The sequence below is a fragment of the Coenobita brevimanus genome, chromosome 57 (assembly GCF_032717465.1).
Source record: "Coenobita brevimanus isolate Jiangsu-jjx chromosome 57, ASM3271746v2, whole genome shotgun sequence".
Classification (NCBI taxonomy): domain Eukaryota; kingdom Metazoa; phylum Arthropoda; class Malacostraca; order Decapoda; family Coenobitidae; genus Coenobita; species Coenobita brevimanus.
The window spans coordinates 9,086,959-9,159,047 of record NC_137010.1 but is presented as its reverse complement, the minus strand read 5'-3'; the positions used below and the strand labels follow the sequence as shown (position 1 = coordinate 9,159,047).

Here is a 72,089-nt window from a genome sequence, read left to right as displayed (position 1 = left end):
TTTGTTCAACTTTCTCAGGGCCGATAGTGCACGCTCGCAGCTTTCACTTCCCATTTTCATAAAATCAGGAAAACAAGGAAAACTTCCAGTACAGACAAGTCAAGTGGACAAGGAAATTCATTAAAGTTAGGCCTATCATCATCATCATCATCGTCATCATCATCGTCATCATCATCATCATTCCCACATTTAACAAGAAAAAAGTAAGCAGACTAGACAGGCAAAAGAATCAACGAAATCAAGCAAAGAACGCAAACAAAATAGTTTAAGCAAAGGAAACAAATAGTCATATCAAAAGAAGCAAACAACTAGGCATTTAAAAGACGCGAGAGAGAGAGAGAGAGAGAGAGAGAGAGAGAAGGGTCAGTGAACTCTGCGGTGCTTTTCTTTGCTTCTCTTGTTTGCGACCTTGCTTACTATCTTTCTCTTATTTACATTTCTTTACGTTCTTTACTTCCTCATCTTTGGTCATACCTGCTTTATCAACCCTTCAGCCCGAGGACGAAATTTTAATACCAGAAGATGTTTATACATAGAATATCTTAGTCTTGGAAGGGGTTAATGTCCTCTCCAGTTAGAAAATTCTCTCGAGCTGAATGAGAGAGAGAGAGAGAGAGAGAGAGAGAGAGAGAGAGGGAGGGAGGGAGGTGGGCATTTTTTTTTTTTTTTTTTTTTTTTTTTTTTAAGGCCACTACAAGGACGAAGCGGGTTGGGGAGGGGAAGGGGCAGTTTTCCGGCGCCGCCCATTTTAGTTACCTATAGTGGCACGCAAGGAATACGTGGGTTGTGACCTTTCTTCTTTAGCCTCAAATATTGGTAAAACTTTTTTTTTTTTTTTTTTTTTTTTTTTTTTAAATCTTCGCATTGTTCTTGCTCATTTTGCCGTATATTTAGGCCAAACGTTCACCAGCTTGTCTAAAACCGCAGTGTTTTACTGGATGACGCTGTTTATTATCTCCGTGACCCGTGTTCATTTGATCACTAAACCCATTCAGGTCGAGTTACTTTTAAGCTGAAAAAAAGAAGAAAAAAAAAAAAAAGCGTCGAGTAGCCAAAATATAGAAAGTACATCCCCAAGAGCTGAAGGGATTAATCCCTAAATACTCTCGGATTGCATTTTGTTAATCCTTTTTTTTTTTTTTTTTTTTCATAAATCCTTTTATTTTCATATAAGTTTTGATCATTAGTTTCTTGAGAGTCTCCAAACCTTATCAAAGGCCAGTGAGAATTTGTTAAACAGTAATCAAATGGGTTGTCATTTCCCTTCGCACCCCTAGAAGTGTAAATAAACACTTATGATACTTACAAGCTACTTTGTTTTATCGCCGTTTGTTGTTTATCGTTTATTATTCAACTGATTTTTAGATTCCTGGCGATTTAGTGACTTAAAGCAGTTGAGGATCATTACCTATGTGAGCATAAGCTTGGTTTGGGTCCCCAAGAGGCGGCTGTACTCAAAGTCTTTCGATCATGTAAACCCACTAGGGGTAGGGAGACTAATACCGAAAATTAGCCAATCCACATGCTGGCGAAGAGGCGTATGTAAGAAGAGTTATGCATATCAGAGTGGAAGTAGTGTACTGGCCGTGCGTGTGTGTCAGAGCTTGTATAATGTCCTCAGCAGAACTAAGCCGACCACTTGCCATTAAATGTTGTGGCCAGGTAATCTAGCTTCTGGCTTGCAACACCTGACAGGAGGTAAATATAGGACTGGATGTTTAGCTACCGGTACCTGATCTTGATATGGATCTGTGTTTTGCGTACCTGTCTTGCTTACTTTGTTGTGGTTTTATACTTTTTTTTTTTTTTTTTTTACATATGGCTTTGGTAGTCGTGGTGTGTCGTTACATCTTATTTATTTACTTATCCGTGTCTTTGTATAATATGCTGTATATCTCTTCATTATTTGATTATCTCAGTTTTCTTATTTGAATTGTTTACCTTATCCTGCATTGTTTTAGTTACCTCTGTTTCCTGTATTTTGTTGACATTGTTTACATGTTTTACGTTTCCTTCTCTTTACTTGTACTTCGTATGTTTGTCATTAAGCCATTGTTTATCTTGCTTTGGTACATTTTGTTTACGTTGTTTCTCGTAAGTTGTCTTAATATCCCACGTTTACGGTCTTTGTTTTGGTAATACTGTTTATTTGTTTAAGCTTTTAAATGTGCTTATTTGCATCACATTTACTTCCCTTATACAGTACAGTACATCTAATTTGTTTACCTTATGTATTTGGAACATTTAATTACTTTTGTTAATTTAGGCGGTTTTAATTGCATCGTTGTTATTTTGCATTGCATGTGTATTATTTTTCATAATATAAATAGATAGATACCGTATATTTATAGCCTATATAGCAAGTTATTTTATTCAAGGAATAAGGCTAGGCTTAAGTAAAGTTGTTCCCTCCGAGAAAAAAATAGAGCTTGCTTTTTTTTTTTTTTTTTTTAATGTAAATAACAGTTGTTTAATTCGTTCTTTACTTATCGTCTTTACGTTATAATTATTACATCACCATGTTTATCTTTCTTTACACTTTTTTTCTTTTATTTACCTTTTTTTTATTTACTTGTTAAATTGGAATACTTATTTACATATATGTACGAGAGAAAGAGAGAGAGAGAGAGAGAGAGAGAGAGAGAGAGAGAGAGAGAGAGACTGTGGTTGACCATAGACTGCCCGCATTCCATTGTGTAGTGTGTCATGCTCTCTTTTACCTACTTTTCTCATTTTACACGCACTCATAATGCTGCAGAAGAGTAATGAAGTCATTAGTAATGGAATAGGTAGATAAATGCTCGTAGATGTACTCTTGCAAGTATATACCGAAGGATATAACTTAAGTGATTGATTGAGTGGTGTATAAACAAGAATATGTGGATATACATTACATAGACCGATTGATGAATATGTACCATAGATCTGTGCTAATAGGATGGTGGATGGATGGAATAACGGGCACAAAATTATTTAGCAATAATTATAAACAGATAGAAAGAGATAAGTAGGCAAATATATTGGTGAACAGGTACATCAGTGGAGAGATGCATAGGTGGAAAGATACAGGCAAACAGATATTTAATATCAAAAGATAAACTGGAGCTTATGCGGTAGATATACACAAAATGAGTTGTTTATGCAGTACAAGGCAGCTACAGTAGGTTTGAAAGACGGATTGATGGTAATGCTGCAGCAGATGAAAGGACAGGGGCTTGCTGTATCATGCTACGTATTTAATATTTAGATGGTTGGGTACTTATAGTTGTTATTCTTTCACCTAATTTTGGACCTAAATTGAATCCTTTTCCAACATATATTACATAGCTTGGCGGCAGAATATGACAATACTGCGGCTGTGTATCCATTCCCTTGTACCTCGTTACTAGCACCGTATTTTAGTGTTAGTCTCTTGTAACAGCTCAACATTCTGGACGGTGACATAGCAAATTAGGACCAGGTTAAGGCGAAGAGTGTAGGTGGATGATTTATAGATAAGTTAACATATGAATATGGATGGGTATTGCTAACCTGTATTTCATCATCCGGACCTCCTTTCCCACCCTAGTGCGGGGTGAGGAGTAGCAATGTCCAGACATTGTATTTCAACCACAGATAAAAACACTGACAGACAGAGGGCTGTACCGTAACAGAGGAATGGAGAACAGGCAATGAAATATGTAATTTTATTTGTGTACATAAACACAGACCGACAATACACTTGGACGGACTACTATTTTCATTAAACAATTTGACCGGTAATTGGTTAATGAAGACGTTCCAACATTCCAAGTAGTTTGGCGTATATGATTAAAAAGGACATTAGTGTGTAGGTATGTGAATATGTATGCGGGTTTGTTTTATATTCAGTACATTACGCCTGTGCAAGTGTAATGTATTGCAAGACGAATTAAACAGGAAATTTGTATGTGTAGGAATGTGAAAAATGCATGTGGGTTGTATGTGTAGGTATGTGAAAATGTATGTAGGTTTCCTTATGTTCATTACAATACGCCTGTGCAAGTGTTGTGTTGCAAGATGGATATAAGTACATTGACGTAGAGCGATTCATAAAATAAATTTAATAATATTTTCACTTAAAATCTGTCTTGAAGAGAAACTTAAGAGGGAAAACTTGGAAATACATACCGTGAAGCCTAGGAGTCGATATAACGGGGTGTTCATGACTGTGTCAGCCCCGGTAGAGCGTCCTCTCGCATTCTCCTCTGGTCTACTTTCCAATGTCAGCGATTGAGTCTCTGTATTTCACTCATTTACCAGGTTTAGGCAGGTTATGTAGCACTAGCAATCTTTGCTTATCACTCATTTACTGGATTTTGTACCGGCGCTTATAACTTAACATTCGCATATAAAAATTTTCAGTATAACAATCACGGCAGTCTGTGTCACTTACCATAATATACTCCCATTGGGCACTATATTCTTTTGTATAGCAGACAGGTCAGTTATTCCCCATATTTTTACTTGCGAGACATCTAAATTCACGTTACATTTTCGACTGACACACTGGCACAAATTTCACCCTCAGCCCACTTAACCGAAATCCACCACGTTTCCTGGGCCTAAATATTTTCAAACCGGCCGAATCCGTGTAGAATAAGTATAACTGGATAGGGCTATGTGATCTCGAGGCACAGAAGGAGGCTGGGGCTAGAGAGAGAGGGCTAGAGAATAGGGAGACGGGCCTTGCACTCAGGACTAAAGTTGGTCACAGACTGGTACGGTGAGCGAGACGGTCCCTAGCCCTGCGATGTTGCCGTCTTGGGGTCAAGCCGCGGGAAATAATTATCTCTACTATCTTCATATCTCTTGGATCATCTCTCGCTGTACCTGTTTCCATTATCTGAATTATCACTCTGCCTCAGTGTTTGTTTTATCCCTCAGTACGTTATATTTATCTCCTCACCTCCTATCTCCCCATCTGTTGTAGCTATCTCGATCCTGTTTTATATCTCATATCTCCGTATCTATCGCCTCATCTCGTTTCCCTATGTGTTGTGGCTGTATCGTATCCTGTATCATATCTCATATCTCCCAACCTCTTATCTCCGTCTCATGTATCTTTGTCTCTCATATCACCTTATCTCTTGCATGTTTATCTTTATTATCTTTTTCTCCAAATTCCTTGTATCTCCCTATATCTCTCTTCTGTATCTTTCTCCTCTCTCATTTTTGAAACCTTTATCTTGTGTATCACTGTCTTCAATCTTCCTCTTGTATCTCGTGTATTACTTCTCTCGTATCACTTGTATTAATAATCTGTCATGTATCTTCCTTGTATTATTTATCCCACATTTTTGTCTTGTATCGCTTATCTCGTGTATCACTTGTCTCTCCTATCTCTTATCTGTCTCCCAATTTCTTGTAGCTCGCGATTCTTGTGTTTCACTCTCTTGCCTTCCCTGTTCCTCATTATATCTCCCTATATCTTGTGTCTCCTATGTCATCTCCCTGTTTCTTGTATCTCCAATGTCTTGTTTCTCCATGTCTCTTGTATCTCCGTCTCTTTTATTTCCTATGTCATAATTTCCTACCTTGTGTATGGCCCTCCCTCCTATACTTACGTCTTATATGTCTTCGTATTTCCCATGTCCCAGAAACTTGCAGCAGCTTCGAGAATTAGAATAACAACAGGAACTACCAAGACCACAAATGCAGATCACTTGCGTTAAGCCACAAAAATAACGTCCAGCCAATGATCAAGTTAATATGAGAGGTAAACATTTCATCACTTTAGCTGACGATCTATCCACCCATGCAACTTGATGTTGCAGCTCCCTCACCACAAAAGTAAAGAAAAAACAAAAACGAACAGCCTCCCCAACACCACACAGAATGTATCAGGAACATTCCCCCACCTCCACCCAACTCTACACTTCACAAACACATATAAGTACACATAGCCAACACAGCCATGTAGAAGCCTCCTGCCAAACAGCATCCATCAATATCCACCACCAGACATCCACCCCTCTGAAACTACCCTACCAAGAGAAACATGAGTGCACTTAGCTAAACAACGATATAGCCATTATCTTTACCAGCTTTAGTACCAACACAAAAACACAGCTCACAGAGAGTCCACCATGCCCACACTGCAGTGCAGCCCCTGCGCTTCATGCTCCTCACTATCACAATGCAGACAATCCTTTGGCATAATCACGACAAAAGATCTCTGGGAACGTCCGGTTGAAGTGACTCATTTAATGGGGTCCACAGAGTTCATGTCCAGATGAGCCTGGGCTTTCAAAAACAACAGCAGCAAGTCTTGTATGTGTCTCTTGCATGTGTCTCGTATCTGCCTATCGTTTGCATCTGTCTTTCATCTGTATCGTATCCCCCTGTCTTTTGTATCTTCATGTCTTGTATCTATCCCGTATCTCCCTATCGCTTATCTCTGTCCATTGTATGTCTCGCATCTTCCTATTTCCCTTGTCTTCATCTCATGCATTTAACTCATGTAATTATTGCTTTTATCTCAGTCATGTAAATATCTCATATCTCCCTATCGCTTGTATCTCTGTCTCTTGTATCTGTCTTACATTTCCTCATGTCATGTATCCTTCTCTTGTAAGCCTGTCATATCTCAGTTTCTTGTATCGTATTTCTATCGTGTGTCTCCCAGTCTTTGGTATATCTCCATTATATCGAATCTCCAGTATCATGTATCACTGTCACGGTATATCGCACGTCTCCGTATCTCGTTTATCACCAGTACAAGTCTCGTCTTCCGGTTTCTTATCCCCGACCAATATATCTCGTAATTCTATCTCTTATATCTCATATCGTTATCTCTGTGCACTATATCGTATCATTAACTCTTTATCTGTATATCTCCATTGTGTCATATCTCTAACTTTACTCTCTGTAAATCCGTTATATCACATATCTGTCTTTCCATTTTATCACGAATCCTTGTATGTTTATCTCTTTATCTCCTTTATATTTTGTTTCTCCGTAATTGTCTCTGTATGTTTAATATAGTCTATCTCGTATATACCGATATTTATACCTGCATTGTATCATCTCTATAACTCTGTCAAGCATATCTCGTATCTGTAACTCTTCATCTCTGTCGCCAGTGTGTTACGTATCATTAGCTTTATATCTGCTGTATATCACTTATCTCCGTGCCTCTTTTTATAGCTGTATATCGTATTCCTTAGCTGTAATCTCCCCTGTCCCTTTATATTGTTAATTCTCCTGTATATTTCTCGTATATTGTATCTATATTATTAATCTCCAGTCTCCATATCTCTAGTTTATCCCTGTTTCACTATATCCCCAGCACATAACTGTTTCGTTTTTGCCTCTCTTTTTATCTCTGTTTCCATGTTCTATTTACTGCCGTTTTGGTGATCAAGCACGGGAAATAATCTCCGCCTAGCACCTCTGTCAGTCTCTGTGTCGATCCCGAAGCTGATCACTTCCCCTGTATTGCTGTTTTCATTTCCTCTCATTCCCGACCGTTCTTGCTATCCAGGTAATCACTGTCAGGAACCCCCCCCCCCTCTCTCTCTCTCTCTCTCTCTCCTGTACTGTACTGCTTTGGGGTTTTCTAGCTTTTGCTTCTAAGTTTACATCAGAGGGGAGATTGGGGTTTATGTTCACATGATGTCATTCAGGAGAATAGCTGATCAATGTCACTTATAAACTGCGTAGAATAGCCTCGGGCCCCTACCACAGTAGTGAATGAAGACACATGGATGATACATGGATAGTGATTCGCCATAGAGTTACAAGGGGGTATCATACTGTGTATGGTAGGGTACTTGCAGAGAGGTGCATAGATGAAGATAGGTGAAGATTCTTTTTTAAAGTAAAGATGTATATAATGGGTGTTCAAAATTTGAACAGTCGAGGTGAAATACATTGGAAAGAATGGTGTGAGTTCGATTTATGGAGTTGGAGTAGCCATACTGATTGGGTGTATTTGGGAAGGTTTATGACACACACACACACACACACACACACACACACACACACACACACACACACACACACACACACACACACACACACACACACACACACACACACACACACACACACACACACACACACACACACACACACACACACACACACACACACACACACACACACACACACACACACACACACACACACACACACACACACACACACACACACACACACACACACACACACACACACACACACACACACACACACACACACACACACACACACACACACACACACACACACACACACACACACACACACACACACACACACACACACACACACACACACACACACACACACACACACACACACACACACACACACACACACACACACACACACACACACACACACACACACACACACACACACACACACACACACACACACACACACACACACACACACACACACACACACACACACACACACACACACACACACACACACACACACACACACACACACACACACACACACACACACACACACACACACACACACACACACACACACACACACACACACACACACACACACACACACACACACACACACACACACACACACACACACACACACACACACACACACACACACACACACACACACACACACACACACAAAAGGACCAACAGATCTGTTGCTGTTTGCTTCCCTTTGTATTCCTCTTCCTTCCATTCTTCATTCTCTCCCTCCTGTCCTCCTTCCCGCCCTCCCTCCCTTCCCCTCTTCTTGTTTCAATGCTACCTTCCATTCATCTTTCCATCCATCCTTCCTTCCTTCCCTGCATCCTTCATTCATTCATTCATTACTTCCTGACGCCATCCTTAATTTCTTCTTCCCTTTTATTCGTCCTTCCTTTTCTCCACCCCTCATTCCTTTCATTCTTCCTTCGTTCCCTCCTTCCTTCCGTCTCTACTTCCCTCTTTTCTTTCATCCTATCCTTTCCTTTGCTACCCTCTTGATTTTGTTCCTACTGAGAATCTCTCTCTCTCTCTCTCTCACTCATTCAAGAAAGCCCCACAGCTGAGTTCACCCTCCATATTCAACCCCTTAACACCGAAATACTTTTCTTGTTTAGACGGTTGTACCATTCTCAGAAGCCTAGACTGCCAAAAATTTACTAAAGACAGCCATGATTAAATTTCGGTCCTAGACTTGCCTACAGAATTTCGTATTATATCGGAGCTCAAACTACACCGGATTTTTTTTTTTTTTTTTTTTTTTTTTTTTTTTTTTTTAAGCTTACAGAACCTAACTTCAACCAAAGGATCAGTAATATGCCTGCTGCGGACCTACGTATGGAGCCATTCCAAATCTCTACATCCTAATTCACCCTCTTTGAATCATCTGAATCCCTTAATCCCGCAACGGCCCTTCTTGTTACCAACTTGACTTGACGGGGGGAGGCCGTGCTTGCAGACGACTGAGGCGAGAAAAACATCATTTCTGTATATGTAAATATTAACATCAACTTAATATTTGTGTTGTAATATATGTAACTGACGCGTATTATTAATTGTAATACGGTTCTTTTAAAATGCTTTGTCGTATGACAGGGCGCGTCCACACGTGTGCTTGAACAAGTGTTGGCAACATGTAAGCAATACAGTAAGGCCCCAGTCACACTGCAGGTACGACTTATCGCAAACCACCCGCGACCTGCAAGTCGTGGGTGGTTTTGGTGAGCTTTACGACCGGTCTTCATATGTCTCGGTCTAGCCGCAGGCCACCATGGCGACCAAAAAATCGTCGCGAGGTTTTTCGTGCTGCACGAAAAACCTCCCCGAGACCACCGATGTCGTGGCATGGAAGCCGCCCATTGAGCGGCTGGACTGCGTCTGGCCGGCTTACGGACTGCGACTGGTCGGCGACACCTGATTTTTAAGCGGTGGTTGCCATCCGGACGGAGGCCTGTCGCCGCCCACTCTGTGCGGTGGCCATCCGCACTGCGTCAAGGTGACGACTGGACTGTGGCGGCCACCGTCCACAAGCCTCCTGTCCAGGGTGGTGGTTGAAATCTGGCCGCCGTCCAGACGGCGATTGGTCAAGCGACAGGTGGTGGGCTGGACCGAGACCAGCCACCGTTCAATCCGCGGCCGGTGTCGGTCTAGTGGTGGCCTAGAGGTCGCGGTCTAAACTGCGACCGGATGCAGACCGGCCGGCCACCCGTCGGTGTCTTGACCTGTGTGTACCTGGCCGTGGTCACCGTTCGGCCGCCCACTGAACGGACTCTGGACGACCACCGGTAGCCGTTCGGTAGCACGACTGCTTGGAGACCTCCGTGATCGGGGACTGGTTTCGCGATTTTCAGGTTTGCGACAGGTCGTACCATGCAGTGTGACTGAGGCATAACGAACACGCTGCAAACATGTTGGGAACAGCAGCCTCCAGATCATTTTGGCAACATCATGATGAAGTCTCAGCTGCTTCGTATGGACACAGTTATCCCATCGCCTCTGCTGCCAGTGTTCGAAGCTGCAGCGAAACATGGCATCTGTCCAAATACTGCTGCATACATATACCCAAACATGTTGCCAGTTGTGTTGCTAACATATGTTCGAGGGCACGTGTGGACGGGCCCTGAACTGCCGCCATCTTTAGTGAACCATTGCTCCAAAGTAGTCCAACCCCTTCAGTACGACATCCTGACCACTATCTTGGGTTATCTGTTTCGCGCGCGCGCGCGTCTTTGTGTGTGTGTGTGTGTGTGTGTGTGTGTGTGTGTGTGTGTGTGTGTGTGTGTGAGAGAGAGAGAGAGAGAGAGAGAGAGAGAGTGTTTCTTACGATAGTGTGACAGTTCAGTCATGAGCCCTACCAGATATCCGTGTAGCATGGGAAAAGCGTGGAGGGTAGGCACAGTGGATGCAAGTTCGTCCGAGCATTTGCCATATAAGTATCTGTATAATAATGCAAGGGAGGCAACATTTTGTCTTACTTGTAGGGGAGGTAGTTTACTTTTGTGGGTTATGAATAATTCTTACAGCCTTTTTCTGAATTTTATCCAGTTTTTTAGTGCAACCTCTTCACATCCACCCCACAGGTGTGGGTAATATTTGAGCTGAGGGCACACATGGCTCTTGTAAATTATAGCTAACAGCATGTTAGCGAAGAAGTCCCCATTTGAATATGTTTGGATAAGTGAGGTTAGGTAAGGTCAAGACATCTCTAACTCTATCACTTACCACATCACTCGATTCCTTGGTGTACTGCCATTACAGCCTTGACCAGATTAATCGGTTTGGACAAGTAAGGTTAGGATAGGTCACGAAATAGTACATCCATCAATAACCACACCATGCACTCGACTCCTTGCTCCTCAACCATCACAGCCATGACCAAGATTATTGGTTTGGACAGGTTTGGATAAGTCAGGTTAGATCAGGATGGGACATCAATAATTCCATCACTAACCACACCACGCGATGCCTTTCGTTACTACCATCACAGCCGTGACCATCTTAATCCGTTTGGTTAGGTGTGCATAAGTGAGGTAAGATTAGGTCAGGCTGTCAGTAAATCCATTACTAATCACCACTCGAGTCCTTCTTTTACTACCATTGCAGCCGTGACCAAAATTATCCATTTGGATAGGTTTGGATAAGTGATTTTATTTTTAGGTCAGATCGTCAGTAAAAACTACCTCTAACCATACTACTCGACTCTGCTCTGCTGAAATCACAACCATGACCAAGATTATCCGTTTGTATATGTTTGGCTAAGTGAGGTTAGGTATAAGTCAGTGCTTCATTAAATCCATCACTAACAACGCCACTCAGTTCCTTGCCCTACAACCATTACAGCCGTAATCAATTTTATTCCGTCTGGATAGGTTTGAATAAGTAAGTTAGGTTCGTTAGGACATCACTAAATCTAACACTAACCACACCATTCTGCTACCATCACAGCCATGACCGTGATCATCCATTTGGATAGGTTTGGGTAAGCGAATTTTGGTCAGAACATCACTAAAACGAGCTTTAATCATATTCGGCTCCTTCCTCTATCATTATCACCACAGCCGTGACAAATTTAACTGATTTGAATAAATATGGATAGGAGGGGTTAGGGTAGGCCAGGATATCACACCAGCTCCCAAACAGGTGAAAGGGCTCCTACAAGTCTCCTTTTTCCAGTGCCCTGAATGTCCCACGTCAACACGAGTACGCTGAAGGCACTGAACACCATCTTATTTATGATCAGTTTCCAAACACCTACCCAACAACCACACCCGCCCCGCCCCCTACCCACATCACCCCACCTACCCTTTCGCACACCACTTCCCCACCCACACATACGCCCTCCAACCTACCCACCATGCCTCCAAGTTTCACCATAAGGATAAAACACACACACACACACACACACACACACACACACACACACACACACACACACACACACACACACACACACACACACACACACACACACACACACACTGTACATACAGAGAGCGAGAGAGAGAGAGAGAGAGAGGAGGGGGTTCAGTTGCATTTAATGTGTGTGTGTGTGTTCACCGGGTCGGTCAGGATCACTTGATGGTCGTGATTCGTCAGCTTTTACCCTCCCGGAAGGGAGCTGAGAGCTCATATAGTCCGATCTAAGGGCAAGGCTGTGACCTTCACACACCCACACACCCGTCCCCTTGCTCAAGGGGGACAGTAACCACCCACTTCGTTAGTGAAACTTTTCGCAACCTGAGCGAGGCGCGAACTCCCGTCCACCAGTTGGCAAGCGAGAGCGTTACCACTGCACCAGCGAGCGGTGTCACCTCTGTCCCCTCTCTCTTTCCCCTCCTCTTCACTCTGTCCCTTTCCTCTCCCCTTCGCTCTGTCTCTTTCCCCTCCTCTTCCCTCTATTCCCTGCCCCTCCCCCTCCTCTATATACTTCTTTCCTATATACTCTTCCCCCTTCTGTGTGTCTGTGGGTGTGTGTATTGATCTTCGTATATTTTACCTTTAATCCCATGAAACACTTTAGAATGCCTAAATATAAATAGAAAATACTTATATGCCTGAATTTTCCCAAGCAACAAGTCTAACCAAATTGGAAGTGAAATTTTGGAGATAAAAAGGAACGGCTCTCGTATTGACAATCGTTTAGAAGAAGAAAGAGGAAAGAAACTGATCATAACTAAGATGGTGTTCAGTACCTTCAGCATACTGGTGTTGACGTGGAACATTCCTGGCACTGGAAGAAGACGACTGGTAGCTCTTTTGCCTGAACAAACTGGTGCTGCGTTCATCTGAATAAAATGCATTAATATGTTCACAGCAGCGACAGGGCTAACATGCTGCCAGATATCAAGGGGTAGGATAGAGAGAGGAGGAGTGGGCGAGACAGAGGCAGAAGGGAGGGTGATTTAGGGAGGGGAAGGGGATGGAGAAGGGGGAAGAGTATATAGGAAAGAAGTATATAGAGGAGGGGGAGGGGAAGGGAATAGAGGGAAGAGGAGGGGAAAGAGATAGAGCGAAGGGGAGAGGAAAGGGACAGAGTGAAGAGGAGGGGAAAGAGACAGCGAGGGGGAGGGGAAAGGGATAGAGAGAGGGGACAGAGGTGACAGATAGGGTGGGGATAGAGGGAGGGGAAGAGGAAGGAGGTGGAGGGAGAGGACAGAAAGGTGACAGATAAGGGGTAGGGGTAGAGGGAGGGGGACAGAGAGGTGACAGATAAGGGGTAGGGATAGAGGGAAGGGAAGGAGTTGTGACCGATAAGGGGTAGGGATTGAGGGAGGGGACAGAGGGGTGACAGATAAGGGGTAGGGGTAGAGGGAGGGGACTAGGAGGTGACAGATACGGGGTGGGGATAGAGGAAAGGGGAGGGGAAGAGGATAGAGGGGAATGGGGGAGGAGGGTTGTGTAATGGTGCGATCGGTGTACAGGTATGTGGACCAATTCTCGTGGGATAAGGAGGCTCCCTACCAACTCTATTCCAATTATTGCTGTATATTGCGTGTTAATTATCTCTTGTATCTTATTTAACCAAACCACATCCATATTGGCCTATAAATAAATAAATAACAATAAGGTACAACGTAACTGATAAATCGCTAAAGAACATGGAACCTCCTACTGTATACATACCGCCCTAAAAACGAATCAGGAAGACTTCCTACACACCCTTTTACCTCCGATCTCATGATTCTGACTGAAGAGGACGCAGAGAAAAGGGGGAACGATGTGAAACTAACCCTGTAATGGTGGAAAATTGCACAGTAGGTGTGTGTGTGTGTGTGTGTGTGTGTGTGTGTGTGTGTGTGTGTGTGTGAGAGAGAGAGAGAGAGAGGCACGAAATAACTCATCCATCAGGTGCAAGTTGCCCATTGTTTCCAAGGATGCAACCTCCGTCAACTGCAGTGCAAACAACCACCGCGGTCCACCAGCTGCCAGCAGCAAGCCCAGCCTTAGTCCGTCTCCAGGCCCGGGTAAGAGTACACGTTGCTGCCGCCACTCCTATGTACAGGCAACTACTCGCTGCTACGCGCCTCGTCAACAGTACAGTCGCCAGGATGAGCACACAGGCTTGCAGGGATAACAATATGATCTTCAGGCAGGTCGGTCCATCATCGTTATTATTATTATTATTATTATTATTAATTACATTATTTATTTACGTTAACATTTTAACATTCACTACAGTGGCGTCTTTTTATTTCATGAATATGCCATCTCTGCACGATTTTACTTGACTTAATCCTTGTACTGCAGAGGGCAGAAGCACTTGCCATCCCTCTTTAGTACAGTGACGTTTTAAAGTTTTGTATTTGCCACCAGTAGATGATTTTATTGAGTTTAGGGGAAAAGTGGGCATGTGGTGGCAAATGATAGCGTCCTTATTCCGTATTGTGCAAGTCCAGAGGGCCACGCCGTGGCGGTCATTCAAAGTAGGTACGGGTTGTATGACCTTTTATAAGCTTGCTTTTGTTTCACATCCTGTTTGTTCTATGGATAATAAATACAGAGTCTGACACACACACACACACACACACACACAACCATTACAACACTTCCACTTCATGTACATCACTTCCTGCAGACTTATATTCCCCATTTATACTGTGACATCATTGGTGTCATTTCCCATCGAAGAGAAAGTCCGGTCTTACAGTGATCCTAGTACGGAATGACAGAGATGCGTAGGGTACATAACGTAGTAAAGAGTGTATAATAAGTGCAGACAGCAGTGTATCTTACCTAAATTTTAAACATTATTCTTCAACACTGATTAGATTTGGTGTCAGAGTTACACAATGCAACTAAAAGTAGACCATCTTTCTTATAATTCAGAGACGATTTTGAACTTTATTGCGACATAAGGTTGGAGGGATTATTATAATCTTTATCATAAGTTGTGTTATTGGAGCCGGTTATTTACTTCAAGCGGAGGTGCTAATTGCAACAGGGAGACGTGAACGCGATGAGTAGCACGTAGCTCAGCATTTGCTTTCCCCTTCCTCCTCCCTCACCTCTCCCTCCCTCCCTCCCTCTCTCTCTCTCTCTCTCTCTCTCTCTCTCTAATTCCACACTTATTGTCTTCACTCCATTAACTCAAGTTTCTTGCCCTTCTCCTTCAGCCTTCCCATTTCATTCCATCTCTTCTCACACTTCTTCCTCTTTTTCATATCGTTCTCTCTCTCTCTCTCTCTCTCTCTCTCTCTCTCTCTCACGCACGCACGCACGCACGCACGCGCACACACACACACACACACACACACACACACACACACACACACAAGACCTTATCAATGCCGTGAGAGCGTGGAGGAAGTGCATGACCAAAGCAGCGCTCAAGGCGGGATTCCCCAAGACAGCTTAAATCTTCTGACATTCTTTGGGGGGGGTCTTTTTTTTTTTTTTTTTTTTTTTTTTTTTTTTTTTTTTAGGGAAATGCCTACGCGAGCTCGGAGCTTTGCAGAGATTAATGAAATTTTGAATCAGTTACTTTTTTGTGTATCCGACTCCTGACAGTCATTTCCCTGAGGCCCAGCAGTAATCCTAATCACAACGGATGGCGCCGTACACTCACATGGCATCCTTGGCCAGTAATAGGCACTGTCCATATTGAGTACACGCTAGAGATGGACTGTTCAACTGGCGGTCCACGGGCCAAATCCAGCCCTTGAGTCGTTTTTGTTTGACCCTTTGACCGACTCAGAAGGGTGAAAATAAATAAACAAGGTTATAAGCTTTGTGTTTTTCTTTTTATTTGTGTATTTAGCGGAAATATAAACGCAAACAGTTTATGAATTTCTTGTTTCAATCTGTGTATAAGTTCTTAGAAAGAGGGAAATATACAGGTAAAATAATGTTTGGCCCTTTTGTTACTCTGCGTTTCATAATTCGGCCCTACTTTTAGAGTAGTTGAATAGCCCTGTGCTAGAGCTACGTTATTTAGGACTAGTGAGAGTATTAGCCCATGACGTGTGTGGAATTAATTACGGCTATTTTTACGGAATTCATACCCCCGAATTCCACTCTGCCTTAACTTGGGATTGATTTCTCGTCCCTTCGGTCAGCAGTTGAAGTGTCGTATTGTAAGTGACATAAATGACTCTATAGCAGCTTTTTAAAACTATTTATTTTGCCTACTGCATCTTAATATTATTTTCGTGTATAATTTGTCTTTTACATACCGACTTACTTTTTATCAGTGACATAATACAGGATACGAAGGTGTAATAGGCAGAATTATTCTCCAAGGAACAGATACTACGAAATCTTCCAAGCAAAGACATGACCCAAACACAAGGTCTACCACATGACCCTCAAGCCTTGGTTAATAAATATTAACCGTTTTCACTACAGCATGTATCTTGTCGGCTGAATAAAAGTACTAGAGAGAGAGAGAGAGAGAGAGAGAGAGAAAGAGAGAGACTGTGCCGTTCAGGTAGTCACTCTTGAGTAATTTGTACTGTAGTTACATGAAAAGCTATAACAAAGCTTTGTAGTGTATGACCATGCGAAAAATATATCAGCTGTGTGTTGTACTGCACAGTTACGTGAATTATGTAAACATCAATTTGTCTTGTACAGCTGGGTAAAGAAAATGTCATTTAGTGTTACGTGAAAATTTATGCTTGTAATTTGTACTGCACAGCAGCGTGAAAAAAATACAATCAGCAGCGTAGATGTAAAAGCTGCTTACATACCTGTGTTAATCCACCACTGATAAGCGAGATGTGTTTAACCCTCTGATAATCTCCACAACTGAATTAAATCCTGTGGTGTTAGGAAGAATATTTAAATGCAACAGAGACATGAATGGCTGAAGAATAAAATGAATAAAAACAATGAGTGGAAAAATTGAATGAAAGATGAATTTAACAATGGAAGGAAATCAACCTGTTTAATCAATGACATAATGAGTGTCAGTCCTCAGTTTTTGCACGCAAATCTCTGTTAATCAACAGAATGATACGATATGTGAATACAGTACCTATGTCAGAGAGAGAGAGAGAGAGAGAGTTTTAGCGATATGAAAATCACCTGGTCAGGCAGGATGTGAAAAAAGACGTCCTCGGGCCGAAAACATTTATTTATTTTGATGGGGGATACAAGGAACCAAAGACTGGAAACCAACAAAATTATACTAAAAAAGAAAAAAGCCAAATTCAAGATCGTTTCGTTTCGAGATGCCTGGACACGTTGCCTTTAAAAGACTGGAGGTCATAGACAAAAGGAAATACAGACAGAAGAAGACAGTTCCAGAGTTGACCTGTTGCATACTTGAAGGACTTGGCGTGTCGGTTAACTCTTGTATTAGAGTTGGACATAAAAGGGATGAGAGTTTGCCGATAGATGGGTGCAGCGCGCACGTCATAATGAGGGAGGACTGCAAGCAGACAGTTCAGAATAACAGTAACCATTGAAGTTGCGCTAGAAAAGAGGTAAAGATGCAGCAGTGTGGTGACGTGACAAGAGGTTGAAGGGAGTCAGTAAGAGAAGAGTTGATGAGACGAAAAGTCTTTGACTCCACCCAGTCGAGATGATCTGTAAGTGGGAAGCCCTCCACCCCACATACATGAGAGCTGCACTTTACAGAGGGGCGAATAAAACCCTCGTATAAAGGCAACAACTGTGTGGGCAAAAAGAAGACAGAGTTGGCTTAGCACACCTAATCTCTTGAGGGCAGATTTTGTAAGAGGTAATGTGGTCTTTCCATGATGAATCCCGAGAGAATGAAACCCCAAGTACATTCAGAGATGATGCAGGATTGAGTTGAATACTGTTAACATCAACGGATACTCTTGTGGAAGATTGTGGCGGGTCGAATGGTGTAGAATAGAGTTGTTGATGCGTAAAAACATCAAGGTTACTCTTACCCCAATCAGAGATGTGCTAGGTAGGTGTTCCATAGCCCTATCCCTTGTTTCTTAAAGCAAGTACTGTGATGGATGCTGTGGGAAGCAAATGGAAAGGTGAAGGGAGGAGTCATCAGGGTAAGAATGGATTGGGTTAGATGTACAGCTTAGGTCATTGATGAATAGAAGGAAAATGGTTGGTGACAGGACAGCACAGAAGCCCGAGGAACACCACTATTGATAGCTCAAGGAGAAGACTGGTGGTCGTCTACAACAGCAGCTGTAGAACGACTGGAAAGGAACTAGAGATGAAGGCACAGATAGTTGTAAATGGCAGTTTGGAAATTGATAGTTGTAAATGGCAGTTTGGAAATTTAAGATTTGTGCCAGAGAGGATCGAAAGCCTTTGAGATGTCAAGTACGAGTATAATGACAAAACTTCACCGAAGGAAGGTGAGGTCGCCAGCGGAGTGTCCCTGGCGGAACCCATATTGGCCATTGGAGAGAAAGTTATGAAAGGAAAGGTGCTTTAAATATTACTTGTCAAAAATATATTCAGAAACTTTAGAGATATAGGATGTTAAAGCAATTGAGCGGTAGTTAGAGGACTGGGAACATTCACCCTTCTTCGGGACGGGATGAATGAGAGCAAACTTCCAACAAGAACAAAGGTACATATTATTATTACAACCGGAACCCAAATTAAAGGTACGGTATATCCTCCCTGAGTTGAAGTCAGTTATGGTCCTGTGGATGAGATATTTGTAATCTGTTTGCCGTCTATCTTATCAGTACTCCCGAGTTTTATCATTAGTTTGCACTTAGCGTATCTAGAGTGGCCTGCTGTTGTCGTGCAGCTGTTAGGAATGTAACAGGCGCGTATTCACGAACTGACCTACAGTACACAATGAATCCGTTGTTGTAACTAGTTTATTGACAGCAGACTTTGCAGCATCTGTTCATGAAAGAAATATATTACACCTCGTTATTATTCAGTTATTTATGTTTTTAATAGTGACAGAGTTTGCAACGGAGCCTCCCCAGCTGGTATACGGCCAGAGGTCCAAAATCACGACAGTGAGCTTCTGCAATGAATATGCATTCTTTACCCAGTCTTAACGTCCAGATGATTTTATTCACCTTTGGGAAAATCGCAGTGGAAGGGTTATACGAGTAGACGCAGGGCAATGGTCACGATGTTTAACCTTTGTACTGCCTGTGGTACAAAAATATAGTAGTATATCCTAAAGACTTTTGCGGAACTAGTTCTTGTGATGCAAATGTCTCACTGCTGTCAGAGACCACCATTATATATTTTCTGCTGCTGTACTAACGAAATTAAGCTGAAGGGATGGCGTAAACACTGAGTCAGCGAGTGGCAATAATAAAGATTCCCGCAGGCTTACCTAGGCAGGATCATCAACACAGGAAATCTCATGACGTTATCTGGATTTTAAAAATTACTCCTGTACCACTTCGCAGTGGTGATTACTCGTATATTTCATTAGGGCAGTACTTGAAGCTCACCAACTTTATTGTTATATATTTATGTCCTCGTTTGAACTGCAATCCTAAATTTCGACCAGCCGCATCCGTAATTATGTCAGTGTGGTTTGCAACCTGGAACTTAATGCAGGGGCGTAGCGAAGGGGGAGGGGGAGGAGGCGGCCCCCCCCCCCTTGAGGGTCTTGAAATCGTTTGGGGCTAAAAAAAATAAACATTTAAAAATAAATAAATAAATAAAATTATATATATATATATATATATATATAATCTGTGGTACAGTGGTAAAGTGTGCGTTTTCGTTCGCTGAAGAACGACGGTTCGCGTCCCGCTAGGGTAATAAACTTTGGAAGCGTTCTTCTGGCCACATACTGCATGGCGGACATCAGGGGTGCTGTGGTTGAACCAGTGTCGCATACTATAGAGTATGCTAGCAGCCAGTCGGCTTGCTCGGGCCGATTACACTTGATTCACAGACTACACACACATCCAGAGCCTGTACAACACTACAATTACACTTACAAGCACTTCTCACCCTACATACAGTTTCTATCAGACAGCCTAAGCCACTTGGTAGAGATACATTGGCTGTATCGTCCCCACTTCGGTAGGGATAGGCCCGTCCTGCATTGGACACTCAAACGGCTGATGAGATAATATATATATATATATATATATATATATATATATATATATATATATATATATATATAGTTTGAAATACTTTTCTTAGAACAGTGGATTAAAAATAGCAGACAAGTCTAGGAAATTTAGCATATTTTAAAGGCTTGCCCAATTAGTTTAACAAGGTGGGTAGAATTCCAATGCATGCCACATTTATAATTATAGGTGATGTACGGACTGTGGAAGTGGTTCTTAATATATGTTACTTGAGTCTTCAGGTACCAAGAGGTTTGTGAAATATTGGAAATTATATTGCTTTCCTTTAGAACACAATGAATTTTTTTTTATTATCACCTTTTGTCAGAATAATTTTGACATTTCCAGGTTCCAGCTAACTTAGCTAGGATTATTATGCTCTCAAAGGCGAGGAAAATGCTTGACAATCTCCACAGGCCCTCTCCGACACATCACACACGTGAAATTAGCATTACCTCGCAGTCTACCTCTAATACCACTACATCTCTTATGCACCCATTTATCACAAACTCTGCACAAGATTAAATTACACCCCACACTCGTATGGCAAACCTTACATGGCCACTGTCCCTCTTTGACAGTATCACCACCAACCCTAAATACCATAACCTTTGTTTTATCTGCATTTACTCTCAGGCCCTTGTGCCCCATACCATCCCTCCACTTCCTAAGTCTTTCCTCTGCCTCCCTTTCATTCTCTGCACTCAACACCAAATAAACGGCGTATCATCTCCCATGGGAGTCTGTTTCTGAAGTCACTTGAGGGCTTCAAGCACCATGATGAACGGCAAGGTGCTTGCCTGGGCAACTGAAGCCACTCCCTAAAAATAATCACAGGCTGCACAACTACTGCAATTACTGACCACCTCTACCAAGAAACCAAAGTCTTCAAAGTCAAGGATCATCTAGACATGGGAGGCACACAAATTCTTGCCACAGCCTCCACAGACCCACACCATCCACTACACAACATGGCAGCACATCCACACACACCAAGGAACATCAAAACAACACCCAGCACACGATACCATACACAAATGCTGTCATCTCTCCCTCCTCGCCCGCCTCACACCAGCTTCCAGAAGCATATCCATGCTCAGATCACTCGCTGCTCCATTCAGTCACTCAAAGACAACACACAGCTGCATACATGGCCTTCTGATATCCACCTCTCCGAATCCTACCTCCCTTGTGAGGACATGGTCCACCTGGCCAGGCTGAGATGTGGGCATCACCCAGCCCTCTTGAGTTATCAGAAGAGATTGGATGACTCCTTCGCTAGTGCCTGTCCAGGATGCAACGCAGCACCCCATATTATTAAGCACATTATGGAAGACTGCATTGTACACAATCGCTTGCGCCAACAACACAACACACTCCGTGAGAGCTCTGTGGGAAAGCCCGGTCTTGGCCGTGGCCTTTCTTAGGGACTCGGGGCTGTTTGGCCAGACTACCTAGGGAACAACTACTACTACTATTACTACAAGGTGCTCAAGACTGATGATGCACACCAACATTAATGGAAAACTAATCACACAAATCTCCGTTCTCTCCCACCTGGGTGTGAGCATCCACATACAGTACATCTCCATAACCACTCCAACCAGCCACTCATCGATCCCAGAATATCCTAAAATATCCCCAGTGCATAAATAGTGTTAATTCTGTCATTCATCTCACTCCCAGATTCTCCGTTTGGTAACTCCTATCATCATCAGTTCTACTCATTTTTATAACCTGCATTTTAACCCCGTTGTTGTGATGATGATGCCTTTAAATAATTTGGTCCTTTATGTGGATCTGACCATTTCTGTAAGAGGGAAAGCTTTGTTGTTATTGTTGTGGCCCCAGGCTTACCTGGACGTAACCAAGTGGACAACAGACTGACGCAGTCCTTCTCGCACAGGCAGCTGTCCTTTCATGGGATGGAGAGGCAGTAAAGGGCATTTGCATACCCAGACAGTGAAGCCACTGTTTATTGATCCCACCGCATGAAGGCGCCTCTCTCCATCACCCGAGTAAACTTTATCTTAGATAAGCATACACTGCAATAATATTTTCCTTACCAGAAAGGGAGAATCCCATGAGCTAGGACCAGTGGACTATGTAGTTCAGCTGGGACAAGGAGAGATCCTTGGAGAGACCGTTATATCTCTCACTACCCTGCTATGGGCTCGAATATTTACCTGACCTAAGACCAGCCCCTTTGTCTCCTCCGCTCTCATTTTCTACCTTCAATATCCCTCCCTTCCTTTTCTTTATTCATCCCCTTTATTCTTCCCTCTGGTATTCTTCCTTATCTGTTCACCTGTGTATTATAATCTATGGTCTTTCCGCATTAACCCTCTCATAGTGTATTCCAACAAATGGCAGGTGATTATATTCATTTGAGAGTGAGTTGTAAGAGCCTGAGTATCAGAAGAGTACTTAATAATATGTAGTGATATGTATATATATATCATCCGGACCTCCTTTCCCACCCAAGGGCAGGGTGAGGAGTAGCAGTGTCCAGACAGCACAAGCTTGCCCGATCCAAATAGGCCACACTTCCATTCACTTATCATTCAAGCCCCCGGAATCCTGGCTCTACCGGATACGCCAAAAACATTCACCACATTCTGCAGCTTCACACCGCGTATCCGATTGAGTCAATCCGGACGCTGCCATGCTCACAAGGGGTGCCAAAATCCCTGATCACGCACTTCTCACAAAATTCAGCCGGCCAGCTCAATCTCTGTCAGTTCCCTAGCCTCACCGACTTCCAAAACTCCCTTCCTCACCACCTTCTCCATGGCCCACCTCGCCTCCTCCCTCCTTTAGATTTGTTCAGGTATACCTTTTTTACCACTATTGTTATCCATTCATTCCACATGACCATACCATCTCAGGACACTCTCTTCGATTCTGGTGTCCACCGACTTCTTCACTCCACACCTTTCACGAATCACATTATTTCGTATCCTATCCACCCTCTGTACTCCACACACATTCCTCAGCAGTCCCATCTCCACTGCTCTTGCCCTTGACTTTTCATTTTCATGCCACGCCATAGTCTCACACCCATATGTTAGCGTTGGCACTAACACCCCCTCATTTAAGCCTCGTGCAGCTGCAACACTCAAGCCTCTGTTTCTTATCAGGGCCTTCATTGCACGAGCCACTTTTCTTCCTTGTGTCACTCTACTTTCAACTTCTTTTGCACATTTTCCTCTCTTTTCTATCACTGTACCCAAGTATTTGAACTCTCTCACCAATTCCAGTCTCTCTCCATTCACTGTGACATCACATTGGAAGTCACCTTGTCTCTTATTTGAACTCTCTCACCAATTCCAGTCTCTCTCCATTCACTGTGACATCACATTGGAAGTCACCTTGTCTCTCAGTAACCATCACTTTACTCTTCTCTACATTTACTCTCAAGGCACGACACTCACAGACATCAGCAAAACTCTGCACTAGCCTACCAAGTTCTTGTCCGGTACTTGCAAGTAGTACTGCATCATCAGCATACAACAAATTTGTGATATTCCATCTATCACCATTCATTATCAGCACCATCCCTCTCTCCATTACTCGTGTTTTTACTTCTCATCACCCCATCCATATATATATTGAACAACCAAGGGGACATCACACAACCTTGTCGCACGGCCACACCGATCGTGAACCACTCACTTAGATGCCCATTAACCCTTACACATGCTTCGTTACCACTATAAAAACTCTTGACAGCACCTAACAGGTTACCATCTACACCATACATGCGCAAAACTTTCCACAATCCCCCTCTGTGTACTTTGTCGTATGCTTTTTCCAGATCCATGAATGCCATAAACACCTTATGGTCCTTCTCACAAGCCTTCTCTGCTACCTGTCTCACTGCAAATACTTGATCCACACATCCTCTGCCACTCCTAAAGCCACCCTGTTCATCACTCACTAGGATTTCTGATATCTCTCTTACTTTCTCTGTAATAATTCTTCCATATACCTTCCCTACCACACTCAGTAAACTTATGCCACGATAATATATATATTTTTTTTTGGGGGGGGAGGGGGGGACGTTAGGGGTGGCATTGCTTCCGTAACTTCGTGCAAAGTACAGTAGGCTACTGTCTGTATCTCACACCTGCAGTGTGTTCTTACGAATATTAATACTTTGACTGCTATGGACTTACCTCATCAGAGTTAAGTTGTCTGATGTTTGTCTCAATGAAGTACCCTAAGTACATCCATAAAAATGAAAGGGACAAAAGCGGTACCAGATCCAGTGGGTGGGTGGCATGGGATGGGGTGCATGTGAAAGTGGAAAGGGTTCAAAGAAGGTCCGTCCTGCCTGACAGTCTAAAATTCATAGTATGAAACCTGTTATTCCTTTTAATGAATGATGGGTGTGTGCCTGCTGTTAGTTCTTCAGTAAATTACAAGAATATTGCCACATGAAGTTTCACCGATAAAGCTGATTTGCCACTTCCACAGTGTATGGATAAATTGTGATGTTTTGGAATACACCCCTAACGTTTAACAAAGGACCCCCGTACATCCCTATGTGTATAAGTTCAACTATTCATTTCTCTATCCCGAGTGCAGTTGTTTGATCGTGACACCTGCACGTACACGTACCTGCTGGCAGATGCACGGACAAAGGAGGCCGTCCTAATCGACCCAGTTATTGAGCTGGCAGAGAGGGATGCCAAACTTGTTCAAGAACTGGACCTCAACTTGAAATATGTCAGTAAGTTATCACACACAGTCACATCATCATCATCATCATCGCCCATATTCCCACCTAAAGATGTTGTCACTGGGGTGAGGTATGACAGGACAAAAGTTTGCCAATTTTACCGCCTCTTACATTTATCACACTCCTTTGCAGCCTAAAATTCCCAACCTAAGAGAGGCTTGGTATGCTCTTCCGGCCACAGATTATTCTGATACGATCCATCTCAGGGAAAACGACAGACATTCACTAAATAAGAAGTAGACACTGGAATAGTAAGCAAACTTGTTTTATCTGACTGTAAAAAAGGATAATAAAATAAAAAAATCCACATCCCCAGACTTGCATTTGTGTGGACTGGTAGGGTTTAACAAGACTGATGGGCATATCAGATGTAGCGATGTAGCAGGGAGTGTGTTGTGTGCTGTAAAATAAATTTTTATGAAAGTAACATAATAGGTACTGTACATACATGAAAGTGATGAAAAAAATTTGGAGATGCCTTTAGTATGAATGTAAAATTATGAGATGGAAGTGTTATGTCATTATATACAGTACAGTATATAGTGCCCCTTCCTGTAAAACAATTAACTCTAAGCCCTTGACCACCCCGTTTGGGATACATGGCGTCTGGCAATGAATGATGAATAAATATTGAACTAAGAGAATTTAATATACATAATACATAAATTTCTCTCTAGCCTGATGATGTAGCTTGCCGGCAGAAAATGAGAATGATCTGCAAAAGACGGCAGATGAATATAAATGTTGCACAAGATGTTCTTATGATTAAGAAACCCTGCGGTGGTATGATAACCTTACCACCCTTAACTATATATATATATATATATATATTATATATAATTTTTTTTTTTTCTCCAGTGAATACCCATGTCCACGCCGACCACATCACTGGCACGGGGCTGCTCAAGAAGTTGATTCCGGGCTGCAAGTCGGTCATTGCAAAGGTACAGTATGCCGTATGTGATCTTTGGACAGAAACAGTATAGGCCTGCTGTATAGTGGAGATGTGGCAGTTGGTACACATCACAACATTGATGTATTCACATGTTTTTGACAACAGTAACATGAATGAGTGAAGCTTTCAATTATGAAATGAAATGGCAAAGTACAAAAACTGTGATACAGTATGTCGGGAAGTGTATCCAGTCTTTTACTTTGTAATGATACTATCAAAAGTTCACATGTGCCGTGTAGTACTGTACAGTACAGTATATCATGAACAGACATAATTATACTGTACACTTCTCTAAAATTTAATGGACAGTATTCTATACAATACAGTGCATGAGTACAGTATTTCCCTATACAATACAGAAACAAAATGCTACAGTATTTCTACTGCAGGTATCTGGAGGCAGTGCTGACATACATGTTAACCATGGTGACAAGGTAACATTTGGGGACCATCTGCTGGAAGTCAGGAGCACACCTGGACACACTAATGGTAACACTTACATTATACAGCTGTAGTGCTAAGAAGTGATATCACAAAGTCCATTAATTTTCAGTGAACTCTGTGAAATTACTTAATTCCAGTGTATGTACTCTCAGGGAAATATTCACCTGATACACCTGCAAACACATGAATCTGTGGACAAGTGATTCAGAGGGAGCTGCCAGGTTCTCATCTACATGGTAACAGAGCGGTATATACTAAAACTGATTTTATAATCAACTTGAAATTCCCAGTATCACATGCTTTTAATAAAACTATACACAAACAAGCTGAAATGAAATGCTGTGTAATACCCACAGTACCCTTGAATATGACGATGAGTCATAACCACTGAGCTCTATAGTATGGAGGGGCTATCTTCGCAGTGAGTGTGTGACTTTGGCTGCCACGTTCAAACACCCGCACTCATCACCTCCACCTTGGTAATGCAATTGGAACACTGTTCTTAGCTTGCTGTTATTGTTTTGCTGTTGCTTACATAAGCTGAGCAGTGGGCCATGGGAATAAATTTTAGCTGCGCAGTGAACCATAGTAAAATGCCGGCGGTGACAACACAGGCCGCCACCACACCCCCAGGAGGAGGACACAGAGGGCTGGACAGCATATGGATTGCACCCGGGCAATAGGGCCATAAGATCACCCAGGCCACGCGCCCCTATTCCCCAGAACTCGCCCATCGCCACCACCTTAGTCAAAGTGCACAGCCTTCTGGCCGAGCTGACCACCAACAGGATCGGGGTGGAGCTGGCCTAACAGTTCCGAGCAGCACCCCAGCCACGGCCTATAGCCAGGCACCTGAGATGGCTGATAGCCGCTCAGTTTTTAAAGAGACGGCGTATAGCTGCTTACAAAAAGAAGGGCCACGGCCTATAGCTGGGCACCAGAGACGGCCTATAGCCACTGACCAAAAAGAAGGGCCACGGCCTATAGCCAGGCACCAGAGAGGGCCTATAGCCGTTCACCAAAAAAGAAAGGGCCATGGCCTATAGCCAGGCACCAGAGACGACGTATAGCCGCTCACAGAAGGTCACGACCTGTAGCCTGACCATCAATTAGGAGACGGCCTATACCCGCTCCGCCCAGTGCTGCTCACACCCCCTACAAAAACCAGCAATGGCCTAAAGCCGCGATGGAGAGAGACAGGTACGTCCCCTCTCCTTCTGTAGTTGCCTCGGAGGGCACGCCACTGGCAACGGCTGATAGCCGCGCCTGTAGGGAGGAGACGGCCTATGGCCACTCCTCTCCTGCACGGCGCCCTTCTTGCGGGACCTTGGTGATGGCCAATAGCCGCACCAGCAGGCAGGCGAAGGCCTAGAGCCTCACCTCACCCGGGTGCCCGTTAGGGAGTCGGACCCTGGCGACGGCCGATAGCCACGTTGACAGCGAAGGGGTGGGTATAGCCACCCTCTGTCTGTTGCCCAAGGGAACCTAGCGACGGCTGATAGCTGCGCTGGGGAGAGTCACCAAAGTCTCTCGCCCCCTGTGACTACACGATGAAACAGTGAGCTGTGCTCAGTCCTGCCTTCCAGCAGGAGCACAGGTTACCCGCCAGTCCACCCAGACCGAGGCAACCTCCGGGAGGAGAACCACCACTTGGAGGATTGGTGGAGCGGCCCAGTCCTGTCCCTGGGGTTGTTCTCCCTCTGCCTGGAGGAAGAGGACGCCTACCTGATGGACTCCGGCCGAGAGCATTGCTGCAGCCCAGCCCTGACGGCGACGCCCCCAGCAGAAGACCGCCCCTGAGGACGTCCCCTGGACCCCCGGGCAGGCCCACTCCCCACCCCAATGAAGGCAATGCCCGTCCTCCACCAGGCGCTTGAGTGAGTGCCTCCAACGCCTGTTCAGCCCCAATCCCAAGGGCCAGACCTCAGTACCCAGCCCTGACAGCGAGGGGCCTTTTGCCACCCACAGCCAGAGCCCCAGCAGAGAGACGACGCCCCTGAGAGTGGTTCCGTGGCCGTGGGACAAAGGGACTCCCACAAGGCCTCTGCCCACCCCAGGTCGAGAGTTGTGAGCCCTGGACTTTCCCTTCCTCCCAGTGAAACCAAGTTTGCACGAAAAGACAGTGAACTTATAGTAAACAGTGACATTGGCACTAAGAGTGTAAAAGTGAATTTACAGTAAATACAGTGAGGCCAGAAAAGACCGAGACAAGTGAATAAAGGAGAACAGGCGTCCTAGTGGATCCCAGTGCACAGTGGGACCAAGTGAGACTCTAGAGCACAGAAACATAGACAGTGAATATTACCAGCAGTGATATTACCCTTGCTCCCTTGTAACGACACTTGTAACTATTCCCCTCTCTCATGCAAGTCAGTAACACCCTCCCCAGTATTCAGCTTATAAACTCAGTGTCAGAGCAGTGAACGCCTCACGACAGTGCCTCACCACCACGAACAGTGTAACAGTGCCTTTGCCCTCATGAACCAAACTTAGACTCCTGTGTATACAGTATCCTGTGCGATACTAGACCCATTAATGCCAGCCTATGTATTGATTGTTGTCTATGAAATTGTATCAGATTGTCTACTCGTTCCACATCAATTGAATTTGTCAATTTACGTGTAACGTTGGTGCCCTGTGTTTTTATGCCCTGGCCCTCTCTTGTTTGTCTAAGCTCCGGTCTAGAAAGCGAATCCAGCTGCACTCTAGGCGTTCTAGGGACGTTGTTGTTGTGTTGTGAAATATTTTCCCCACGGCTCCGGTGGGGAACGGGCAAACAAAAGAGCCCGTCAGGGAAAAAGGCAGAGATATAGCCCTCCAGATGAGAGCATAGCTAGGCCGACAAAACGGCTGACGAGGTGGCGAACAAGGCGAGGGGAAGGCGTGGTGGTTGGGCAAACAAGTACATGATGGTCGAGGAGGGCAGGGCGGGACGGCGAAGCACGGTGGACCGCGTAGTGCCGATGGAAGGGGCGCAGACGAAGTGCTAGGATGGGGAATCGCCCCGACGCTGCCCTCAACCCACATGCCCTGGTGGAAAGGCAATACGACTCGCCCAGCCCCGCAGCAAATGGAGACCAAGGAGGGAGGCCCAGAAACGGTCGTAGGGAAGGTAGGCCCTGGTCCAGGTGGGCGGAGGGAGGAAAACGGCTCTCACGACCTCCGGGTGGGCAGGTCCTAGGCCGTGGCCCTCCGGGTGGAAAGGACAGGCCTACCCTCCTCGGTGATGCTAGGGGGGCTGGTCCCGCCACGGACTGGAGTGGAGGTGTCGACGGGACGGGAGGTGGGCTGCGAGTTCTAGGGACGGGAGGTTGCCCCTTAAACACCTAGCATAACACATAGCACTATCTTTTCCGAATTCATCGGTTGATTTCAAAAGGCGCGGGTGTCGGGTGTAATGCATAACATCATCAGCGCCAGCCTGTACCCCTAGAGGCGGGCATATACACTACGCGGCACTACCCATGAGATTTAAAGGGATTTGATCATCCCCGAGTTAGGTAACTATGGCCACATAGCCCCGCTAGGTTACAGGAGCGCGCTACCACTCCCGGCAACCCGTCAGAGGCTCGAACTCGCAACCTCGCGATTACGAGTCAGGCACTGTACCTCTGAGCCACCGCGCCCCCATTACCTATGAGAAAGCCCCTCCATATTATAGAGCTCAGTGGTCTTAACTTTATATTTGCAGCAAATGTTCACATTTGGATGATGTTTACACGGGACTAATTAACATCTTTATGAATTTCGCGCTATGATCATAGATTATATGACAGAAGCATTGTGGTTGTTCGTCGATATCGTGACTTAAGTGTCCCAAACCCTCCTCCACCCACCCCACCCTCATGCCTTTTCTCCTCACTCACTGTTACCATGTAGGTGAGAACTTAGGTTAGTAGCTGCTTCAGTATCACTTGTCTCAGATTCACGTGTCGGCGAATGTACCGGGTGAATCTTTCCCCAAGTGTACATCAGTATATATTTTTGGCCAAGTGGCTGGTTGGCAGTGAGGTGAAGGATGCACAATGCTGACTGAAATTTCTAACGACACAGATTTAGGACTGGACAATATTTGTAGTATTTCATCCATTGTTTCACAATGTCAAGTCAGAAAAAATAACTTCTTGTAGTCACTGTACAAGCTGTGGAGTGTGAAATTACATATTGCACTGACAACACAAGTTAACAGCCTTTTCTGCCTGATGGGTGGCTATCTTGTCTCCCTGGCTTTAGTAAAACTTAATCTGTGATGAGTATGTAGGTATGTAGTACTAACCATTACAGCACTACTAAATATCAGCATCTTTCCCATGGTTGTATATGAAGCTAATGGAGGGAAAGGTGGGCCTTCATGCTGTGTATTGGTGTAGTGCATCAGTCTCACTGCCCTCGTATATTTTTAGACACTGGATAGCTTTGTGAGTTAAGGCAGTCCAACATGTGACCCATAGGAGTCTAATTCTGGGCAGTTGTTGGGGTTTATTGCTCACATCTCGCTACTTAAGGTCAAATGGTTGGTCAGTCTCACCTTAAATGTCAGGGATTGGTAGCCCAGCTCCAGCCTTCTGTGATCCTGATGGAGTAATACTGGGTTGGTTGATGGACAGATGGATGGAGAAATTAATAAAACTACCAAGTCACATATGTACTGGGTTTGAGTTCTTCAGATACTTAGCAAGGTTACGGAGGCTCCTGGCTCAATCACCACCACTCTCTGGGCATTTTTACTTAATTGAGACTAAACATTCACAGAAAATATCATATTTTGACTTTGTAAAGTACCAGACCCTTCAGAAGTCTTAGAAACTGTTGACACATTCCAAGGGTGAAGTTTGTGGGCAGAGCTTTGTTAATTAGTGTTAGTGTGAAGGTCAGACCAATGGTTTTCATGTTCTGTAATCATGGATTGTCACTCCCATGATGAGGCCTCATACTGGTGATTCGTCTTTCTTTCTCAATGATACCTGTGGTGTTATAGACATCTTGGTTTACATACAGTTAATACCTTTTCCCCAGGAATGAATTGCCAACTAGACTTCAGAAAAGATCAGACTGCTGGGTCAACTGCAGCTTTACTTTTTACCTGGGAAAAGCCAGACAAAATACAACATAATATATACTGAAATACCCACCCGAGGAAGAGACCCCAGGGAGGGTGCGACACCCACCCCAAGAGGAGGCCATGGGGAGGCGCACAGGGGCCCCAAGCCACACCGGCCCACGTCCCCCGCTACCATATGCCCCTCTTCCACCCAACCAGACCAGCCGGAAGTACATCGCCCTGGTGCATTATCCTCCGACCAGGACAGCACTCACCAGACTCAGGTTGGGATTTGTTTATATACAGTCCCACATAGGCCCTCAGCGGTAGCATCCACTGGACCTGCCATTAGATGAGGAGGAACGACCACTGGTCTTCCCAGTCCTACTTACCCACCACACATATTGTCCAAACTTCAACAACACGGCAACCACCTATGCACCCACTCAGGCCACATAGCCCTCGACCAAGACACCACACTAGACACCATGACCCACTTACACTCAGATAATGGTATACAGTACATCTCGGAACCAAGAAACTCATACAGATTTTCAATGACATCTACTGGACCCCAAACCCCTCCCACCTAGCCAAGCAAGTTGTTCAAGCCTGCTGAGCATGTGCACTCGTGAAAGACACCACCAGGACACGAGGCCCATCCGGAAACATCCTCGCCAGTAAACCCTGGCAGCTCCTGTCAGTAGACATTGTCGGGCCCCTTCCACCCAAATCAGGCTATAAATACATTATCATATTCACCGACACCTACTCTAAGTTCCTGATTGCCTGTCCAGCCAAAGAACACGACACCATCACCATGGCTGACGCCTTAGTCCGCCACGTATTTCTGTATTTCGGCATTCCCCAGGTTCTCCATTCCGACAACACCCTGGAGCTCACCAGCAAGATAAGGACAGAGCTTACCAAAATATTCGGATACATCTCCCATTCCTAACCGTACTGACCTCAAGGGAATGTCATTTGTGAGAGGAGCCATCGCACCCTACTCAGCCAAGTGCGAACTAGAATTCAGGAAACGCAAAATGAGGACTGGCCAGCCCACGTAAAGATCGTACAATGGGGGATGAACTGCCCATGCGAGGACAGCATCACCCCACACGAACGTGTGTTTGGCAAGGCGTCCCTCCTCCTGCCACTCCGCCACCACTTGCAACCACCCACCACCTCCCCCATCTCTGACCCCCTACACCATCTCAAACAAAGATTACACCACCTCCAGACCACCCAGGACCTAAAACCCGACACCTCTGCAACTAGACCCTACAAACCAAGCGAGTCCGTCATGGTGGCTAGACTACCGGCCCCAAACAAGTTATTACCACGCTACATGGGGCCTTTTACAATCATAAAAGTCCCTAATCCCTACCAAGTCATCAATATCACAACACCACCCGCACCTACCAAAACCGCCACGTGCGCCCCTTTCATTCATCTCCAACTCCATCACCTCACCACTCTCACACTCCTGCCCAGCATACCGCTCCACCACCTGATCACAACGCTGACTCATACTCCTGCTATATCACACCTTTTCTCTCCTTGCCCTCACCCAGCCTCCCCTCCACCATCACCTCTCTAACCACCTCCCCCTCCAACCCCTCACCTTCTCCTCAGACCCCCCACTCGCCTCTGGCAACCTCACCTCACACACCCGCCACCTCCACCACGCCGCCATCCCTAACCCCGACACCACATGGCCATCCCCACCCACCTTCGTCTCCTGCCCGCACCACCGCCACTCCCAGCACCGGACAACGCACACCCCCATGCCCTTCACCTTCACCCATTCCTCACTTCACCCCCACGCCCAGTTCCAGCTGCCACACCACTTCCCCATCCTCCACCTCCACCTCCCCAGCCACAAACCACCCACACCCACCCAACTAATGCACCACCCACCTCTTCACCACCCACACCCACCCAACTAATGCACCACCCACCTCTTCACCACCCATGCCCGTACTAACCACCACCACAACCAGATCAGGACGCCTATCTCACCCACCTGCCAGGTACGCCCCAACACCCTCACCACCACCCACACAAACCTCCACAACACCACCCACACCCAACACCTCCCCCCTCACACTAAAAATATACCACACAGAATGGAAAATTCCTGTAGCCCGGCTTACTAAGCCGATTATGGCGACCCCCCCACAACCTCATAAAAGTAAGGCGACTTCACTCGTCTCCAGACTGCAGCCGACAGCCACAGGTCACTCACCTTACTCCCTGCCACCTGAGATGAAGATCAAGCATGTCCTGTGGACTCTGCCAGAGGAAGCAAACGCCGGTTAAAAGGGACGTCGCAGCTGATCCACCTCCTACAGCAGACACACCAGACCTCCACCCTAGAAGTCATCTGTAATCCCCACCAGGAGCTGAACCACCCTACATATCACTGGACGGATCTGCTTCACCACCTCACACCCTCCCACCAGACACCCACTTCAGATACCTACCACCTCCAGCCATGGGGACGTGACTTCCACCCCCGTGACAATGGTGAAATACCTACCCGAGGAAGAGACCTCGGGGAGGGCACGACACCCACCCCAAGAGGAGGCCACAGGGAGGCACACAGGGGCCCCGAGCCACACCGGCCCATGTCCCCCACTACCATATCCCCCTCTTCCACCCAGTCAGACCAGCAGGAAGTGCATCGCCCAGGTGCATTACCCTCCGACCAGGACAGCACTCACCAGACTCGGGGTGGGACTTATTTACATACAGTCTTATGTAGGCCCTCGGTGGTAGCATCCACCAGACCTGCCACTAGAAGAGGAGGAACAACCATCGGTCTTCCCAGTCCTACGTATTCCAAGGGGGCAGTGGCACAGTAATGTCCACCGGATCTCCCTCATCTGCCACCCACCTAAGGGAGCAGGGGCATGGTAACGTCCACCGGACTTGCCATCGGAGGAACGTCCATCAGACTTCCCCCACCTGTAGTCCCAGGGGAGGGAGCAGAGCCTTGGTAGTGTCCACCAGACCTGCCATAGAGGGGGCATACACCGGATACCCCTTGGCTGCAACTTTCCCCCAGCAGCAGGACCTCGGTAGCAGCCACTGGACCTGCCGCAGGCACTGGAAATGTCTATTGGATTTCCTGTTCCCTCTGTCCCTGGGACAGCTGGTGCCTGCCCCAGCAACATCCACCGGACTTCCTTCCTCCACTACCCCGGGAGGAAGCCTTGGTAACGTCCCTTGGACTTACCAGATGGAGGGAGCATCCACCGGATCTCCTTCCACTGCCCTGGAGTGGAGTTCCAGCAGCGTCCACTGGACCTGCCAAGCTGAGGGAACAACCACCGGTCTTCCCTCCTCCACTACCCTGGACCCACTGATGGCTGCGTCCCTGGCTCGGCCTGCCCCTCCAGAGGCCAAGTGAGACGCCCCTCACGCTCCCCTTCGTACCACTAGGGGTGGAGATTGCTCCCCTACAGAGTTCTGGTTGGAGGACATCTGGAGCAGACCCGTTGTGAGCCTGGGCGTCCCGTCCTTGTGGCTGAGCCCTTGATGCCCTCAGCAGCTGTTGGACTCCCCGGGAACAAGTGGCCCCTGATCGCCTCCCCCTGCCAACGAGACAGCAGCCCCCGACCCTCGAGGGGTGCTCCGACAACCCCGGACCTGGACCATCCCGGACCCTCCACCAGGACTCCCACTACAACCAAGGGCAGGTGCTGAGCAGCGCACGAGCAAGTGGCCCCTGATCGCCTCCCCCTGCCAACGAGACAGCAGCCCCCGACCCTCGAGGGGTGCTCCGACAACCCCGGACCTGGACCATCCCGGACCCTCCACCAGGACTCCCACTACAACCAAGGGCAGGTGCTGAGCAGCGCACCTACTGGCTCTATTTGGCCCCAGTCCCAAGGGCCACCACATTCCTAAGGCCCCCACCAGGAAAGGGCCTCCCAACACCGCCGCCCTTCAGCTTACACTGGACGCCCGACCATGTGGCCCAAGATGAGCGCCTCTCCTGAGAGCTCACCCCTGACGGCCTCTCTCCCACACCTGGCCGCCACCTGCACCTACCTGTGATTTAGACTGTGTTTCACTTGTGTGCTATATAGTGTTGTATTGTGTTCCATGTATTGTGGAAGTCCATTGTATTTTTGTAAGGTAATGTACGTGTAAGAGTAGTTAGCCTGTGTTGAGCCCTATTCCTTTGTTGCATGCTCTTGCCTGGTCCTGAACAAAAGAACCCAAGTCCATGCCCGTGCGCTGAGTTCAAGAAGTTGAACCCACAACACGCTGCAAATATATATAGTGATCCCGTGGTTATCGTGCACTTGGTTATAGCGGTTTTCGTTATCACTGCAAGATGAAAATCTGCATCTTACCATTATTGCACATTTTTCGGCCAAAAACCATCGTTATTGCTCACCTGAGCTGGTTTCTGCTGACAGTGATGGTGCAGTATCTGTGGTTTCTGATGGTTTTAAGGGATTCAAAGATGAGGTCTTACTTGAGTTACTTCCAGATAGTGGAGACCACAATCTCTCCACCCCTTAACCTCAAGCCCATCTCAGGTCTCTATGACATGTTTCTTCCTTATTGTGCCCTTTCCATTACATTATATTAACCTAACCATGCCTGTGTGTGTTTCTGATACTTTCCCTATCAGTATATATGTATTTAATGGGTATTAATTGTTGAAAGGGGAAAATTTGGGTTTACAATTTGGGTGCCAGTAACAAGTAGGATAAATACTGTAGGCCCTGTTCTTTCATTATCGTGAAATTTCATTATCACGCACTAGGGTTAGTACCAGTTATGCATAATAACCAAGCGATCACTGTATTAACAATGGAGGCAGTACAGTATTAAATTTGGATGGGACTCTACTTTGACGTTTGGTATAGAAAAAATAAAAAATCCTTCTCACCACACATCACCCTGAAACATGGCCAAAACATTGTGATACAAGGGCCACCCTGTGGTTATGAGCACAAATACGAATTATCTTTGCTATTTAACAATACTCAGAAGTACAATAGGGCTCACATATAGGGTACTGTATTGTTTGAGGCACCATATAGATTTATTTGTGTCTGAAGAATTTGCTAATTTTCATGTCCTTCCAACCCCAGGGGTGTGATTCCCCTCCCCCCCTTCTGATGTTACAACCTGCTAAGATTATCAGTGTGTGTTACAGGTTGTGTGATATATGTGAGCCATGGGCAGAAGATGGCTTTTACTGGTGATGCTCTGCTGGTGCGTGGATGTGGCCGCACTGACTTCCAAGAGGGCTCCCCAGACACACTCTATGAATCAGTTCACTCGCAGATCCTCTCCCTCCCTCATGACTTTATCCTCTACCCTGCACATGATTATAAAGGTAATCAACTATGGAAACAGTCCTGTACTCTGTGTACTACTACAACAACCACCAAAACTCCTACTCCTCCTCCATCCATCCATCCATCATCCAATCCTACACTGCCCCATGAGAAGTGTAGGAGCCTGGAGCTAGGCCAGTTGGTCCTGACATTTAAGATGAGAGTGACCAGTCTCACTCATCCCCGAATGGCATTACATGAGCGATAAACCCCAACCACCCCTTGGATATAAACCTTCACAGGCTCAGTCCGATTGGAACGCTGTAATTAAACCACCAGGTGCCAAAATTTGGTTATATGGTTACCACCCAGCGTAGTAAATCATTTCCTGTGGTACAGGAAACCAGTTGGCTTGTCACTCAGTGTAGAGTCACCCACAGGCAGAAGGAAGAGGAATGAAGGAAAGAAAGACAGAAGAGGGAGTGTAAAGTTTCCTGTAGACAGAAGGACGAGGAAAGAATGAAGGAAAGAAAGACAGAAGAGGATGGAAGGAAAGAAGGCTGTAGGAGAAGAAAGGGCAGACACCTGAGAGCAGCACTACACTGGGTGAGTGGATGCTACTGGTGCTAAAAAAGAACATCTTCCAGTGGTGGGACCATTATAATTAAGGGGGATTCACTGACCATTTGTACAAATAGCTCTCATTTCCCTCCCTGTCACCCAGAAGGAGGATAGTGATAGCAACCAGAGAAAAGCATCTTCATCCTGCAGTTAACGATGAACCTGGGGCTGCAACAAATACTATTAGTGCTACAATGGACGTGAAGGTGAAACTTATCAAGGCTAATGATCTTAATATATTAACCCTACAGTTCTAAAGGTTCTTCACTAAAACTAAATATATATATTTTAAAAATCAACCTGCATTGATCAATGGCACTGAATTCTGTCAAAATTCATGAGGGTTTTCTTAATCAGGCATCTGTCTTTTACTCAGCTCCCAGCTGTCATGTTCTAACAGTTCATTCGGTATGGTCTCAGTAAAACCTGCATGTGGACTTGTATAACTGCATGGATGAATAAAGAGAAATGCAATGAGATGGTAAGGACATGCACAAAGAAGGCATACAAATGAAATTTCAGAGAAAGTCTGTGAGACTGAGGGTACTATTGGGAGATGAAGACTAACTGTGGTGTGGAAGAAGGAGTGGAGCAGATATAGAGAAGAAAGGGGAAAAGTAACTGAGACAGTGAGAGAAGCACATAAAGAAGCTTAGAGATGCTTCTGTCACAACTATCCCATGTCATTGGATTCCTGTTAGGGAGCAAAGTGGTGAAGATGATAATGAGGATGATGATAATTGCAATCCTTCATTTCCCTCTACAGGTAATTATCTTTCAAACATCTGATATTCATCCTTACCTCTCCACTTCTTTCTCAGTTTTCTACTTCCATTTACAGTTCTTCCTTCATTATACACCCATTTTAAATGTGCTCAAGGGTAAGCTCAGTACAGTAAATGAACACACAAATTTTTTCCATGTTTATCACATACATAATATCCTGCAAACACAAACACATCACTACTATTCTGGGATGTTTTAATCCCAGAAGGGGTAACCACAGAAAAATAACCTTCACATTTCCATCTTTTGTCATCAGGTTACCCACCCTTCAACTTGCACTTCTATCATTCATATATGGTACCTCTCCACATCATCCCTCCATCTCATCTTGGCCTTCTTTACCTCACTCATTTATACACACCTAGTCAGTCTCTCATTATTCATTTTCTCCACATGGCCATCTCAGAGTACATCTAACACTTTCCAGCACATCCATATTAACACCATTTACTGCAGAAAATCATATGACCAAGCATCGTCATTGCAACAACAGCTACCCTCGGCATGATGTGAACCATCATGTCATATCACCTTTACAATAATTGGGAACATTCCTGTGATACCATCTGAGTAGTCAGCAGTTCAACCTATTCACCACATTACAACAACCAAATCCTGTCAATTCATTATGTAGTATATAAGGGGTATACACATCATCAATAAAAATTATCGGTCGCACAACAGAGTACAGGAGATAGTCCTAGCATATCTCAGTACAGAGTGGTGATATCTGAGGGTCTGTGGTGCCATCTGTTAGTGTGTGGACTGACTGCTGGGCATTAGGGAATGAAGTAGGGGACCTTGAGCATGCACACACATACACATCATTGTTTAGTTAGTGTACTAATACTGTACTGTACAAGACTATCACATCAACCACCAGGACAAACGGCAACCACGGTGGAGGAGGAGTTGAAGTACAACCCCCGCCTCACCAAGAGCAAGGAGGAATTCATCAACATCATGAACAGTCTTGGCCTTGACTTCCCTAAGAAAATAGGTATGAAAGGCCAGTGTTCTGGGGTAGGATACTCAAATGAAATTAAGATCACCTCCCTGTTGTAGTTTAGCTTTGTTTTTGCAGGCAGGACAGTGGAAAAATTGTGCAGAATGTTTCAGTCTCAGATTAATCCTACAAAAATATAAATTCATAATGTAATCCATTGTTGCCCCATGAGGAGCAAAGGAGCCTAGGGCTAGGCAAGTAGGTCCTTACATTCAGGAGGATAGTGACCAGCCTCACTCATCCCTAAATGGCAGAGTACATGAGCAATAAACCACAACCACCTTGTTGATATAAATAATGATAATAATTATGTGGAAAAATTGCCCTAGGTTGTAACTGTTTCTACAGGAAGGATACAGAAAGGAACATTCAGAATCTTCTTGTCTTCAATTCTTCCCAGAAAAAGAAATCAGTTACACCGGCAAATTGATTGTACTATATATATGTTCATGTATCCCACCCCTAATTTGTTTTGGTGGCTAGAGTTTGTTTACCTTAATCTGGCAGAGATTTTAATTGTATTGCAGCATATATCCCAGAGCTCGGTGGCAGAATAAGGCAATACTACTGCTCTACAGCCCTTCCATAGTTGGTCATGACTAACACCATACTCTAGTATGAAACCTCATTACAGTTCAGTATTCTTGATGGAGAAATGGCAATTTTAGGCCAAGTTAAATTGGACAGAGTATAGTTTTACGAAAATTTCCACCTTTGGCTTCCCTACAGTTGGCATCTCCACCCTTGACTTCTCCCAGAAAATTGGTATTTTGCTGACTGATTTTAACAAGGTAGCCAAAATTTTTTCCCACTTTACCAGGACTTGGTATAACTGGCCATAGATTTTGTATTTCTTGTTGACTAGGTTTTAAGGTAGTCAGTATTTTCACCCATGACTTCCATGAGGAAATTTTGGTACAAGTGACCAGTGTGTTGGTTTTTGGTGACTAGCTTTAACTCTCAGTACAACATCTGGTATTGTGTTAAGCATAGAATGAGTGTGTGAAAAAATATATTGTAAAGAATAAGATAAGGGTAAAGGGAGGATTTTTGTTTTAGAGAAAAGGTGACTCCCAGTGTGATAATGTGGTGAATGAAGAATGACTTGAATTGGTGAGAAAGTTCAGTTACCTGGGTGCAGTGATAAGAAAAGAGAGACAAATGTGCAAGAGAAGTGAAAAGGAGAGTGGCTGGTGCTATGAAGGCCTTGGCAAGAGAGACAGAGGTCTGAGTGTGGTGGCTGCGAGAGACTTTCATGAATGCCTTGGTGAGAGACAGAGGTCTGAGTGTGGTGGCTGCAGGAGGCTTTCATGAAGGAGTGCCTACCTTAACTTGCAGGTGTGAAACCAAGGTGTGGATGAAAATGAAAAGTCAAAAGTTGAGGAATGTGGAGTGGAAAGAGTGGACAGGATAAAAAACACTGTAATGTGACGTGAATGCTGTAAAAAAGGAAGTCTGGACCTCAGAGTTGAAGAGAGTTCTAAGATGGTATGGTCATATGGACAGAATGAATGTGAACAGTGAAAAGGGTATATCTAGACAAGCTGGAAGTTGGAAGGAGGGGTGGTTGGTTAAGAAAGTGGATGAATATAATAAATGAGTGTGGGACAAAGCAAGGTATGGAGAGCAATCTAGAGAACGGACAGCAGAATGGGCTGGTTGAAAGAAGTTTGTACGAAATGAGTGTATAACAACAGTCTGACACTTCCTGCTCTCTCTCAGTGAGGTGGTAGTCATTGGATTGACTTCAGCTGATAGGTGGTGTGAAGTGCTAAAGTGTGGATGTGTATCACTGTGAGATGAAATTAGGATTCTAAGGGCTAGAATCTTCAGTGAATGAGAATGTGGCACATTTATTTGGGAAGACAGGTTAGTTTCTCCTTTGTTCCCCTTCCCTCCCGACCTCACCCCATTTAAAAGGGGGGGGGGGGGAGCTGATATCACATAGGGGTGAAGAATTCAGTAAATATTCCTCATTATTATCCTTAATCAGTTTCTCACTACCAGAGTGGGTGGGTAGGATTTAGGATAAGAACATGAAAACAGATGATGTCTGGAAATACTGTACTGTATGTGTATACATATATCTATCTGTCTATTATATTCAGTACCCTTGTGTCCAAGACGTTTTGCATCCAAGATGGAGACCATAAATAATAATCCAATATATTGCTGTATATACGGGGAGGCGGTGGCTGAATCAGTAGAGAGGCGGCCTGCAGTCCTAATGGACCCAGGATCGAATCCCGGCTGGGGCAGGGAACAGTTTAAGGATTTGAATTTCCTAAAAAAACAGACTATCCTGATCTACCAGATGACCTGCCAACATGTTGTTAAAATACCCCCGCTAATAACAGTCCTGTATGAAACAGCCCTAGCATGTATTCAATATGGATAGTGGGTGTTAGTGCTGAAATGGTGACATGTGGAGGTGTAGGACTACTGGGCCTTGGGATAGGTCACTGCCCCCGAGAAATAGGCCCTGAAGCCTTTCCCCAGAGTATTTATATAAAAAAAAAAAAAAAAAAAAAAAAAAAAAAAAACGAGGAGAATACAGTTATGATGGTCACATCCGGTCCAACACGGTTCCTGCACCCAGAAGAGTGATGTGGTTGTCCAGTAAAATACAGTATTGGCATCTAGTTATGTGATGGCCAGGTGGGGCTTGCTTTTGTCTCCCTCGCCAGTGTCATGGACACACTTACCACGTGTTGCACTCAGCATTTGCTCCTATATTATTGCCCCACCTTATGTAACCATGCCTAGGAAACTGTCTGCTAACCCCATGAAGCACTGCCATCTACCTCAGGCTACTAAGCTGGAGATAACAAGCTCAGAAACACACTTTCAAGGTGAGGAAATTTGTTTTGGTGCCAAGTCAGGTGTATCTTGATGTTTTGAGGGGCACTTTTCGAAGATTTTGTGACAATAATAATTTTTTCCATAAGGTCTTGTGTTGGTCCAAGACGTTTTTCGTCCTAGACAGGATCCTCAGGCAACAATATTATCGTCTTGGATGCAAGGGTACTGTGTGTGTGTGTGTGTGTGTGTGTGTGTGTGTGTGTGTGTGTGTGTGTGTGTGTATATATATATATATATATATATATATATATATATATATATATACACACAGTATATCTCCATCATCCAATCCTACGTTGCCCCATGAGCAGTAGGAGCCCAGGGCTAGGCAAGTTGGTTCTGACATTTAAGATGAGTGACCAGCCTCACTCATCCCTGAGTGGCATTATGTGAGCAATACCCCAACCACCCCTTGAATATAAACTTTCACTGGCTCAATCCAATTGGAGAGCTGTAATTACCCACTAAACCACCACATGCCAAATTTTTTTTATATGGTTACCACCCAGCATAGTAAATAGTTTCCTGGTATACAGGAAACCATTATGCTTGTCACTCAGTGTAGAGTCACCTGTAGAAAGAGGAAAGAGTGAAGGAAAGAAAGACAGAAGAAGGAGCGTAAAGTCACCCGTAGGCTGAAGGAAGAGGAAATAATGAAGGAAAGAAAGACAGAAGGGGATGGAAGGAAAGAAGGATGGAGGAAAGGAAAAGGCAGACACCTGAAAGCAGCACTACATTGAGTGAGTGGATGTATATATATAGATATACAGTATAGTATACACAAGTATATATATGTATGTATGTATGTATAAAATACGTTATTGTACATAGAGTAATGCCACAGGTATTATCACAACCAAAACTTTGCCAACACTTCCCTGCCAGCTGTGGTGCCAGAGGATAATAATGTGGTAGTAACAAGAAACCCTCAAGAACAGAGAGTAAATAAAAAAGAATTCCTTCTAATGTTCGGGGATTTAGGGCACAATGCTGACAGGGATTTTTGGTGAATTTTTACTCTGACAGTATCTAGAAAGCCAAAAATTTACTAGTATTGTCTTGAGGACTATATAGCAGATCTTAACCTCCTCAGACATCTCGCTGCCAGCCAACAAAGTATGTGGTCTACACAACCTGCCCGAACACCTGGCTGCAAAGTTCAACGAGAAGTGAGCCCAGTTACACCATCATACTGCAAGGGAAACCACCAACATAGCATCATTGTGTGCAAGAATTATACACACATGTGGAGAAGGTGTTTGTGAATATCTCCCCAGTAAACTAATATTCCAGATGTAGGTATACATTTTCCATTTGGGCAACTTGTGGCACTGTGTTAACAAGACAAACATTGAAAACTTTCACTTTGTTCTCTTACCAGTATCCTCAGTTCCTGATACCAGTATACTTGTACAGGTAGTATGTAATGTAAAATCATATATATGGTAGCTATATTTGTTCTCTACAGTGTTTTCCTTTCCAGAATGAACACTTTACAATAATTTTTAATGAAATGTCTGAAAATACTGATGTGAAATGGCAACATACTAATATCAAATGACATCAGTGTACTGCAGTGGAAGAGAAATTGATATACAGTATGGAAAAAATGTTAACGGTTGCTGACTGATACTGTATGCTGAATAATAAACAATTCATGTAGTTCACCAAGTCATTAAACATTATTCTGATGTAAACATTAGTCACTTTAAGATATGAAATTAATCTCCTACTGGAGGATCTGATTTGAATGTGATATGCTGCTCTGAAAGAACTTTCATCATGAATATAAACTTAATTTAAGTTTTGACTCTAATGAGATGATCTAACATTTTTAAACAAATTTTCAATTATTTCAAGATTCTGAGTATCATACATAAACTTGATGCAGTGAAACATCACAAGGTACACAAAACAGTTTGTCTGTGGGAGGCATATGAAACTCTGATTCTCTATTTTAACTCGGCTTACATGTTAATGATCTAAATACAATATGAGAAAACAAATAATTTTATATTACAACCTGTAGTCATGAGTGTTGCCAAGTTTTGTATAAAAATAGTTAATGTTTACTGCATACAAAGTTGAATGTAAACCTCGATAACGTAAATCCAACCAATAAGAGAGAGAGGTGTCTTCATGTGATGGCACTGATATTACTTGCAGCTATACAAACTCTTCAACTCCCCTTGTCCTCCAAATGCAGGAAAATGGACTGCAGGGGAAGAGCAATTTCATCCTGCAGTCTGCTGGATTTATATTAAGACTGAGGCCATAACAGCAACAAGATGTATGACCTCATGAGAAGGCAGAATTGGATTCCACTCACTACAGATCTGTTAATGCATCAGCAGAAATTTTTTTTTTAAAGGACTCAATCGGATACATTTATGTGAAGCTATAGAACGTGGTGGATGTTTTTTTTTGGCATATCTGATGAAAGCCAGGATTCCGGGGGCATGAATGACGAGTGAATGGAAGCATGGCCCATTGGATTGGGCAAATTTGGGTTGTCTGGACATCACTACTCCTCACCCTGCCCTTGGGTGGGAAGGGAGGTCCATATGACGATGATGACAAGTTTTGCAAGCTCTCAGCCTCCCCCCCCCCCCCATTATAAAACTAAAATTTTCATATAATGGATGCACAATAGGATTATATTCTGGTTCATCATCCAGACTTCCTCTCCCACCCCAAAGTGGGTTTAGAGATCCATAAAAAAACTGATTGATACAGTAACAAGTTTGTCTAAATGGGTGAACCACACTCCCATTCGTTTACCTTTCAAGCACCCACAATCCTGGCTCCACCTGACAAGGCAAAAAATATTCTGCATGGAACTTCACATTCCAGGCCCATAGCTGGGGGGGGAGGAGGGGTCGAGAGAGTCGGATGACCCCCCCACCTGCCTAAAGGTTCACTTTCTCACAGTCTGTTTTTTAATAACAATGCAAAAAGAGTCACTCTCCATTGTTCAGTAGTTTTGTGCTGCTTCTCAAAATCCCTTACGCATACACCCAGACCCTCATTATCTTATAGCAAGCATGTACCAGACCTTTGACCAGCAGTCTGCTCTGCAAGTCCAGAGTCAGCCAAAAATGACCCCCCCCCCCCCCAAGAAGTCTGGCTACGAGCCTGCATACCCTATCTGAAAAAGTCAATCTGATGACTGTCAAGTTAAAAAAGGGTACTACTCGTATTCTGGTTACTGCTATACCTGTACATTAAATAAGAGCCTATACTGTCAAAACATAAGACAACTTTGGCAATCTGAATGCTGACATACACACTCTCAGGGTTAAAGAAAGTTAACCCGTTCCATGCCAGAGCCTGTGTCAGCTTTTGCACCCCCAGTGCCAAGGGTGTGGGAGGCTGACTGACCCCCAGTGCTGGCCATTTTCGTTTTTTATTTTTTCATGAACAGACCTGAAAGTGGTTAAAATAAAACTAGTGATAGCAAGAGAGCTCACCTTGGCTGCTTTCTGCCTGAAACAGGTGTTTTTTGTTCAGCACGCCCAGGTTTGCATCAGATGGCACCTTCAGATACTGTCAACGGCTGATGTAAATAGTTAGTCCATTTTGGTGTGGAGTGGGTGGATGCAGAGAGTACTTGTAGTATGGAGGTGCAACCTGGTTCACGTAATGCGGCCACAGTCGGAACTATGATGATGTGAAGTTGGGGTTCTGTGCTAATTTTACGTATTTTCACATTCACTCTGTTATATATTACACTATAAACACTCGTGCTGCACACAGTCACATTAGTTACGGTAAATCACACATTTCTTACGTTATTTTTCTTACATTACTTGATTTATTTCTATTTACTCACATTTCCTTGGTGGTAGGTGGGGGTGCTCACCATCCACTTACATGATGTAGTGCTGCTTTCAGGTGACTGCCCTTTCCTTTCTTCTTTCCTTCCTTTCTCTTCTGTCTTTCCTTCAATCTTTCCCCTTCCCTCAGTCTACGGGTGACTATACACTTGAATGACGAGCCAAATGGTTTCCTGTACACCAGGAAACCATTTACTACCCTGGGTGGTAACCATATAACCAAATTTTGGAGCCTGGTGGTTAAGTGGGTAATTACAGTGCTCCAATTGGATTGAGCTGGTGAAGTTTTATATATATATCTAAGGGGTGGTTGGGGTTTAATGCTCACGCTATGCCACTCAGGGATGAGTGAGGCTGGTCACTCTCATCTTAAATTTCAGGACCAACTTGCCTAGCCCCAGGCTCCTACACTCCTCATGGGGCAACATAGGATTGGATGATGATGGATGATGACGTGTGTGTGTGTGTGTGTGTGTGTGTGTGTGTATATATATATATATATACAGTATATATATATATATATATATATATATATATATATATATATATATATATATATATATACATATATATATATATACAGTATATATATATATATACTGTTAAAGTCCATTAATCCGAATGGCAGTGGCCTGAGAATCATTCGGATTATCAGATTTTTTGGATTTTAGGATGGGATCCCTAAGACTCTTAATTTCATGTTTAAACTGAAATATTACCAAATGGATCACTTTTCATTTATTCACAATACAATATGGCACATATTAACATTTCGTATTACACAAATTTTTTTACTTAATTATGTACTACTGAAGACATGAACTGTAATTGGTAAATTAAGAGATGTTATGGGTTGTTTAACTCACCAGTAATGCATTGTGTTGAAAACAGCAGTTGTAGGCAGGTAAATCCAATTAGAAAGAGTAAGTCCACGGTTAATAATAATATGCACGTATTGTAAAATCACAAAAACTTAATATGTGCAAGTATAACTGTGAAAAATTCCTTAAACCTCCGGTACCCTATACTTCGCTTTGTTTGTCACTTTCACTCATTGTCCTCGAGCATCGGCTCAGGACTACCTGCTTCTTCTAGGGTTCCATGAGGTGCATGCGCAGATCCAAAAGTGGTTGGCTGTTTACGAGGAGTTGCCAATCCATGCATTACCTGATCCATGACAACACCGCTCAGCACTTCGGTGCATTTGGCACAAAGTTTGATTTTTAATTTTGATTTTTTGGAGTTTTTGTCTGCCTCCTTCAAAAATTCAGATTATTGGGATTTTTGGATTATCTGTGCTCGGATTAATGGACTTTTACTATAAATATATTATATAAATATATATATATATATATATACAGTAGAACCTCTCTAGTTCGGACTATACGTGGGGAAGGGTTGTCCGTATTAGCAGATTGTCCGGACCATCAGGGTAATCTCATGAGTTTTCCTGCAGGAACACCAGCCTCTAGTTTATCCAGTATTTTCACTTTACCTGCAATACTTAGTGTTATATGCTTCTTTTTAACACCTTTATTCATTGCAGAAGCTACACTTGTATTACGGGGCATGGTAAGGAGGATTAACTTTTGAAATACGGCGTAAAAATATAAATGGTCGGTGAACTAGATGATGGAATGAATGCTTGCGTGTGTTTAAACAGGCGCCCATGTTATGACCTAGCATGATCTGAGACTAAACAAGTGACGATCGCTTTCCGCACCGATACTAAAAATGACTTTAGAATTATTTTCAACATATTTTTGGAGTTTATTATTTTTAAATTTTGTCCGAATTAACAGAAATCCGGATTAACGGGGTCCGGATCAAAGAGGTTCTACTGTATATATATACAAAATATTTTAATGCCTGTACAAAGAAAGGTATCAAGCATGAAGACCTTACATTATTTCATCATCATCATCATCATCAAATAATCCTGTGGGTCCCCATGAGAAGCACAAGAGCCCAGGGCTAGGCACGTTGGTCCTGACATTTAAGATGAGAGTGACCAGCCTCACTCATCCGTAAAGTGGCATTACATAAGCAATAAACCCCAACCATCCCTTGGATGTAAACCTACACAGGCTCAATCCAGCTGGAGCGTCTTAATTACCCACTAAACCGCCAGGCCACCAAGCGTCATAGTTTGGTTATATGGTTACCACCCAGCGTAGTAAACGGTTTCCTGATGTACAGGAAAATATTTGGCCTGCCACTCAGTGCAGAGTCACCCACAGACAGAAGAGGAAAGAAAGGAGGAAAGACAGAAGAGGAAGGAATGAAGGAAGAGAGGAAAGGACTGTCACCCGAGAGCAGCACTACATGGAGTAAGTGGATGATGAGTGCCCCCACCTACATTATTTACAATTTAACAAGCCAACAACTGGATTACTACTGACCAAATAAATTTTTCAAGCATATAATACTGCACAAAGCACTTTTTTAATTATGACAATTTTACATTAAAATATCATGCATATAAATATTACTGTACGTATAATATATATTGCAATACGTTTAACAACTGAAACAAATGATATACTGTACTCAATCTTTCTGATCCACTGTTCCTCCCAGGTAACACCATGGCAGAGTGAACACAATAAATAAGCACACAACAATATTCTTGCCTTGAAAGCTTTGTATTACAGTATTATAAAAATGTTTTATATTTTGGTTATCTTTCAGGTGGAGTAAACAGCTGAAAACAAAAAGATAAATATGGTACTAACATTAACCATGGCTCAGTCTCATCTGTCATACTTCTTGAGGTAATTGGCCTTCAGGTCTTCTATTTCATCTTCAGAGTCAGCGTAGGGACTGCCATCCTCTTCCTCCTCCACAATCATATTGCAGAACACTTGGTACTCCAGCTCTGTCAGATGTGCCACTCTGCCACAGGAATACAGTGCCTTAATTTAAGTTACACTAATAACATTATGCCAATTTCCTTTTCCTGTCTCTGATTCCTATTCATACCTATAAAATAACAAGATGCTGGGGGGGGGGGGGAAGTTAACTGACAGCAAATCTGCACTGAATCAACATAACCAACAGAAGGAAAACCATAAAAATGGCCCAATATTTTGCCGTCTGGGTAATCTGACTAATTTTTTACTCTTCCCAGGAACTCCACAAAAACAGATGGCCATAAAATACAAGTCTCCATGTTGCTCTGTCCTGCAAATTTACTTTGCACTCCACAAGTTTTAAAAATTCATTTACTCCCAACCTGCTGATCCTAACTCCTTCACTATCTTTAGCTCATATTCATCTACCATTGCTTTGTCTCTCAGCTTATCTTCTATCAATCTTTCACGCTTGAGTAAGCCTCTCACTCCTTACAAACTACCTGTACAATCCTTTCAGTTTCATCTTGCATGTTACAATCTTCTGATCGGATAAATCTCAGCATCGTCCTCTCACCATCCTCACGTCAACAGCATTCCCAAGTATCTTTCTATATGCTAATGATTAATCAGAGACCTTTCAATATTGTATCCAATCTCTCTATACCACATTTATCTGTGCACTTAATTGTTTACAGTACAAATTACTAAAGCATAAGCTTCTTTCATGACACAAGTACTTAGTCTGGCATCCATTATTCTTCTCATCTGGCATTCAAACAACCCATTATATCATTTACAGAGCCAGTGTTAACTCTCCCTTTCATCTCCTGTGACAAACACTATACTGTACTTCTTGGGCACATGTCCCATCACTCCACTTAGATGATCCCTGTCCTCTTCTTCCTCACCTCTATACTTACTAGGAGTATTTGTTATGATCAGTGACATATTCTCCATCTTACGCCTTTCACTCCAATGACATCTTATAGTCTATTATTGTTAACACTAGGGAATTTTATTCAGCTCTGGAATTACTTAGAACTGGAGGAGTTTGATATAGTCTTCATTAAACCATTCACAACATGATTCTTCCCCCACTGTGAATAAATCATGTGAATAAACCAACAAACCAAATTCAAGGTCTTAAACTTGACATACATGCACCTTGAGTTGATACATTTATAATCTTTCATTCCTCTTTTACTCTTCATCATTCATCAGCAAAGCAACTTCCTCTTTCTTCTGCCCATGAGTGCTCCTACTTGACATTAAACATTTCACACCTTCCCATTCATCCAGATGCTAGAGATGGATGCAATCATGCAGAGGCACTGATTCTGTATATCTAATCTGCTCCATTGCCAAGTTTGTAAACATGCCTCATTTTCCTCCCTATCCCCAATAGGATAATGATGGGCTGTAGCAGAGAGTATAATTAGCCTACAGTCCACTATGTTCTTGTCCAACTGCATGTGGGACAACACCACCACCAACCATTCATTCTATCTATCTATCTATTGCCAGATGCCATAATCCTGTAAGGGGTGGCCATTTGACTTTAAGTTATCTGTTTTACGGGGAGGGGCACTAACCCTCCACCAACCCACTTGCTGACATGCAGGGAGCACGTATGGTCTGGTTATATGGTTACCACCCAGTATTGTAAATGGTTTCTTGGCTTACAGGAAACCATTTGGCTTGTCACTCAATTTAAAGCCACCTGAAAAGGAAAGAAAAGCAATAAGAAGTGACAGGCAAGATGGGAGAAATAGGAAATAAGGAGGGCAGGCACAGAAAAAGAATGATAAAGGCTAAGGAAGATGTAGGCAGCACTACATCAAGTGAGTGGATGATGGTCACCATCACCTACCACCATTCATTCCATGTTAATCTCATATAGCACAATCATATCATAACTTCTGAATATCAAGTGTTTGAAATCAATGGTAACTGCCTGATGAAGTTACAGCTATGCCTAAGCCTCCTGCCTCTTTCATCTACCTTCTTTGTCAAAATGATGCCTGACACTTTAAGTCTACCTCTTACATTAATGTACACTTCTGCATCTGCCTTGCAAAACACATGCTTGTTACAACTTTCTACATACCGGTTCTATGTGGTCTGGTGTGTGTGTGTGTGTGTGTGAGTGTGTGTGTATACAACATATATATATATATATATACAGTAAAAGTCCCATTATTCGGCAGCTGATTATTCGGTAGATCCGACATTTCGGCAGTTTTGAGAAATAGTCCCATTTACGAAAATCTTTGATTGTTCAGCAGATGTCCGGAATCATCTCGGCAGTCCAGGAAGTGTTATCTGTGACTTGTAGGCCTAATGTTTCATTATACTTCTGTATGTTCACTAATTTCTATATTTTTTCAGACTCGGGTATAGTATTATATTGATTACAATATTGGATAGTATCATACAGTACAGTAACCACCCCCTCCAAATTAGCGAGGGTTATGTTCCAAGCCCCCTCGCTAATTCTTGAAATTCGTTCATTCTTGACGCATTCCTGAAAGTGTCATTTACTGGTAATTGCGTAGCCCATGAACCACTGATACTAGAATGCATTACCCATAAATAATGGTGCTTGTTAAATTAGTTTCCCCATTGTTTTTAGCTGTACGGCTGTGACAGCTCTAGTATTTTTATTCCTCAGCATAATGGAGGAAGGGACTGTCCTGTTTAACTAAACCTAATCTAACCGAGTTTAACTGTACCTAATAATTTAACCATACCTAACCTAACCTAAAGTCAGAAAAATACTTAAAAATAAACTGGAGGAATATGAACTGCTAAGGTCTCTCTGATGAAGATTAAACGTACATTAAGCGCTCATTCTTTTGTTCATTTTTGTGTTTAATGTGAAAGAGAGTACTGATGCAAACAGTAATATATCCCATTAACCCCTTAATAACCTCCGGCACTGAACAACCCTTTACAGTACCGATGTCAGTGATATCAAGTCAGTGTGAGCTATAAAGAAAATTGAACAATTATGGGGAGGGAATGAAGGTCACTGGTACGTTTACACGACTCTATGCTAAGATTCCAAGCAGTCAGGCGGTCGGTTAATCTCAGATGTTTTCGCCCATTTGGTAAATGCCCCGTAACTTTATAAGTTTTTCTGTGACTCATAGCGAATCATAGCATGGGTTTGGAAAGCTAAATAACATTGCTAGGTGAGCTAGACGATTATCTTCACGTCTTTAAGAAAAACAAATTGATAGAAGAATGGAAGAAACTTACTCTACGTACTCAGAGGGATTAAATTTCTTCCATTTTCTTAAAGATGTGAAGATAATCATCTGGCACACCTAACGATGTGTTATTTAGTTTCCTAAACCCATGCTATGATTCACGGGAGAAGTTACAAAGTTACTGTGCATTTACCAAATGGGCGAAAACATCTGAGATTAACTGACCCTCTGACTGCTTGGAATCGTATCGTAGAGTCGTGTAAACATGTCAGTGACCTTCGTTCCCTTCCCATAATTGTTCACAGTTTTTTACTGTAATGGGTTGTTCAATCCCGGAGGTTATTAAGGGGTTAATGGAATACATTACTGTTTCCATCAATACTCTCCCTTTCACATGTAAACAAAAAAAACGAAGAAAAGAATGAATGCTAAATGAACGATTAACTTTCATCAGAAAGACCTTACCAATTCATATTCCTTCACTTTATTTTATGCAATTTTCAGACTATTTTATTTTGTGTTTGGAAAAAATACTGTATACAGCACTCACTCCAAATATATATGTAATAACATAAGTAGTGATGAGTTCACCAATACAAGTGACGTACTGAGCTATCTATCTATCTATCTATCTATAGCCCGACGCCCTAATCCCGCAAAGGGTGGCCGCAGACAAAACGCCTCCAAGTCACTCTGTCACCCACCATTTGACTCCCCTCCCCCCAACTCACCCCCCCCTCCCTCATATACCTCTCAACTCCATCCCTCCACCTCATCCTCGGTCTACCCCTCCCTCTCCCTCCCTCCACCTCACCTACATACACCCTCTTAGTCAGTCTTTCATTCTCCATTCTCTCCACATGTCCAAACCACCTCAGTGTATTTCTCCTAATCTTTTCAACCACATCCACATCTACCCCACAACGTTCCTTCATTCGTTGTTCGTGTACTGAGCTGGTAGGTAATATTATGTATCATTTCGGCCATCCAGGAAGTGTTATCTGACTTGTATGCCTACTGTGTCATTACACTTGTATATGTTCACTAATTTATATATATATATATTTCAGATTCAGGTACAGTACTGTATTGATTGCAGTATTGTACAGTATACTCTCTCCAAACAGCTGTAATACCATAAGTGGTGATGACAGTGTTCACCAATATATTTAAGGTACTGAGTGGGTAGGTTTTTGATTATTCGGTAAATCCAACATCTCGGCATCATCCTGGTCCCATAGATGCCGAATAATGGGACTTTTACTGTATATATATATATATATATATATATATATATCCAACCATCATCCAATCCTACATTCCCCCATGAGAAGCGTAGGAGCCCGGGGCTAGGCAGTTGGTCCCAACATTTAACATGAGTGACCAGCCTCACTCATCCCTGAGTGGCAATACATGAGCAATCAATCCCAACCACCCCTTGGATATAAACCTTCACCAGCTCAATCTAACTGGAGTGCAATAATTACCCACAAAACCACCAGGTGCCAAAATTTGGTTATATGGTTACCACCCAGCATAGTAAATGGTTTTCTGGTGCATAGGTAACCATTTGGCTTGTCACTCAGAGTAGAGTCACCCACAGGCTGAAGGAAGTGTAAAGAATGAAGGAAAGAAAGACAGAAGAGGGAGTGTAAAGTCACCCGTAGGCAGAAGGACAAGGAAAGAATGAAGGAAAGAAAGACATAAGAGAATGGAAGGAAAGAAGGATAGAGTGTGTGTATATATATATATATATATATATATATATATATATATATATATATAATTGTGGTAAGTGGGGGCACTCACAATCCACTCACTTGATGTAGTGCTGCTCTCATGTGTCTGCCCTTTCTCTCCTCCATCCTTCTTTCCTTCCATCCTCTTCTGTCTTTCCTTCATTCTTTCCTCATCCTTCTGCCTATGGGTGACTTTACACTCCCTCTTCTGTCTTTCTTTCCTTCATTCTTTCCCCTTCCTTCTGCCTTTGGGTGACTCTACACTGAGTGACAAGCCAAATGGTTTCCTGTACAACAGGAAACCATTTACTACACTAGGTGGTAACCATATAACCAAATTTTGGCACCTGGTGGTTTAGTGGGTAATTACGGAGCTCCAATCGGATTGAGCCAGTGAAGGTTTATATCCAAGGGGTGGTTGGGGTTTATTGCTCATGTAATGCCACTCACGGATGAGTGAGGCTGGTCACTCTCATCTTAAATGTCAGGACCAACTTGCCTAGCCCCGGGCTTCTACGCTCCTAACGGGGCAACGTAGGATTGGATGATGAATGAATGAATGAAAAGAGAGAAAGAGAGAGAGAGAGAGATTACCAATAATTCATGGGTGTATAGTACTGCACTGTAGATGTGGGATTATGCTTTAAACAATGGAAAAAAAAAATACTTGGGCGGAATTTTGTTTTTAATCAACAGAAACATATCCTGATCTGACTCACAATAAAACATGATCATAGTATGACCAGGTATCTCAGATGTGCATTTCAACTGTACAGTGATGAATACATGTCTTGGCAGAATAGAAATAGAAAAGCTAACTTACTTGTTTGCAAACAGTGCATCTGAGGTATCCATAATATCACTCAACTTGTGGTTGTGCCTGTGACTGTGTTTGTCCCTCAGGAGGTCTGGTGTTTTGTAGAGTCCAGCACGGTAGAGGAACTGGTGTCGGGTTTTGATGTGCAACAGTGACTTCTGTAGAGCTCGGCTTGATGCTATCTGGGGTTGTTCCAGACCCATTACCTGAAACACAATCTTCTTCAATGACAGTTCATTAGCTTTATCTGTGTAATGGTACAAAAAGCCTATAGCAGCTACGCTACTATACAGTACTCAGTGCCTTCCATGGTTGGTGATCAGCCAACAACTCTCGTGGCACAAGACTAAAAATGCACTGTCACCTCTTAGGGATGGAAATCAATCCACACAGCACCTGACTCCCACCCAAACTGGTTGCTTAAACCACTAGACTAATTGGTGTTGCTAATGTATAACTATATTTTTTCAATGTAAGTTATTAACCATGGCTGGTATTTATCAAAACTCTTAAGTCCTTATGACTACTAGTAAGTCCTTAAGAATGTTGATAAATCTGCAAGAAATCCTCAGAGCTACTTAAGAAACCTCACAAGTGTTGTGACTTTCACATCTCGGGGTCCCAGTAAGAATTGGTGGGTAGCTGTCACAAGGACCTAGGACTTTTCACAAGTGCTAGAGGAACCAAGATGACAAATCAACAACAACTTTAAATCCATCATCTTTGACATTTTTGCCCTCGCAGAGATATTATGATCAATATGAAAATGATAAACTCAGAAAAAGTATAGATTGGATCACACTACTCTCATGTATTTGGCTGATTTAGTTCGAGTGAATGACAACCATAGCGAGAGGGGTCATGCTGGAACTGCAGATAAAATGGTGACATTATCATTGAGGTACATGTAATTTGCTAGTGGGAAAATGCAGCACTGTGGTACTGATGAGAGCACTACTTCTGGAGCAACTGAGCTGCAACAAATGCAGTATGTTTCGGAGAGAAAGTGAATGAATGAGAAGTGGCGTACTACGAAGCAAGTTTCCTGAGAACTGTAAGGCTGACCTCACCGGTTCTCTATAAGTTGAACTTTCTTTCTCCGCTAATACCAATAAATGTTATGGTTACCTAATTCAAACACACTGTACTTTTCTTATCGCAAACTACAGTATTTGAAATTCGTAATTAATCCTGCAGAGAAAAAAATCTACTGAAATTCACAGTTTGCCATAGTTTGTCCCTGACACAAATATACAGGTATACGCCAGCTGAACAATGCAATTGGTTAAGTAAAAACCCATTGTTAAGTGGCGTATTGTATCTCAAGGTAGATTTAACATGTAAAGTATAGAGATGTGTTTTTGAGCCTTAGGTTCTCCCCCAGCCAAGTCCTAAAGCCACTCAAATGAGTCCAAAAACAAGTGTAAAGCCAATCTAAATGGCCTAACAGCTGTAAATGAAGCTAACATAAGCCTAACACCTGTAAATAACTCACTAAAACCAACAAATAAAATCTGAAAATCATCAAATATAAGTCTAGAATGAATCAAGTAAACCATACCCCAAAATGACAATGTTCACCCCATCTGTGGCTAAAACACATTACTCTAAGTCTAAAAAGTGTATAAATCAACCTAAACACACAATTTTGGTCTAAAATATCATCAAACTTGGTTTTTAAAAAATATGAAAACCCATCGTTAAACTGGGGTTTGGCCATCATTGGGCAGGGTATGGTGGTATTTCTACACCCATCATTAAGCTGAGGTATCGCATCTAGGGGTATTGTATATCAAGGTATACCTGTACCGCCCAACTGTTGCAAATCTGCCTTTTAAAAATGCTCCAAAAGTTGCAACTAGCAACTCTTAAAATTTTTATATCTGAAAGTAAGTACTGTACAGATAACTGAGGAAATACTGATATTTTGGCTAAGATATGCGTATCAATGTACAGGTATATTTGTATTTCTAAATCAATACCTCTGCAAAATAGCAGTCAAACAAGGGAAATTGGCAATATATAGACTAAAATGTTTGCTAACTGTAAACCATTTTCAAACTCACAACTCCTAGGAGTGCTCCTATTCACTGTTGTAAGAATCTCTCAGAATGTTGATGAATACCGTAACTCTTCGGAACATTTTACAACTGTGATTTGGGAAGATGTGAATGGTTCCCTGTGAAAAATCACAGAAACTATGAAAAATATGGGTCCAGATGCAATACCGTACATGATGAAAGGTATCTCATAAACAATGTACTGTATAAGTAGTATGCAGTACCACATCTATGCAATATTTCACCTGTATATGTTACATTTCTGGAAACCGACTGAATACTGATCATACACCATATGCAGGGATCATAGTGACTGTACATGAGAAACTGACGGTTATACTGTATACTGAAAAATTATGCTCCTTAGGAGTTTACAACTTGCTCAGAGACATGCTGGCCATCCCTTACGAAATTAAGGCGTCTGGCAATTGATTGATGTATATAAATAAAGTAAAATGGTGCTAAAATGTTATGATTGTATAAAAGAACGATCGTATAATGGTCCTGAATTTTTTGAGAGATAATAATAATTCACTAACAATAACATTATAGTTAACCATTATCAATTTTATATCTGCAGCAAGATACGTTCTGGTAAACGTGCCTAGTTTTCAGAACTGAATGTGATTTCAAATAAGCCTTTTCCATTGTTTTTACCTACAACACTGGGGAATGGTATGAATGATTAAGAAAATTTGGCAATCCTGTCACTTCTTTATCACAACCTTAAACCAATTTTTCACTTTTTTACTAGCATGAGTGGCATCCATAAGCAGCACTAATAACACATAAAACTAGAAGGTATCAACATTACTGTATCTGAGTCCTGTGAAATGGGAACTCCTTCAAAATTCTTGAAAGTAACCTTAAGTAAAAACATATGCTTTCAAGTCAATCTTGCAAGCACGTATGCAACAGACTCAGTTCATCACCTACAAGGTAAAAAATTGGATGCAACCCTTGTCATGGTACTGAAGAGAGACCTCCTGCAGAGGTACCAATGTAACTGGGAAGCAGAGCTGTCCAATTGTACTAATGTCCCTTAACTCCCACCCCATTCCTCAAAAGAAGGATGGTGGACTGCAGAAAGGCAGCTTCAGATTGCATTTCAAGTTAACACTGTGATATGCCTGTGGCCATGACAACAATAACAACAACCCCAACCACAAGCATCACACACGGTACATCATCTATTACTCTCCTTTATCAGTTCTTTTCTTCCTCATCATCTACAAGCCAATCCACACGTGTTCCCTGCGTGTCAACTCGTGGGTTGGCAGAGGGTTAGTGTCCCTCCCCGTAAAACAACTAACTCAAAGTCAAACAGCCACCCTTTACAGGATTATGGCATCTGGCAATAGATAGATAGACTGACTTCACATGAGTATGTAAACATTATAATTACACTGTCTACACTGTAGCTATAGAAAATAAAACAGATTTACCATATCTATCCTATTCTTGTGTATGAGGTGCTATCCGTACGTTTCTGAAATTTGAAAGCAGGGCGGAAACCACTTGTCGTACAATGTATGGATGCTAGGAGGTAGTACACGCACCCTTTGTTTGTAAGCGTTTCAAGTGGTGTTGTGCAGGGTGGATGCATTCCCTGCATGTGTGTGCTTTTTTATTGTTGTGTTTGGGTTAGTTTGCAAATTATGGAGAATGTGAAAGAGCAACATGTGTGCATCAAGTTTTGTGTGAAACTCAGGAAGAAAGCAGAAACTTTCATCATCAATAATTACACCTGAGAGGAAGTTAGGGTCATTTCTGGACATTTCCTTGAGCTCTGTGGACCTCCACATGATGCTGCTTTTGCTCATCAATCAGGGGCACCATGACAAACTTGATGGAGATTCATCTCATGTCAAGGTTGCCAGACAAAATGCACTGGCAAGTTCCATACAACAGGCTAATAATGTCACAAACACCCTGGACTGTCCTCCTGCGATTCGAGGATGGTTGCACGAACTTTGGCCACATTGTCAGGAGCTGAACAGGTGGAAGGGAGAACAAAATGTGCATCGTCATCTGCTGACATTCATCCATTTTTAATACGCTTAAACCAGTTGCAGGTTTGTGTAACCTTCAAAGCACTGTCACCATATAGTTGTTTAAACATTGAGTTTCTGCTGCATTCTTCCTGAGTTTCACATAAAACTTGATGCACACGTTACTCTTTCGCACCCTCCATTTTTGAGATCGCAAAATTCACAAACTAACCCAAACACAACAATACAAAAATACACACACGCAGAGAATGCATCCACCCTGCACAACGCCACTAGACACACTAACAAACAAAGGGTGCATGCACTGCTGCCTACCATCACATCATATGACAGGCAGTTTCTGCCTTGCTTTCAAATTTTGGGAACTTTTGGGTACCACCTTGTATGTCTTAGAATTGCTAAAGTATTATATCCTATTATTGTGACTGACCAAAAACTTGTTTACAAACTCATCAATAACATTTTCTGTTCTTGCTTGTTCAGTTCCCAGTACAATGAAATCACTCATTCGTGGGCTGACTGCAGGGGCGTCAGCGATTTGTGCGGGGTATACGACCCCCCAGGAGCTACACTACTGACAGCAGATAGGATCAAGAAATACAGTAACAAGAAAGCAATAACCAAAGAGCCCTCACCTTATGGATATACATGATCTTGTCTATAACAGTGGTCCATTTGTCAGTGAGCACACTGGGATTATTGCGGATCAGCATAGACAGCTCTGAGGGTGGGAATATGGATCCCAGGTTCTTTATACGTTGACTGATTAGCTTTGGCGGGTGAAACAGCAGGACTGGATACCTAATGGAGAATTGGTTCACTGTCATCATTATTACTAGTACTGACATCACTGTCATCTTCATGCTCAAATATCGCAAGTTGTTGTGATCATGTCTATCATCATCATCATCATGACCATCACCTAATAGCCCAAGTTTAAATGAGGTGGAGAAGTACAAAATCTTCTCTCTTTCCTATGCCACATAAGGTACAGTCACATCTACCTCTATCCAATGCTGAAGGGAAGTTGCAGTTAAGTTTCACACCAAATCAAGATCTGGTATCAAGTGATTGGGTGGTAATTCAAAGCTAAGCTAGACTACATGATGAACAACATGAGATGACAGCTATTCTTGATGTCTAACAAAGTTTTGAGTCACCAACAAAAGGTCTGTATTCAGTAGGAAACATGGGCTACAACTTTCTGTCAATTTGGGATGGGATAAGGGGATGAGCAGGAACTACTGTATAGGTCATGACCTTACAAGTCTGCTTCCAACACAAAATGCTGAGTGATGGGTTTGTCAATCCCACACCACTTCGTCCATACTATTTCAATAGTTGGAAGAATATTATCAACAACAACTTCAGAGTGAGCACTCCCATCCCACCTCTTACAATATGTGGGTGGCAATCTTTTATCAAACCTCAGGAAATTAGTCAACAGAAATAAAATTTACAAAGAACTAAAGAGGTCAGGATAATGACCATCACTGCCACTGAAAATATGACAGTGATGCTGGGGAAGACTCATGAACAATAATGATGGAAGTCCTTAAGTAGTGGGTGGAAATGGTGATATCATATCCCCAGGAAATTAGTCAACAGAAATAAAATTTAAAGAAAACTACATTAAGGTGGGAAAAGAGGTCCAGATAATGACCATCACTGTCACTGAAAGCACAACAATGATGCTGGTGAAGAATGATGAATCACGAACAATTAGGATAGTCGTTTTTAAGTTGTGGGTGGGGATGGCGACAGAGGACTGGAGGTGTGTTTATTATGGTCAAACTGGACTGGGTATCTAGCTGTAATCAGATGCTTAGAATAACCATTCATCATTCTAAATATATAAAATAATTACTTTACATACAAATTACAGTAATGTACATTATGATGAAAGGGAGTACACAGGATCTTTCCTGTATATTTTGGCCTTAGGAAAGAGTATTCTAAAGGTACATATGAAAGCTAAAAACAGCAATAAATAATAATAATAATAATAATAATAATTGTGGTAGGTGGAGGCACTCACCATCCACTCACTTGATGTAGTGCTGCTCTCGGGTGTCCTGTCCTCTCCTCCATGCTTCTTTCCTTCCATCTTCTTCTATCTTTCTTTCCTTCATTCTTTCCTCATCTTTCTGCCTACGGGTGACTTTACACTCCTTATTCTGTCTTTCATTCCTTCATTCTTTCCTCTTCCTTCTGCCTATGGGTGACTCTACACCGAGTGACAAGCCAAATGGTTTCCTGTACACCAGGAAACCATTTACTATGCTGGGTGGTAACCATATAACCAAATTTTGGCGCCTGGTGGTGTAGTGGGTAATTATTGTGTTTTAATCGGATTGAGCCGGTGAAGGTTTATATCCAAGGGATGGTTGGGGTTTATTGCTCACGTAATGCCACTCAGGGATGAGTGAGGTTGGTCACTCTCATCTTAAATGTCAGGACCAACTGCCTAACCCTGGGCTCCTACGCTCGTCATGGGGCAACGTTGGATTGGATGATGGATGGATGGATAATAATAATAATAATAATATTATTATTATTATTATTATTATTATTATTAACAGTATTAATAATAATAATAATAATAATAATATTATTATTATTATTATTATTAACAGTAATAATAATAATAATAATAATAATAATAATAATAGTAATAATAATAATAATATAATGATAATAATAATAAAAATAATAATGAAGACAAAGAACAAAATGAAGCAATACCAGTATATATAAAGCTACCATACTTTTTGCATGTCAGCAATGACATGAATGAACAAACTAAATGTGGACTATAACTGCACCACACTGCCTACTTGGGAGGAATGAGAGAGAGAGAGAGAGAGAGAGAGAGAGAGAGAGAACTCATCATAATTACCACTTTTCATTTTCCTGGGAGCCACGTAAGAAGGCTATAGCATAACCGTCTCCAAGTTATTCTGTCATTACATTACTCTTCCATGTGCTGTCACTGCTTTTACTCTTCCTTGCCTAGGACTTTTGAAGCCTGTTAACTCTCTTCTTCCATATCACATAGCCTTTTTTTTTTTTTTTTCAATTATCTTCAACCTCACTTTCAAACTCTTACTGGCATTCATAGCCTCCAGCATATTTTAAATATGCCCCTACTGTCTCAAAATAATTTCTTCTTATTCATTCCATTCCACCACACTTCATATAATGCCCACTTCCATACCAACACATTCATACAAAGCTCAGGTACCTAGCTACATCACAAATCCAGTTTAACCCCTTCAATCCAATGACATTTTACTGATTCATTCTTGTCATTTCCAGGAAACATTATAAACTTTATGGGAGATTCCAGGCTGTGAAGGGCTTAATGAAGGCTATGTCTAATCCCTAAAGTTTGAAAGTCACACACACACACACACACACACACACACACACACACACACACACACACACACACACTTACTTGGGAGACAGCAGGCATAAAAAGAAATGAGTGATCAGATTGAAGAGGTTGTCTGATACTGTCCTCAAACAGACCATTTCAACAGCCCATACTGGTACCTTTGAAAGTTCACTGATCTTCACTGCCAGAGATTAACTTTCATATGAGATTGTTAAGCATTTTAAACCATTCGCTCTAATGACGTATGGGCAGGTCCCATTAGCTATACGAGTTGGATATGTTAAAGGAGACTGCTCAGACAACGAATGCTCACGTACCACAGTGAAAAATAGGATAGCAAATGCTTGTTTGACGGAGTACATAACTAATGAGAAAAATAAGATTACGTTAACTGACCCCCATGGCAACAGTGAATTTTTGTGCTCACAATGATTTTGGATCTAAATTGCACATTCTCACATCGTCAGTTTCTCATGTCGTGGATGCTTGTATAATAAGACCCACTTGTACCAGTATTTCTCATTTTATTCTTGCATCCACCATCCACTCACTCATTGTAGTGTCACCATCAAGTAACTCAACACTTTGCTACAATCTAAATGATTTAATATACGGGTATCTCAGGAAACATTTAACATACTGTATTAGGTTGGGTAGCTATACAACCAACATATACAGTGAAAAATAAAAATAAAAGTAAATCCCCCTACCTAGAACCAATGGACCATATAGCTCTGCAGGGCAAGGAGATATCCATGGAGAGGCTGCTACCTCTCTCACCAGAAATAGGCTACCCTGATGCAGGCTTGAACTGCCAACCCTATGGTCATGAAGTACAAGCGCTACCACTGAGCTATTATGCGGTCTAGTTGGTTAAAGTGCTTCAGCCAGATATGGCCCACACAGGTCTAAATCCTAGGGGTGGTTAGGATTACCATATGTGTTTTTATAATGCCACTCAAAGGCAAGTAATCAGTCACCCTTACCATAAATTTCTGGACTAGCCTTGGACCCTTACAGTCCACAAATATGATATTTTGAGGGGAAAATTATGCACTGCGCTTCTATAAATAAAAATAATAATTATCTGAATATAGTTTTGGTTATGTGGTGGATGCAGTTTTAATGGTTTGAATGTGTGACTCTGTGGTCCTTTTCACTGGGCATGTTGCCTGAAAGTTTACTGGTATTTCTGTGCTTTCTTTTCCTTAGTTTCCGCATCCTACCTCACCCCACCTGTTCATCATCATCATCATCCGGACCTCCTTTCCCACCCTAGGGCAGGGTGAGGAGTAGTAATGTCCAGACAGCCCAAGTCTGCCCAATCCAATGGGCCACGTTTCCATTCACTCATCATTCAAGTCCCTGGAATCCTGGCTCTATCTGATACACCAAAAAATTTCACTACATTCTGTAGGTTCACATAAATGTATCTGACAGAGTCAAACCAAATGCTGTCACATTAAAAAGGGGTGCCAAATCCCTGATCATGCACTTCTCACAACATTCATCCACCCAGCTCGATCTCTTGTCAGTCCCCTAGCCTCACCGACTTCCATACCTCTCTTCCTCACACACTCATCCACCACATCTTTTCACCTTCTCCTTGGTTTACCTTGCCTCCTGCCTCCTTCAAATTTGGCCAGATATACCTTTTTCACCATTCTGTTGTTATCCATCCTCTCTACATGACCATACCATCACTGTATACTCTTCAATTCTGGTGTCCAAAGACTTCTTCACTCAGCATTTTTCACGAATCACATTATTCCATGTCCTATCCACTTCCTGTACACCACATACATTTCTCAGCTTTCCCATTTCCACTGCTCTCACTCTAGACTTTTTATTTTCATGCCACACCATAGTCTCACACTCACATGTTAAAGTTGGCAATAACACTCCTTCATGTAAGCCTTGCGCAGGTGCAACACTCAAACCTCTGTTTTTTATCAAGGCCTTCATAACACCTGCTTCTTTTCTTCCTTGTGTCACTCTACTATCCACTTCTTTTGCACATTTTCCTCTCCTTTCTATCACTTAACCAAGGTATTAGAAATCTCTCACCAATTCCAGCCTCTCTCCATTCACTGCACATCATACTAGGAATCACCTTCTCTCTCGATTACCATCACTTTACTCTTTTCTACATTTACTCTCAAGGTGCGACACTCACAGGCATCTGCAACACTCTGCACTAGTCTACCAAGTTTTTGTCTGGTATTTGCAAGTAGTGCTGCATCATTAGCATACAACAAATTTGAGATATTCCATCCACCACCAATCGTTACCAACGCCATCCCTCTCTCCATCACTTGTGTTTTTACTTCTCTCATCTCTCCATCCATATATATGTTGAACAACCATGGGGACATCACACAACCTTGCCATAAGCCCACAGTGATTGTGAACCATTCACTTGGATGTCCATTTACCCTTACACGTCTCACTACCATCATAAAAACTATTGATGGCACCTAGCAGCTTACCAACTACATCGTACATGCACAAAACCTTCCACAGTCCTTCTTTGTCTACTTTGTCGTATATTTTGCCTGATCCATAAATGCCATAAACACTTTATGGTCCTTCTCAGAAGCCTTCTCCACTATCTGTCTCACTGCAGATTTTTGATCCACACATCTTCTGCCACTCCTAAAGTCATCCTGTTCATCACTCACGAGGCTTCTGATATCTCTCTTACTTTCCCTATAATACCAGTACTTCTTCCATATACCTTCCCTACAACACTCAATAAACTTATGCCATGATAATTCTTGCACTCACTTCACTCACCTTTATTTTTGTACAGGGGTACAAATCACAGCCTTTTTCCACTCTGCTGGCAAAGTTTCACTCATCTTTGCCTTCTTACATATCGCAACAAGCACTTAATTCTGATCTCTCCACTACACTTAATCATCTCTCCATACACCTCGTCAACTCCAGCTGCTTTCACATTTTTCAGCTGCTTCACAGCATTCTTCACCTGTGCGAGTGTCACATTTCCTGGCACTGCATCCCTTCTCTGCACACCTGCAAAACCATCCAGAACCAAGTTTACAGCCACTCTGCTCTCTCTATTCCTATCCATCAGGCTTTCAAAATATTCTTTCCATCTGGTCCTTACTTCATCCCCAAAGGTTAATAATCTACCACTTACATCCTTCATCCATCATCCAATCCTGCGTTGCCCCATGAGGGGTGTAGGAGCCTGGGGCTAGGCAAGTTGGTCCTGACATTTAAGACGAAAGTGATCAACTTCACTCATCCCTGAGTGGCATTACGTGAGCAATAAACCCCAACCATCTCTTGGATATAAACCTTCACTGGCTCAATCCGAATGGAATGCCATAATTACCCACTAAACCACCAGGTGCCAAAATTTGGTTATATGGTCACCACCCAGCACAGTAAAGGTTTCCTGGTGTACAGGAAACCATTTAGCTTGTCACCCAGTGTAGAGTCATCCATGGGCAGAAGGAAGAGGACAGAATGAAGGAAAGAAAGACAGAAGAGGGAGCTTAAAGTCACCTGGAGGCAGAAGGATGAGGAAAGAATGAAGGAATGAAAAACAAAAGAGGATGAAAGAAAAGAAGGATGGACATTTAAACATTTCTTTCTGCTGTCACTTCTACATTTCCGCACCTCTTTCCAGAATAACTTCCTATTTTCAGAGTAATTTGCATTAATTTTTCTTCCTAGATCATCATTTACCTCCTTCTTTTTCCTCTTCACTAGTCCTTTTACGTGCTTACTGCTCTCAGTATGTTCAGTTCTTATTTCAAATGAACCCCTGTTCTGTACCCACTCTAGCCACTTCTTCCTCTTTTCCCCCACTGCTCTCTTAACCTCTTCATCCCACCATGCCATACCTTTCTTCTTTGTTGTTACTCTTGCCACACCACACCACACACTGCTTTAGCATTCCTAAGCAATCCCTGTATGCATTCCACAGGCTGTCCAGATCCATTTCATTCCAATTCAATGATTCAACTCCTCCCCTACTTTGGTCCTGTATTCATCTGCCATTTCTTTGATCCTCAGCTTCTCGACTTTCAGTCCTTCTCCCTGACTGCTCCTCTCTCTCCTGGTCCACCTCACTCCTCTCAGCTTGATCTTGCATACCAAAATCATATGATCTCATCTGATCTGACAGACCTCCACATCATCCTCCCACGGCCTTCGTATCAGCAACGATTCCCAGCATCAACCTCTCTACAAGCATGTAATCAATCAGGCTCCTTTCAACACGATCCTCGTTCCTTTTATCTATCTATCTATCTATTGCCAGACGCCTCAATCCCGTTTGGGGTGGCCACAAACAAATCGCCTCCAAGTCGCCCTGTCCCCCGCCATTTCACTGCCCTGCTCCCAACTCACACCCCCCTCTCTCATATACCTCTCCACCCCATCCCTCCATCTCATCCTCGGTCTCCCCCTCCCTCTTCCACCCTCCACCTCACTCACATACACTCTCTTCGTCAATCTTTCACCCTCCATCCTCTCCACATGGCCAAACCACCTCAGTGTGTTCCTCACAACGCTTCCTATCACATCCACATCCACACCACAACGCTCCTTTATATCCTCATTCGTCAGCCTGTCTCTCCACGTGACTCCACAGGCTCCTCTTAAATAACTCATTTCCACTGCTCTCACTCTTGACTTGTGTCCTTCCAACAATGTCCAAGCTTCACTTCCGTACGTTAGAGTTGGTATCACAATACTGTCATGTAGTAACTTTTTTACTTCCATGCTCACTTCCCTGTTTCTTATCACTGCTTTTAAGGAACCAGCAACCTTTCTTCCCTGCTGTACCCTTTCAAGCACTTCACCCTCCAAACCTCCATCCTTACTCATCACACTACCCAAATACTTAAACGTACTCACATTTTCCAATTCCTCACCATCCAACCTCGCTGTACATTCACTGACTTCACCTCTCTCAAAGACCATCACTTTACTCTTCCCTACATTCACCTTTAGGTTCCGTTTCTTACACACTCTCTCAAACTCATCCACCAAGCCTTGCAGCTCCCCTTCGTCTTCACTCAACAACACAGTATCATCTGCAAACAACAGTACAGGGAGTTTCCAAACACTATCCTCTCTCACCAGGGCCACTCCAACATCCACTACCCTACCTTGTACCTCTTTTATTACCCCATCCATGTACAGATTGAACAACCATGGAGACATGACACATCCCTGTTTCAAACCAACTTTCACAGAGAAAAATTCACTTAGTTCACCATCCACACTCACTGCAGCCTTCGCACCATCGTACATACTCTTCACAGCATTCAACAACTTCCCATCTACTCCATATATTCTTAACACTTTCCACAATCCTTGTCTATCCACCCTGTCATATGCTTTCTCCAAATCCATGAAAGCCGCATACAACTTCTTTCCCTTCTCTAGAAACTTTTCCACTAAAGATCTAAGAATGAATATCTGATCTACACAACCTCTTCCCTTCCTAAAGCCTCCCTGTTCTTCTCCAACTAATTTCTCTGTTCTTTCTCTAACTCTGTCTATAAGTAACCTACCATACACTTTTCCTATTATACTAAGAAGACAAATGCCCCTATGATTACCACACACTTCTTTTTCCCCTTTCCCTTTCTACAAGGGAATAATTATACCTGACTTCCAATCCTCCGGGACTCTACCTTCCTCCCAGGCCAATCTGCACATCTTCCACATCCATTCTACTACTATCTCTCCCCCATGCTTCAGCATTTCACCACACACTCCATCAATTCCTGGGGCTTTCCCCGATTTAACTTTCTTCATTGCTTCCACAACTTCCATCCTACTGATTTCTTCCTGTCTTCTCACCTCCCTCCTTCTCCCAGCCATTCCCCAGCCACTTATACTCGCATTACTTCCATCCTCCACGTTCAACAATTCCTTAAAGTGTTCCTTTTATACCATGTATATTTATGTGCATCTTTGTATTTGAAATATGAGTTACATATGCACCACCTCCTTTCCTGACACATATCCTTCAGTTGCTTCCCATTATCATTTTCTCCTGGTACTCCATTACAACCCATTATGCCATCCTCAGAACCAGTGCCCATTCTTCCATTCGTATTGCCCATTATGATCACTTTATAGCTCCTGGGCATTTCTCCCATTGCTTCATCCAGCTCCTCCCAAAATGTGTTTTCCTGTCTTACTCCTGTCATATGGTGCATATGCCACAATCACTGCCACTTTCAACCTCTCAAACTTGAACCTGACATACATCTCAAGTTGACAAATCTGCAATTTCTCCTTCCACTCTGCCACACCTCATTCATCAACAAAGCAACTCCTCTCTTGCATCTTCCTCACCCATTCATGCCTGATTTTACACATTTCACACTCTCCCACTCCTACACTTCACACCCCTTCATCATTGTTACAAGCAATGCCTTCACAGCATAGCTTGCACTCTTGAACACATTCACCACTTCCACCCTCTGGGCAGGTATTGGGCCCTCCGAAACGTCTGCCATGATTAAGTGATTTTGGATAGGGGAATCTTGGGGACACTTAACCCAGCTAAAAACCATGAGTATTGGTTACCACCCAGCATAGTAAATGGTTTCCTGGGTAAAGGAAACCATTTGGCATGTCACTCAATGTAGAGACCATAAGGCATCCCTACACTGAGTGAGTGGATGATGGCCACCCCCATCATTTTACATGGGAATTTGGGTTGGAGAAGTAATGATCAAATTTAATTACTTGCACTTCATAAAACACTGGTACGGTACATGCTTTGGATTATGAAGTTAAAAACTTACCAAGAAAACTTCAATTGAAGCTGCACACCTTGGGTTAGCCAGAATAAAATTCAAAATCCTTCTTTGGGATGAAGAGGTTGATACAGTGACAGATTAGCTACTATGGAAAATCCTCAGTGCTCTGTTCCCAACAGAAAGAACAAGATTGAAGAAGAATATTAATCACTAAAAATTCAAATAACTGTCCCTACTCATTCTGTACAAGGGTCATTATTCATAAATTGGTCCATCCACCCATCCATCATCCAATCCTACGTTGCCCCGTGGGGAATGTAGGAGCCCGGGGCTAAGCAAGTTGGTCCTGAGATTTATGATAAGAGTGACCAGCCTCACTCATCCCTGAGTGGCATTACATAAGCATTAAACCCCAACCACCCCTTGGATATTCTGTGAAAATGAAATTTAACTGTGGTTCCAAATCATGCTTATGCTATAAATATAGGTTTAGACAATACCTGTATTATGACTTCATAATACTGTACTCATATGCATATCCTACTGTAAGAACAAGAGCAACGTTCCCCACACTGACCTGGTGGCTAGTGTAAGGAGGTTCAACTTTCCCACTTTGAGTTCTCTCAGTTTTGCTATGGTTTGCCTCAGCTCCTGGGGTTGCACCTTCAGCAGGATGGGGCACAGTGCAATGCTCTGCAGAATCTTGACACTGTCCACTCCTGCCTCCACCATAACACCTGATGTGTCCTGCCATTTGGATATTGGGTGAGATAGCAGGTCTGGCATCTCACTTAGTTGGCTTTCTATTGTTTGATACTTTATGCCTAAGTCCAACAACAGCTGGTACAATGCCAATGTGTGCTGTCTCGAGTATCTGGTCACTCCTTTATTCTCTAGGGTATTTAGTAATTCTGTAGTTCTCTCTTCACTACTTATTATTTGCTCACCACCGTCTTTGGATCTACCTTCAATACAGTAAGTTCTTTTTGTTACTGGTGATGTGTTCAGATGACATATAATGAGAGGGTGGATGTTCCCCTGTCCATAACATAACGTAGCATCTTTGGTTCGCATCAACACTGTCCTCCATACTCTTGAAGCCATCATCTGTCAAGAAATTCTAGTATCAGTATACTGCAGTACCAGTACTTGCAAAGAATATGGTTTGATCGTACTATTAGCATTAAAATGTGACATAAACAAAGCACAAATAACTGAGCTACAATTCATAATATCTGCTGCTACATTGAAAACTTACATACCGGAACCTGTACTATGTACCTGTGCTACAGTACCAAACCCAACATATTCACTGCACTCTTCGACAGTGTAAGAAAAAGTCTTACTTTCATCTGTATTATTATAATATTCATCAGATTTATCATGCCTTATCTTTACAGAAAGATAACAGAAAAATCAGTGAAGTCTTTGCAGTGCAATAACACTCAGCAAATATATATCTCTGCCAAGGCAGCCTAACCTTGACCTGACTTTTTTACCTAAAACAGAATAATTTGTTCCTCTAAGGGTGCTCAATCATTACTCCAAATCTGGTTCGGTTCCATCCAACATTTTTTTAAATGTTACAAACATGCTTAATATGAAAATAAAGCTAAACACATACAATCCCTGGCAGAGGTTACAAAAGAATACTGAGTAATCAAAAAACAAATTCTAAAAATCTAACAATAAGGGCAGAACAAATAAGCAAACATTTTAGTTACCCATTCCTCTTAAGATTTAGGGAAAATTAAATCTAGCTTTTCCACCACTGCCAACTACTGGTCAGGGATTGCAAGGCTTCACAAGAGTACTGTAATATGATCTCCTCATTCTGAACAAGGTATGCAGTTCAAGTTAGAACCAAAGGATGTCCCAGCTAGGTACAGGATATGCCCAGGCTAGTTCCATGCCAGGACATGAGGATGATCTTCAGAATGTAAGATGCCCAGGTTAGGATTAAAAGATGCTTTGGATAACCTTAGATTTGCTTAGATTGGCTTTGTTTGGGTTAGGACAAGGAGGACCACATTAGGTCTATGCTAAGGTGGGCTGGTTATAGTTTTGGATGGAAAGATGCCCTGGTTAGGTGTATGTTATGCTAGGCTAATAATCTGGTAAACTGTAGGGCACAGGCCTTTCTCCATGAAATTTCTTTACATTTATCCATGAGCACTATGCTGCACTGTAAACTGCTGAATCTTGGCCTCTACAAGCAATGACTGGTTAAACCTAAATGGCATTAAAATAACCCCTTCAGTTTGGCATTAGGAGGAACACACTGAGGTGGTTTGGCCATGTGGAGAGGATGGAGGGTGACAGAATGACGAGAAGAGTGTATGTGAGTGAGGTGGTGAGGGGGAGAGGGAGGGGGAGGCCGAGGATGAGATGGAGAGATGGAGTGGAGAGGTATGTGAAAGAGAGATGTGAGTTGGGAGTGGGGCAGTGAAATGGCGGGGTACAGGGCGACATAGAGGCGATTTGTTTGTGGCCACCCCATGCAGGATTGGGGCATCTGGCAATAGACAGATAGATAGACAGTTTGGTGACATACCGGGTAATTGTACACTTTCCAACAGGAACTGTAAAAATATAGTATATCTCAATGTCATTGCCATGTAGGTAGTTGCCATTACCTTGATTACATTACTGGTCCAACTGGCCTGATACTATGCATGGTGGTGGTCAGAATCAAGGTCCAAGTAAATTGGAGAAATAGAAGAAGGGAGGGACAGGAGGAAGGAGTAGATGTAAGGAGAGTGGAAAGGTTACAAGAGGATGAGAAAAAAAAGGAAGAATATAAGAGAGATGTGGAGGAAAGATTGGGTAAATATGAATTAGGATCAGATGGGGGACATGGAAGGTGTGTGCAAGATATTCATTGAGGAAATATGTGCAGCATGTGAGGTGGTGTGTGGGGTGAAGAGAAGATGAAAGGGAGTGAAAGGAACAGCATGGTGGAATGAAGAGGTGAGACAGGCTGTGGCACAAAAGAAGAAAGCATATAATGAATGGATGAGAAATAGGGGCGTGGAAGAAGTTGAGAGATGGAAGAGAGAGTTATATGTAGCAAGGAAGAGAGAGGTGAAAAGATTAGTAAGAGAGAGTAAGAAGAGAGTGGATGAGGAATTTGGAAGGAATCTGAGTGTA

At 43.0% G+C, this 72,089-nt stretch overlaps 2 protein-coding genes across 3 annotated transcripts; one reads left to right on the top strand and one right to left on the bottom strand.

Moving 5' to 3' along the window:
* The first annotated feature begins 14,440 nt into the window (after nt 1–14,440).
* On the top strand, nt 14,441–43,579 carry LOC145402091 (persulfide dioxygenase ETHE1, mitochondrial-like). Its single transcript, XM_080274200.1, has 7 exons — nt 14,441–14,572; nt 25,073–25,217; nt 26,085–26,170; nt 26,571–26,670; nt 36,852–37,034; nt 39,266–39,382; nt 43,344–43,579. Exons 1-7 carry the CDS (start codon nt 14,474–14,476, stop codon nt 43,421–43,423), a joined length of 810 nt encoding a protein of 269 aa, XP_080130326.1. The 5' UTR covers nt 14,441–14,473; the 3' UTR covers nt 43,424–43,579.
* Nucleotides 43,580–45,849: 2,270 nt separating this feature from the next.
* LOC145402087 (transcription termination factor 4, mitochondrial) lies at nt 45,850–70,035 on the bottom strand. Of its 2 annotated transcripts, XM_080274197.1 has the most exons (5): nt 69,517–70,035; nt 59,417–59,582; nt 54,716–54,915; nt 48,822–48,981; nt 45,850–45,910 (listed from the first exon to the last, which is right to left on the bottom strand). In XM_080274197.1, exons 1-4 carry the CDS (start codon nt 70,011–70,013, stop codon nt 48,840–48,842), a joined length of 1,005 nt encoding a protein of 334 aa, XP_080130323.1. In that variant the 5' UTR covers nt 70,014–70,035; the 3' UTR covers nt 45,850–45,910; nt 48,822–48,839. The 2 variants fall into 2 exon arrangements, with proteins under 2 accessions (XP_080130323.1, XP_080130322.1); XM_080274196.1 differs by lacking the exon at nt 45,850–45,910 and having other exon boundaries at nt 48,797–48,981.
* Between the last annotated feature and the right edge of the window lie 2,054 nt (nt 70,036–72,089).

Bases quoted from the DNA above. Each gene is read 5' to 3' on its own strand.
- LOC145402087 (XM_080274197.1), bottom strand. From the start codon at position 70,013: ATGCGAACCAAAGATGCTACGTTATGTTATGGACAGGGGAACATCCAC. The intron at 54,916-59,416 runs GTGAGGGCTCTT...ATTGTGTTTCAG, and splicing joins AGATCATGTATATCCATAAG to GTAATGGGTCTGGAACAACC. The intron at 48,982-54,715 runs GTAAGTTAGCTT...TTCCTGTGGCAG, and splicing joins GATGCACTGTTTGCAAACAA to AGTGGCACATCTGACAGAGC.
- LOC145402091 (XM_080274200.1), top strand. From the start codon at position 14,474: ATGTACAGGCAACTACTCGCTGCTACGCGCCTCGTCAACAGTACAGTC. The intron at 14,573-25,072 runs GTCGGTCCATCA...TCCCGAGTGCAG, and splicing joins ACAATATGATCTTCAGGCAG to TTGTTTGATCGTGACACCTG. The intron at 25,218-26,084 runs GTAAGTTATCAC...TTTTTTCTCCAG, and splicing joins CCTCAACTTGAAATATGTCA to TGAATACCCATGTCCACGCC.